Source organism: Azolla caroliniana, unplaced genomic scaffold (assembly GCF_043228905.1).
Source record: "Azolla caroliniana isolate FFs.n. ecotype wild unplaced genomic scaffold, voAzoCaro1.0.p SCAF_11, whole genome shotgun sequence".
Taxonomy (NCBI): domain Eukaryota; kingdom Viridiplantae; phylum Streptophyta; class Polypodiopsida; order Salviniales; family Salviniaceae; genus Azolla; species Azolla caroliniana.
The window spans coordinates 11,991,193-12,061,477 of record NW_028230446.1 but is presented as its reverse complement, the minus strand read 5'-3'; the positions used below and the strand labels follow the sequence as shown (position 1 = coordinate 12,061,477).

Genomic DNA, 70,285 nt, shown 5'->3' with positions numbered 1-70,285 from the left:
CACTCGCATCCTACCTCCTTTCTCCTAGTGGCCGGAATCCTCCAAGACAGCGTATACGGAAGACACAAAGTACACAGTTAGTTAACAAGAAGTATGACAGTTATTAGGTTAACACATAGAATGGAGATACACAGTATGAGAGAGAGCGAGAGAGAGAGAGCAGAAAACAAAACTTTGATTCAAAGAAAAACACTTTGTACATGCAATGTGGTCAGTGAGCACTATTTATACAAGTCCTCAAAAGGACTGATTGAAGTACTGACAAGTACTTCAATGCTCATAAATGAGCTACTGATGCTGACACCAAAAATATTCTTACGAGGAATATAGGTCCTAACCGATCTGCTAACCGATCAGTTTCCATCCAATCCGGTTCTCGCCTTCTTCAGTCAATTGGCCCAAGTTGAGCTTGCTCACTCAACACCATCTTCCACCGTTACCAAGCCCAGCCTTGCCATTCGATTAAACTCTGTATTTAGGCATTCTTTTCTATCCCAATGTATTATCCTTGAAGATGCCAACACCTCTGTTGCCAAGGAATTAGTATCTTTTCTACACTCAGGGGGGCTCCAATTAAATAATTTCAAGCATCGTTGCCAAGAAAGCACTAATTGTTGGAACATAATAGATTATGAACATTTAAATTCCCGGGTACTATTAACAACATGCCACCACGATGCTGTAATTCTGGTTTTCCCATGGTATATACCAACCTTTTCCAAAAAATAACTAATTATTTCTGCCCAAGGTTGGGTACCTATGCACATACCTTTCAACAGATTGAATCTTCAAGCCACCATATGATCCTCCAAATTTAGTAATGTAACTCCCCCTAACCGTTTTGGAGTACAGATATTGTTCCATGATACCCAACTCATACCTAGTTTTGGCCCTTTCTTCCAAATGTATATTCAAGTGAACGAGCTAATTGATCAAGTGATTCATTTTTCCAAGGTAATAATGGCAAAAAATACAAAATCATTGGAATCATTATAGCTTGTACCACTTTGAGACGAGTACTAAATGGCCATGCTTGAGACCTCCAATACATAAATTTGTGAAAAATTGACCCTGATATCCAATTCAAACTTTGAGACGTTGAGATATCAACACCAATAGGGTAACCTAAGTGCCAACACACATTGCCTTGATCCAATATTTAGCCACACCATCCAAGATCAACCAAATCACTCTCAATGCATCTAACGAGAATCAACATTCGTATATTTATATGTAATCCTGACACCAATGCAAACACATTCCATACCTCCATGGTTTTTGCTATATTATTAGGTACCGCTTTGAGAAATAAGAACGAATCATCAGTCAATGCTTGAGCTATCAATTTTTTCCCTGATGGTAGAGCTAATCTAACTAGTTCCCCACATGTGGCCAACTCATGCATCTCTCTCTCTCTCTCTCTCTCTCTCTCTCTCTCTCTCTCTCTCTCTCTCTCTCTCTCTCTCTCTCTCTCTCTCTCTCTGTCGCTAACGGCTCTCCCTGTCGCTAACGGCTCTCTGTCGCTGTCGTCGCCGTCGCCGTCACCGTCGCCGTCGTCTGCAGCCGTCGTCTGCAGCCGCAGCAACCGTCACCGTCTGCTCTCTCTCTCTATCGCTCGCTTCCTCGTCTCTCTCTGTCGCCTGCTCTCTCTAGTGTCGTCGCCGTCGCCGTCGCCGTCGCTGCCGTTATCTGCGGCCGTCGCCGTCTGCCACCGTGCAGTCGTCCACCGTCTGCTACCGCCGGCTGTCGTCTGCTGCCGCCGTCTGTCGTCTGCTGCTGCCGTCTGCCGTCTGCTGCTGCCGTCTGCCGTCTGCTGCCGCCGTCTGCCGTCGGCTGCCGTCGTCTACCGTCGTTTTGACGACTGCCACCGTCACGGGGTGTTTTTTTCTCCGTTCTTGATGTGGTGAAGTACCTTTTCCTCGACGAGTTTCGTGGGTGGGTTCTTTTGGTGTGCTCGTCCCGTGCTACAAAATGCCGATGTGATTGCGACACACACAAAAACTCGGCTAAGTCTCGAACCCATTTATTTATTTTACCTTCTTTTTTTCTTATTGACACCACAATGACGTCTAGACGGACTAAGGAACTTAAGGATATACAAGACGAGGCTATAAGTAAGGAGGACTTTTTAGATATGTTTAATCGTTTAACAAAAATAGAGATGGATATGAAAAAATGGGCGAAAGACACCGAAACCTACAAGAAAAAAGATAGAGAGGAAAAAGACGCCCTCAAGGCCGAAATCGAACAACTTAAAATAGAAAACATCGACCTTAAAAAACAACTTAAGGACATCGAGGTATCTCGAGAAGACGGTGAAATATCCTCTATAGAGGATATAAAGGACGAAATTAAAAAAGTTAAAGAGGAAGTTAATAATAACATAGAGTTAGCTAAAACGGGTTGGGTAGATGTGGTTAAGAGAAACATTAAAAAAGAAATAAAAGATGAAAATATTGTTAACACCACCCTTGAAGAAGAGAAAATGCGTCAGGCCCGACGCTTAAATGTACGTGTCACTGGGCTCAAGGAAGGTGCATCCCCAAATGAGGACGCACAAACACTTGGGAAAATGTTAGGGTACACAGAGGCCCTACCTATCACCAAAGCATGGAGGGTCGGGCGTGACACAACTAGGAAGAGAGCCTTAGTCCTTCAATTTAAAGACTTAGACTCTAGAATCACTTTCTTTAAGAAGAGACCAATCCTTCGAGGAATGGATGGGGACCCCATCTATCTCGATGAAGACCTCACTAAGATGCAAATTGAGCATCGCAAGAGTTGTATGCCACGAGTTATGCAAGCTCGTAAAGAAGGCCATCGCGCCTTTTACCGAGACGGGCGAGTGATCATAAATGATCGCACTACTAACTGACGGCGTGTGGCCCATGTGACAGAAAATGCACTTAGGATGACCCTATGGAATTGTAATGGCGCACTTTGGGCACACCCCGGCCGCCTAGAGGAGATACTAAAGGTATCTGATATACTCTTCTTGGTAGAAACACATCAGAGCCCAAATAGAGGACTCCCACGGGTCGAAGGATTCCGTTGGGAGTCCGCTTTTAGACAAACCTCACGTCGACACACTACTAGGGGATCTGGAGGTGTCGCGATACTATTTCGTAGAGAGCTACATAATAGGATAGAAATAATGAAGATAGACCCAGAAGCTCGTTTTATGTGGGTGAAAGTCTCCACAAGCAAAGACCATGCAGTATTTTTCGCCATTTGTTACTTTCCCCCAAAAGGATCCCGTTATAATATTAGTGGCTTGACGAGATTAGTCGATGAAGGAATGACACATGGGCCTTCTCCATACGAACCCCTATCGGATGACATAATCCGATATTCTTCCCAAGGAGAAGTATTTCTTGTAGGAGACTTCAATGCGAGAACCCAATCCCGACAATGCACAGTATTTCAGATGAATAGAAACCTAGAAATGGTAAATGTTGATCCTTTAGACATAGGCACCACACGTAGATCAAAGGATCAAGGTGCGGACGCCACGAGCTTTGGCCATCACCTGCTCGAACTTGGCAGTCGGCACCAGATGGTCATATATAATGGTTTAGCTAAGTGGCCGGGCTCGGAAGAGCTCACATGTTTCCCACATGGAGGAGGGGAAAGCACAGTTGACTATCTAATAGGGCGCCCGACAGCTACCGACTTGATTAACTCCTTCCGAGTGGCCCCATGCCCTATTGGCGCAGACCATAGCTTCTTATACTTCGAGCTAAAATGTGATATCTCTAAGGTCACCAAGTCTAGTCAACCATGCCATCACACCACAATACATTTCACACATGAGCTCTCTGACATATACTCTCAACATGTTCAGGCCCATCTCCCCTCCATTGATCCCTCTCTACCGTTAGAAAGCCTTAGTACGAAACTCACACACATCCTTCACTCCGCAGCAGCTAGCAGTTTCCCATATACAAAACACTCAAATCAAGGTAGATCAGGATCAATGCCACAAAATAAATGGTATGACGAGGATTGTAGGGACCTACATAGACAACTTACAGTATCGCAACTCAAGGGTAGTATTACCTCCACACAAGCTCGCAAAGAAATGCGTAAGATGACACGTCGTAAGAGACGAGCGTGGGAGGCATCCCAATACTGGGAACTCTACCATATGCTCATGAGTAGCGATTGCGCCACGGCATGGAAGAGACTACGGGAGCCAAGACCACAAACACCCATCGAAGATCCCGAAACTTGGCACACATATACAGAGAGACTTTACCAAATCCCAAACCAACCACCTTTTCCAATGCCTTCCACACCCCGGCCTACCACGGGGACACTTTTCACGACCTCTAGGGTCATGAAGGTCATAAAGAAATTACAACATAGGAAGTCCATGGACCACACAGGATTGCGAGCAGAACACATTATATATGCGAGAGAGTGCCTAGCTCCCCTGCTAACTCTAATCTTCAATCGTGCCCTTGCGGAGGGTTTTCCACCACAATGGACTATGAATACAGTGACCCCCATACATAAAGGGGGGGACCCCATGGACCCAAATACATATAGGACCATTATGATAGGCCATACCTTTGCTAAGTTATATGGTGCAGTAATGGAAGCAGAGCTTAGCGACTACATGGAGACCCTAAACCTTCGTGCACCTGAACAAGCTGGCTTTAGACGAGCCTTCTCCACTATTGATCACATCTTCACACTTAGATGCCTAATTGACCAAACTAGGGCTCGCAAGAAGAGATTATATTGTTGTTTTGTGGACTTCCGCAAAGCCTTTGACACAGTCCCTAGAGATCGGTTGTCTGATAGACTTAAAAGCTTGAGGATACCAGATGATATGGTATGGGCCATCTACGCACTATATGAACAAGTGTCCGGGTGTGTCCGATGCCCAGGTGGCCTATCCAATCGTTTCACTAGCACTATTGGTGTAAAACAAGGTTGCCCCCTATCACCGACGCTTTTTGGGATTTACATTGATGAGATCACAGATTTTATTGCTCGTGAGGGAGGCACCGGAGTGGTCCTTGGGGATACGCAGGTTCGTATCTTGCTCTATGCGGATGACATAGTTTTGCTCTCTGAATCCGAACACGACCTACAGAGGCACCTCAATGCCTTAGATGACTTTTGTGTACAACGAGGATTGGTAGTGAATCTAGGGAAAACGAAAGTCCTTATCTTCCACACATCGGCCCAAGTTAGAGCTAAGTGTCACCTAACTATCTCCCATAGCCCAGTCGAGGTGGTTGGATCGTACGTATATCTCGGAGTCACTTTTAGTGCCCGCTCAGGTAAATTTTCGATGACACAGGCAGCGAAGGATAGACTCACGAGAGGACATGCATCCCTCTCACTCCTAGAGAGACAATGCCACCAAGCACACTTTCAAGAGCCACGGACTAAAGGGTGGCTCTTTGACTCATTAGTGACCCCCTCCCTCATGTATGCATCTGCGGTTTGGGCTCCAGGATTACCATCCTTCATGTGGACGCAATTAGAGAGACCATTGGTGATGATGCTATCACGCCAACTTCGAAGCAAATCGACTGTACCACATGACATTATTAGGGCCGAGTTCACGTTACCCCCAATGCTAGTAGAGGCACTTTTTCAACTTGTAGTCTTTATTGATAGGATACATAGCCAACCACATGATAGAATATCTCATCAAGCCTTTAAGGCCTCTCGATCATTGTATGAGTCCGGCTATACTAGCTCATGGTATGGCATGATGGTGACTTGGCTTCTTGCGAATGGTCTAGACATTAATAACCTACCTCCCCTTAGGTACAACCACACGAGTGATAACACCTTAATCTCTCATGAGAACCGCAATAAAGTAATACGCCAAGAAATATGGCAAATTTACACTCGGTGTAAATGGATCACCCCACTAGAGCCACTCCCATCTAAAATGTCGTACTATAAGAAACACTTCATGCACTTCTCTGAGTTAGGTTTTATCACACGGCCAAAATATCTAGATGTATTCTTACCACATGCACTAAGGGTTGCCATAGGACAACTTAGAATATCATCTCACCAACTTGAGATTGAAAATGGCCGTACTAGTGGAGTCCCTAGGGAGGAAAGGATATGTAGGTTATGTCACATAGAGATAGAGGATGAGTACCACTTTACTTGCAAGTGTCCAACCTATGCCGAGATAAGGGCACAATACCAAGACATACTTGGTCCGTCTCCCACCCTCCCCAAACTATTAGATACTCTAGATATAAAGAAATTAGGCAAATACATTCTAGCGCTAAAACAACACAGAGAGAATAAATTACAAAATGTTGACAATAATGCTGCTAATGATCACGAACATGTAACAAATGCAGTTTTTCAGGAACCTGAGGAGACAACGAATGCCGACACACTTGCACCACTCGGCCTTTCCATTGATGAGGCAGAAAACCAGAGAAGAACCAGACGTCCTCGGGTGCCGGGTTTCAAAACAACTCAACGTGATGTGGACGCAATATTGAAAATAAGGGAACGTGAGCTACACCGCCTAGAAGCCATGGCTAGGGCACTCTCTACATTGGAACCCACATCAAGACCCTTTGACCCCCCACTTCTTTTCGAGAGGCTTGGGTGGAAATAAAATTAGGCTTAGTGTATAATCACTTTCGAGTATACTACATATTGTACACTACTAGAACTCTTTTAGTTTAAGTTCTATTTTTTTTTACTTAATTTTATTTTTAGTTATGATGACTGGATAAATACTCTATTGTTGTAAACCAATTGTCTCATGGGCCAAATTTGGCCTTAGAAGACGTTAATACACCTTTCTTTCTTCTTTCTTCTTTCTCTCTCTCTCTCACACACACACACACACACACACACACGTATGTAGCGGTAGTTTGGGCTTGGGGAATACCACCTTTCATGTGGTTGCAATTAGAGAGACCATCGGTCACGATGCTACCATGAGAAACCCAAAGCAAACCAATATGCAATCATTAGAGTAGAGTTCGTTTTACCCCCTACACTATTAAAAACACTTTTTCAACTACATGGCCAATCACAAAATAGGTTAACTTGGTAAGCTTTCCAGGCATCTTGACCGCTCTCTGAGTTTGAGGATACTAGCTCTAAGTAAAGTATTATGGTAAATTGGCTTTTAGAAAGTGACCTAGACATTAATACCCCACCTCCTCTTAGGCACGACAAGATACACATAAAACTTTAATCTCTCATGGGAACTGTAATCAATTGATATGCCAAGACACATGGCAAATTTATACTTGACATAGATGGATAAACGTATTAAAGCCACTCCCATCTAAAATGTTTTACTATAAGGAACATTTTAAACATTTCTCTGAGTTGGGTTTCATTATCTGACCCAAATATCTAGATATTTTCTTAGCACATGCACTAAAGGTTTCTATTGGACAATTTAAATCACATTATCCCACCAACTTGACATTAAAAATGGTCATGCTAATGGAGAAAGGGATATGTAGATTGTGTCACATAGAGACAGAATATGAGTACCATTGTACATGGAAATGTCCAGCTTACATCGACATGAGAGAAAAATATCAAGACATACTGACACTCTCCCACTTATTAGATACCTCTCATATAAAGACACTTGGTAGGTGTATCTTAAAACTAAAATAGCATAGAGAGAGGGTAAGGTACAAGATATGAACCATTATCATTCTAATATTCACCAACTTTTGCCACTCGGCCTCTCCCTCTCTAAAGCAAAAGATTAGAGAGCAATCAAAAGCCCTCAGATATTAAGCTTCAAAGTCACTCATTGTTGTGCAATAGACATAATTAAGAAGATATGGGAACATGAGTTACCCCGCCTAAGAGCTATGGTTAGGATACCATTTAAATTGAGACCACAGACCAAACCCACATCAAAACCCTTTAACCCCCTTCTCCTTTCAAGAAACTTGGATGGAAATGGAACTAGTCTCAATACATAACCATTGATTTATAGAACACACTACACCCCATCACACTTTTGTACCATAATTTAACTCTTTTATTTATGTTCCCTTTTCCCCTTTAAATCCCATTATTGGGCGTTTATGCTATTTTTATATTATTTTTCAATGATTGGGTACTCATCCTGTTATTGTATCATTTGTCTCATAGGCCAATTTTGGTCTTAGAAGACGTTAATATATCTTTCTTCTTCTCTCTCTCTCTCTTGGTGAAAACACATCGTGCTTGAAAAACACTACTTACAATGGGTATCACAATGGAGTATGGTGACCACTACAATGAGTAGTGGAACATGTTGAATTGGAATAAGCAAGACAAACAGACCATCGAGTAAAGAATTTCTACTTTCTCCAATAAAGAAAATTATCATATTAGTACGCCCTTCAACTTTCATTGATATGCTTTGATTCCATGTCTACCATCAAATACAAAAGCTTTGTGCATATCAGATTATGGTACAATCACTAATATCTCAAAAATAGGAAAACGATCTCCATCTTTTATTTTAGCTCTCTCTCTCTCTCTCTCTCTCTCTCTCTCTCTCTATATATATATATATATATATATATATATATATATATACATAAATTAACAAATCTTGATTGCAACCTCTACTTTGCTCACCTGGATATAAAAAAAACTATGTCAATCTCAATAAATAGTGATCATCCACAATAGCCATGATTCTACTAGATATTGATATCCATCTCGTGAGGACCCTAAAATCTTAATGGTAAGCATGAGAGAAGGCAATAAAATATGACTCTATCAAACTCCCATAAACTTGGATATTGGGATGCATACACATTGGTGAGATGATCATGAATTACCCTCCTTATATTAGAACACACATCCACTAAGAGGTGGGAATTCGATTATTAGATGGAATCACCCACAAACAAATACAACATATCATGAACACCTTGACAACCAAATGAGAAGAAAGGGAAATAATGGAACAAACCACGAAAATTTCAAACCCTAGTTGTTGATTGATATCTCACATCACCCACCTAGCTGGCCTTGTTATCCTTACTCCTCCCTAATTATTTAGATGGACAATCATGCTCCACAAAAAATGGGCTACATATATTGTGCAAGTAGATAGACAATCAAGCTCCCTTGCATTAAATTACATGTAGAAAGACAACTCTAATACTTGAGTCTTGACAATGGTTTCCTATAATAATAAAATGTGATACAAATAAAACATAAATGAGGCTCATTTAGGGAAAGAAGTAATACCTTTGGTTGACACATGCAGGCAATACCTTCCTAAAACAAATTAAGATAATATGTATAAGCATATGGAACCTTATGAACTTTATTTCTTTTTTTTCGAGGGTACATTTTCGTTTGTTTGAGGATGTTGGACATGGGAAACAAGTTTCTTGTCAAGCTCCTCTTTGTTTGCACCTACAACCCTTTCAACCTCTTTATTACCCTTGATAATGATGAAAGTCGGTAGTCCTTGCACGTTCCATTGAGCTGTGATATCCTACATTCAACATGAGGCAACGAACATTTGTTTTTTAATGTCCCCTATTACTGACAAGGTTATAAATCTATTTTTGAAACACATTATGGCATCATCATAAGAGTTGGTCTTATGGATCCCCCCAAAGAACACACCAAAGTGTCATTTCCTTTACTGTAAGATGGAACATCTTGAGTCCAATATCGTTGCGCTAACAAATACTTGTATGGTGGTAGTAGAAACAAAGGCATCGACAAGAGTACGACAATGTGTGTAGATCCGATACATGGTACATAAATTTAAGTTAATCGATATGTTCCGAAAAAAGGATCGAAAGAGAGTAATCATTCATTCATTCTTGAGAGGATTACCGGCACTTGGTCGACATCGATTGTGATGAAGAGGACTTGAGGATGCTTCTTCGAGAGCTCAACAAAAGATGGGGCCATGAGTCGACACGAAGCACACCATTTGGCCTTGAAGGCAACCACTACCTACAAAGTGGATTGAGTTTGTTTGTTCTTATGTGACCATGGTTGGTTAGTTAACCCCCCCAAACCCCACTTGAAAATCATCAATTGAATGTCTCCATTATGAAATGATTGACTCCTACCACACTACACATGCACACTACACAGAAGTATGGATCAAGCAAACTCATGATTCCTTATTATTAAGAGTATACACATGCATATATATACATGCAAAGAAGAAGGAGAAGAATTTGTTATACAAGCCTCGATTGAGTGATGGCTTCTTCAAGATTCCTGTGCCACATTTCTGAGGAGCAACAGACCTTCACAAATCCATGGTCTTCCATTCCAAAGACGTCAAATTAAAACAAACGAAAAAAGACTAGAGAGAGAGAGAGAGAGAGAGAGAGAGAGAGAGAGAGATCACATAACAAACAAAATCCAGCATTTTCATCGCATTTGATGTGAGGGCGGTTATTTCATAATGCCTAAGACAGAATCGCGTCTTAAAAATGGCATTGGATTAAAATAGAGCTCTAGTTCTCGTAAATTATAAGACTTAGCCTGCTGCCTCGTCAAAACACCTTCTCTTTTGTGTGTGTTTTTAAAGGCCATCGATGGATTGCATACAGAGACAAGACAAAGACATGCTTTCATTCACACCGCGGAATGTACATCATCCATTGGATGCCTCATCAAAACGCCTTCTCTTTTGTCTGTGTTTTTAAAGGCCATCGATGGATTGCATATAGAGACAGACAAATGCATCCGTTCATTCACACCACGGAATGTACGTCATCCATTGGACGCTTTCCTCGTCCTCGGCTTCCATATTATTTATGAATGGAATGGAAATGCCCATCTACTCTAACCTCTTACACAACGGAATGCCACACCTTTGTCCATAAATTTGAAACTAATACATAATTCCTAAGGAATTACCATCCTACTTTAACCCCTTACACATGAATCGGATTATTTGTCACTTACTCAAAAACATTTTCTTGTGCACAAAAATTGATGACTTAGCCAACACAATTAACAATGCAATGTCAAATGGATTATTTGTTACTAAGTACAAATTGTTGAAAAACTATTTCTTGAGCCAAAAAAGGCTGTGACCTAGCAAATGGACTTGACAACACAATCTATGAAGGATATAATGTGAGCTATAGTCGACTTTTCCATCTTCGTAAAGGTAATTTCAAAAGGACCTCATATGTTCACCCCAACTTTAACGAATTAAATATTTCTCCTAGGTTAGCATGCAAGGCATTTCAATCAAAATCTTTTAGTGAATAATGTGTATAACATGGAAAGTTTGCTTTTCTTGGTTCTTCCATATATGCATACTATTATATGATACAAAAACACATGTGCTCTTGTTTCTCGACTTTTTTCATCATGATCAAAATTGCAATATCACTAAGCTCATTCATGTGGGAACAATAAGATATGGCTTGAGGTCAATTTCCATCTTGAAGTCTCACCATATAAGGATCTATCATCTAGCTAATTAAAGTGTTCTCTACTTACTTTTGGGATGATGTGCTCCAACTCTATCATTTAGCTAACTTACATATGGTCAAGTGTTAGAATGAACAATCAACCATATTCATAGAAGACCTAGTTCACTGAAAGGTACTTTATTTTGAACATATCCCAAACAAAGAGCCTAAATGTTTATAAAAAATGCCTTCTTAGATTAGAGACAAAAGTTTTCAACAAAATAATGTTGAGACAAGACACCTTCATACAATCATATACAAAATTATTCTAGCTCCTTTGCAAGAGCATGCAATCATTGATCACCAAATCCTTTACAGCTTTCTTGTTTACTAGATAGCTCCAACTTACATTTGGTCTATCCAGCTTTGTTAATATATGGATTGATAACTTATACAACGTCCCTCTAAACCTTTGCATCACCAAAAAATAAACATTTATACCATTGAATTAGAACTCCTAAGTCTTACAAAATTCTTCTTGCTCATTTGCAAGGCTGAGCAATCGTGTAAAATTCTTCATATGATCATACAAAATTATTCTAGCTCATTTGCAAGAGTGTCAATCATTGATCACCAAATCCTTTAATAACATTCTTGCTTACTAGCTCCAACTTACATATGGTCTATCCAGCTTTGTTAATATATGGATTGATAACTTATATGTCCCTCTAAACCTTTGCATCACCAAAAAATAAGCATTTATACCATTGCATTAGAACTCATAAGTCTTACAAAATTCTGCTAGCTCATTTGCAAGAGCGCCAATCATTGATCACCAAATCCTTTAATAACATTCTTGCTTACTAGCTCCAACTTACATATGGTCTATGCCAGCTTTCTTAATATAGAAATTGATACCTTATACAATGTCCCTCTAAACATTTGCATCACAAAAAAATGAACATTTATACCATCGATAAAGCCATTAAATTAGAACTCCAAAGCCTAGTTACTACTAACCACACAAAAGTAGCAATGTTTCAACCATCTTAAATATACCAGGAAAATTTTGAAATACCCAAGTTCTTCTGTATCTCCCCAAATGTTCCCAAGTTTCTATTATTTGAATGAATTTAGTATATAATGATAAACCTTTCCTAAACCAGACACTATCAATCATATAGAAGATCCTTGAGAACTTTCATGAACACATAGGTTGTCTGATTTGGATGAAATGCTTGCGAAGTATTGATCTTTCCAAGCATATCCATTGATTAATATAATAGCATTAAATAATTGACCAATTTGTGATGATCCTAGCATTATAACAAAACTTTCCTAAACCATTCATAATTAATAATTTAGAATATCTTCAAGAACTTTCATGAAAACATACAGTTGTCTGGTTTGGAGGAGCTTCTTGCAAAGTGTTAATATTTCCAAGAGTATCCACCAGTTAATATATTAAATACCGTTCCATATAGAATTTGCATCTTAAGACACATCCCAATACAAGACAAGTAAAGTGATTCTTTGTTAAAATAGACAAGATATATCTGTTGTTTCAATACCGTGTTACAAAAGAAAACTTGGATGAAAACTTCTATCTTCAACACAGAATTCACTTATCTTCATATCGATAAACTTGAGACGTTAAAAGTAGAATTTGCATGTCTACAGGCTCCTATAATCATCTATACTAAGTATGTAATTGTTCTATGATTTAAGATATATTAGACATAAATTTGCTTAAGTCTACACTCTAGCATCCACAATCAGCAATACTAAGTACTAAATCTATGATTATGCTATATCTACTATCATAAATCTATTTATTATTGTTATTATTATTATTAAATCAAATAAACTAATGTTGCAAAGACTTAAGAGGATGTGCGCGTACTTGATCGAAGTCCAAGCTTGCATCCAGCTCTTCATCTAGCTCCCCAACAACAGCACTGGGGAGGAAACCAAGAATAATTAAAATAAAGTGACTAAAAATATGAAAGTGTAAATGTATATGGTACAAAGTTTTTGAACAATAAAAAACATGACACAGTTTCCAAATTTTGAAAAATAAGATATTGGTATAAATCTGAAAAATGAAATAAACACAATGTTTTGGAAAATGCTAATATGGTATACAAATTTGAAAACGCACATGAGAAAGAAACTTACATGTTGTCTCCTCTTATGATGTAAAGACCTAACACAAGTTGTTCAACACCAGCCTGAAAGCCAGATTGGTTAGTATAAACCCATCTCACGACATAAACCAATGAACCAAATTCCAAGATACTAACCAAAATTGGTTAGTATTTCCAAATGTCAAAACATTATATTTGAGTACAAAACTATAGACTGTTATATTTGAATACATAATGTTATATGAACAGTTGTACACTGAACTCAAATTAAATTCATTCATAATAAACACTTAAGGTCATTTATCTTGTTGATAAAAAATGCTAGATTCTAGTTAATATCAGAAAACTTTTTCAATCGTGTTGCAGGGTATAATAATGTAAGAGAAAGATTACCATAAGAGTGACAGTGAAAAATGAATGAGAGAACTCTGAAATAGATTAACCCTGCACAGCTCTCATGCAAAAAGTGATAGCCCTCTTTAATTTAACCTCTTTCCATTCTTCTCTTGTTCATTCTTATCTCTCACTCATTTGATAAGCTTTCTTTTCCACAGATATACACTCCAACATAGTATTAGCCAGCACTCATAAGCCTATTCTTTTATAAGTGAATCAGATCAACCATATGATAAATATTCCCGCACCGCCTGCTATTAACTGACATACCACTCCTGAAAAATCTTGCAATTTATTGGGTGGTTGAAGCACAAAAAGCGGAAAATTATGGCTTAGCCTATGAGCCACAGTCAAGGACTGAATAGTTCTTACAGAAATAGGGAATTATAACATATCAATACCATATGTAAACTCAAGCAGCTTACAACCAAACAAACTATCACTAAATAAAAACATGTTTCCATTTGAGAAATGAAATTTTGCGGATAAGTATGCATATTTAAGATTGAATTAGTCCGGGAAATTTTACATAAATGCCCATTATGTGAAATCAGAAATGTATTAGATAGCCTCCATCATGAACCACACACAGTTGAGGGTCTCCAAAGTTTTAACATTATTCTCTACCCATATCACCCAGAGACCTTAACATAAAGCCAAGCATAACCAGAGTTGAGTTACTATTAGGCATTTGTTGCACCATTAATAGATGAACTCAACTCCAAAAGGCTTAGTCTGTTGGGGTAAAGGCCCTAAATGACCCCTTATAGTGTGCAAATGTGTATAGGCCTATTTATAAAGGCCAAAAGTCACTAATCACTTTTTCGTTATTTTTTGGGCCAAGTTCAGTGAGAACTTGGCCAACCCTAAATGGGTCATATAAAACATGAGTTAAAAGCTTTTGGATCTCACTTGAAAGGTGAGCTCCTCCAACAACTGCTCGCTCTCTATCTTTTCTACCATAGCTCCACTGTTGCATCTAAAGAGCATATACTAGGGTGCGTCCTGAGTATTCCTCAGCCCTATTGACATCATTCCTAACCCTTACATAGTCTAGGGAATATAAAATCCTTGGGACACAAGACTAGGCTTTCAACCATGAGAGTTACGAAGGGATGCATGGAATCTATGTGGCTTAGATAGAATCATGAACGGCCTTGTTGATAAGTCAATATGTGGTTTTAATGTGTTGGACATCATAGTTCATCTGTTGGACATCTCAACATGAAAAATGACACTAGAGTTTCATGTGTTGGACATCTGGGCGCGAAGAAGACACTGGAGTTGGTTAAGCGCTACTATTGATGACCAAATTTGACAAGGATGTGCAAGACTATGCAACTTGATGCATTGCTTGTCAGACCTCTACCTATGAGAGAGTTTGATACCTTGGAATGTTATAGCTTTTGCCTTTCCCAGATCGAAAACGGCAGCATGTGTCCATGGATTTTGTTGTGGGTTTGCCTTGTACTCAAAGTCAACAAATGGTGTTAGTTCTGGTTGATTAAAATGGCACAAATTGTTCCCACTACAAAGAAAGCAATTGCGACGCATTTAGCTGATCTCGTCATTCAATATGTATTCCATGTTCATGGGTTGCCTGATATTATTGTCCCAGACTGAGACAATCATTTCACAGGACAATTTTGGACTATCTTATTTGTGAAGCTAGGCAGTAAATTGAAGTTTAATACCAGAGAACATTCTAAGACCAATTGTCAGTCAAAAAGGGTTAACAAAGTATTGGAAGATAAGTTGAGGGACAATTCTAATATATTCCTAGGCGTGGGTGTGGACACACAACACTTAGATTGTGTGGATAAGGGATTGGACATGCATACAAAATCTTGCACATAGGGGCTTGCATGTAAAGATATATCCTAAGGCTGGGAGGATAAACCTAAGAGCGCATACACCTTTGTTACTGCTTTCATTTCTTCTCCTTTTTCTTTTCCTTCCTCACATATCTCTTCTATCATTTGAGAGAGGACAACACTAGACCATCATGAAACATTACATAAAATAACAGAACTAATTTGCAAGTCTACTTCAAAGGATATCAAGTTTGCTCACCTTGGTTGAATACACTCGCTCATGAGATTCATCAAGTATAAGGTTGGTAGCTTGATCGAAACCCTTAAGTATTCCCTGAAGGAAAGTAAATGCAGACATTTTTTGTAAGCCTCTTATATGTCTTAATGATAAATATTCTTTTCTCTCAGGTGACCAAGTGATAAGCATGCATACCACAATGTTCCGACCATCATTGGTTATAACAGAAATTGTTTCTGTAAAAAAGAGCATAAAACAAAAGGTGTAAGAAATAAAATGCAAAACAAGCACATAAAAGGCATATACAGAAAGATAGACAGGTAGGTAGATAGATAGGTAGGTGCCCTTGGTTGACCCCCAAAAGAGAGAAAAGGCAGATGAATATACAACATAATTTCTCAAATGGCACATATAATTAAGAAAGGGAGGGGTTTGACCATGGTCACTGGGAAATCATGAAAACTTAGGAAGATTTGGGGAGATAAAGAAAAACTCTGGGGTATTTCAGAGATTTTCTTATATTTTATATCGATAGATAGATTGATAGATAGACAGACAGATAGGTAGGTAGGTAGGCAGGTAGATAGATAGATAATTACTGTGTGCAAAAGAAAGAAAGAGAGAGAGAGAGAGAGAGAACATACGGTCTACTAGAGTTTCCAAGCTAGTTGTAGCCATGAAAACAATGTTCAAGAAGCTGCAATTGGCATAATATCAACCAGTCAAGTTTTTTCATCCAGAAAATATCTGTACAAAATATTGTTCAATGCAATTTCAAATGAAGAAAGTATGATACAAAGTGTACTTAAATTTGAGAAAGAAAAAAACGTGTCTATAAAACGTAATGTTTCATTATAGGAAATCTTCTTTTTTGTGACCTTATATGTATAGCTTAACAGGTTTTGGAGCATCTTGATAGTAATGTTAGCAATGTAAGGAAAAAATAATATTTATTTGCACCAAATAGATGCTTTATAGCCACAACCTCAATTTAAATACTCCAATGCTTTATAGACCCATAGAGAACAGCATATTCTATAAGAAGAAAACATGATACTGAAAGTCTTTGCAGATCATAGAACTACCCTCCATACTATTCAAATCCATGTATTGCTCTAACAAGATGAAGCAAATAGCATCATTCCTAAAAATACCCTCATTCTGCAGTGTTTTGAGAGCCAGAGACCTCAAGCCAAGATGAAGCGAAAAGTGCTTTTAAATTAAATTCCTTGTTCAAAAGGCTGTGGCAGTTTTTCTTTATTTGCCCAAAATTGACCCTGAGATTTTGATATTTCCTCAAATGCATTTGGTGATCAAATCCCTGAATGTGCTATGATATATGCTGATTTGAACAATGACATGGTCGATTCATCACCTGTTTTGTCACATACGTGAGATAATTTTGAGCTATTATATGGTTAATTCAATCAATTTTTCCCATTTCAGAGATCGACCAAGGAAATCTGGGAAATAATGAAGAAATTAGGAATATGTGGGGAAATAAAGAAAGAAAATTCTGTGGGTATCTTTTTAGATTTTCTCGTTATCAAATGAGGTTGAATTTACTTAATGTACTGCTGAATATGCAACATTAACATCAATAGGCAAAAAAAATAATATCCTCATCTACAAGAGAGTAAACTACACATGGTTTTTTTTCCATTTCATTCACGTCAATGCCAATGCCTATATTTCGTCAAATGCTGCATAAGAAAATGCTCCATACGTCCAAACATAATGAATGAGTTTAGCAAAGATTTCTTAGTTCAATCCAAGGATATAGTCACAGAATTATCATATAATTGAGACATATATCTTTATTAGACACTATTGTTTTCACTTGTTTGCACTGATCTCTTTTGCAAATGTTTCACACTTCAATCCAAATCTCTTATTTTTTAAGAACAATTTTTTTGTTTCTTCACTCGCATCTCTTCAGGAAAGACTTCAAGCTTCAATCCAAGGATATGTATAGTGAGAAATATCGCTATTGAAACACCTATCTTTTTAGGCACTATTTGAGTTGTTTCATCTCTTTCTGTGATTCAAAGAGCTGCGACTGAATGTCAACAGTAAGAAAGCACTATCTTTCTTTCTCTCTTTTCTTATAGTCCAATAGAGAAATGACCAAATGATGTGTTCTTTCTACACACACTTTTGGATAGCAATCAATGCTTTTGGAAAAATACATACCAGAGATTGATCATCAAACAAAAGTATTATTTAGAGGAATTCCTTCAGTGATTTCTGCCAAGGCCATCAATGATCTCTACATCATTCCTAGTGAAAGAAACAAAAGAACTAAGGCATTTTACTTTTGCTCTATTCTTCTAATACATCGATAAGTCAACAAATGAATGTGTGGGGAAGCCCTTTATTAAGTCTTTGCCATGGCCATTACACTTTTAAAAACCCACAGAAAACACACACAAAAGAAAATAAAAAATCCAACAGGATAGACGAAGAAGCATCTTTACTGAAAAGACGATCTTGTAGAAAATCACTTCTATAAGAAGAACTATTGCCCTTACTACATAAAAAATGGAAGCTTTGGAAAGAAGCAAATCGCAAACAGAATAAGAAGAGGACAAAACGGCGGGCTTCAAAAACTTCGAATTACCGAGCACTGAGCCACGGGCATGAAAAATCTGTGGAAGAAGAGTAGAGAAGAGGCACTTACATGGAGGGCTTGATGAAGGAAAAGAAGCAGTGAAGGAGAGACAGACAGCAGAGCAATGGCGAGTATTCCCGCTTGAATGCTCTCCTCCGCCTCCTCCTCACACTCACGCGCGCGTGTTTCTGTGACTGTCTCTGTCTCTCTGTCTCTGTCTCTGTCTCTGTCTCTGTCTATTTACTATATGTATGTATGTACTGCACAGTGCATAGTATGAACCATACGTACCATACGTGCATTCACATTCGCGAATGAATCCATCATTCGAGTATGGTAAACATCCTCGACGAATGGTAAGTACTAAATACCATACTTTTTGGATTAACTATTTACTATAAGGTAAAAACAAATTTTTAAGTAAGAAAGTAAAGGTAAAAAAAGGGTTTAAAAAAAACATACTCGTTCGTTTGCATTCGTATGAAAAAAAGAATGTTTGCCCATGCATTCGAGTATATTACCTAGTTAGAACTTAGTAGTGTGTGGATTTCTTTCATTTCTTCGTTGTAAGTTCTCACCACCACAAATCTGTTTGGTGTGTAGGAGACCTATCTGCCCACTAGCCTCTGCCTCCGATCGATTTTCTTCGTGCCATCCGAACTCCGACCTTTGAGATCTCTCACTACCTGATTCTATATATGCTTGTTTGAGAAGTAGATAGATAGTCCTCACATGGCAAAAATTGATTGATTGATAGGGGTATGTGTGTGTTGTGGGTGATTATTTGTTGTATGTTGTGTGTATGTGTATGTTTGAGGAGAAGAGATAGACATGTAGATTTCGTTATCGCCCTTGCACCCCAAATATGACCCCATTGGACCAGCACTAAAACTGAAATGTTTTTACATGGTAGGTGTGGATTTGAGTTTGTGTCTCTCGACACACACTTAAGATTTTGTTCTTTTCACCAATAAACTTTCCAATTGAGAGTGCATATTTGTGATTGTGAGAGGAATGTTGTGCAAGGTGTGGACCTAGTTAGCTATGTGTTGAAAGCGAACTCAAATGTGATTGAATGCAACGCATTGCATCAAAGCATGATGCTCTTGACTCCCACGCTTTATTCATGGCAAAATATGCATAGTTTCTTAGTCTCCTCATGTATGCCCCACCTACCCGCCTTGCATCGAAGAGATTTGTGGACTAGTTGTATTGAAGCAATAGTGTGGATGGCAAACAATGGATGGGGTCTAGCATGTATCATTGAATTTGTTTTCTTTATTCTCAGAAGATGGTATTGTAGTTTAATGCAACATTTGAGCCTCCACATCTTTTTTTGAAGGAGTGTTACATGGACGTTGCAAAAAAATCTCACTCACAGAGGAATCTATCGACTCGTCATGAGCCAAATGTGATGCATCCCATTTTCCAAAACCACTTCTTCATATTCCACCTGAAGCACAATTTTTGCTTTTATATGTCTTTTAATCTTTTCACTTACTTCTTATGTGATCCTAGGAAGTGGGTGTCAGAGCTTTTTATAACCCTAAGCATGCATACAAACACCCTTTCCATGGCCATGATCTCAATGGGAAGTGACTTGGTCTCATGAAGTAGAAGTATAAACATGTTTGGCGTTTGGGACTTGACTTTAAGAAACGTCATAGGAAATTGTTATAGGACATTTTCAAACACTTTCCGAGTAGAATTAGAAATGTTGTCGCTGTATACCTCCACCCACCTCCACCCCATAGAGAAGCACCTATGTTACCAACATGTAAAATGGTATTTCCTTAGAACTCAACATTAAATTTCTCCACCGCTCTATATGTTCTCAAATCCATAGTGTGTCCTCTTTGCCGCCATTGCTAAACTATATGTGTGTGAATGTTGAGTGGGACCATTGGAGGCCTAAACCAAGGAAATATGATGTTGTTGATGACGAGTTCCATGAGATAATGCCTTTCATGGAATTTGTTCGAGAATATTTCTTCACATAAATAGTCTTTCACGTAAATGTCCTTATGTGAAATCGTCACATGATTTGTTAGTGAAGATTGTTCAAGTGATTCCTTCATGGAAAACCTTTGCAAAAGTTCATGCTCACAAAAATTCCTTAGGGAAACCTTCGCGTAATTTCGCACTCATGGAAATTCCTCAAGTAAAACCTTTGGGAAAAAAGTGTCATGTAAAGTCATCACGTTACTGAATCACGTGAAGTGCTCGTGTAAACTTGTTGTGTAGACGCCTTTGTATAATCATTTTATATAAAGTAATTTGCATAAATCGCAAAAACATCTTGCACAATTCACTTGAAAACTTAGAATTTTGCACCAAATTTTTTGAGACTATACTATACCCATCCAACATACGATAATATAAGAACATCATGAGATAAGAATATACTAGGAATGATGAAATTGTATTAAGCGGAATAATAGTTGTAACACTTATGATGTCTGTCTATGCAAAACTTGGCGTTAAACTATATTTGTACTAATCACAAATGTGTCCTTCCGTGAAGATGTGTCTCTTCATGTTTGTGTCTTTTCACATTCTGCAACTCCAAGAGTTGCATCTTTTATTAATTAGTAGATAAATAATTAATGTTCACACTTATTAGTGTTCACATTCTCCCTCTTTTTTTAGGAAGATGAATTACATTTTGTGTGAGCATGACCAATTTCTTTACAACAAAGCTCATGATTAGGTTTATGAACATCTTTGGTCAGAAAATTGGCCCATTGGATTAAACTTGGCGTGAAGCTTAAAATTGGCCCATTGGATTAAACTTGGCATTCATTTTCCCCCTCCTCTTCTTCAACGAGCTCTTTGATATAGAAGTTCTTGCAATCAACATGTTTGGTCTTTTCATGATGCTTTGGGGTATTGATTAGGGCAATGCATGATTTATTGTCGACTTGTTGTTGAACTTTTGTGAGTGTTAATCATAGATTATGATGAAGTAGTTAATCATCAAGCTTAAATTCCATGAGTAGTCGTTGTAGCCAAACTTCTTCTCAAGTGACTAATGCAACAAGTAGAAATTTAGCTTTGGACCATCCTTGGATTCATAGTGGATCTAAGTTAAACTATCCTTGGATTTGTAGTGGATCATTTCCTCCGTATCAATACATAATGTACTATGTTTGGAAGTGTATTTGAGGTATTGCAAAATTTTTAGAAGTGCCATTGTCTGTTCTTGATGTTGGGGGTTGTGCATGAACCTTGAAAAAAGGCCTATAACAAAGGGAATACATGGTCTTCTGCAAGTCACCAAGTAGCGAAGCCACCAAGTTTTTGCCGATAAGGTAGTTCTAGAACATGACCATATTCGTTTTCCTTTGTTGAACTCATATCAACAAACAATAATTGGTTTGGAAGTGCAAGAATAGAGTTTTGGCTTAAATGATCCGCTTTATATTTTCTTAGAATTCCTTGAATGATTTTTTGTTGATGGATGAATATGTCTCCAGTCTGTTGCTCTCTTTCTACATGAATGCCTAACATGTATTTTAGAGGACTGTTATAAATCATTTCAAACTTGTTACAAAGTTCGTTCTTGGCATTGTTCATAAGATGTAAGCAAGAAGGGATGAGTAGAAGATAATCTATGTAGAGTCCTATGATGTGCACATTTGGTTTTTATTGTCTAGTGTCGATGTTAGAGTCGGATTTCAACCTAGAGAAACATACGTCAAGTAAAAATTTATGTAGGGTGTAGTACCAACTTCTAGGTGCTTGCATAGAGTGATTTTTTACGTCTACAAACCCAATCAGGATGTTCTAGGTTTATGTGTCCTAGTGGTTGTGACATATATATGTCTTCTTCAAGAGTGCCATTTAGGAATGTGGTTTTTACATCCATTTGATGAATAGGAAACCAAGATTGGGGCAGTGGCTATAGTTGTATGTAGTGAATCCATGGAAAGAATGGGTGACTAAGTTTCCAAAAAAATCATCACCATATACCTAAGTGAAGCCTCTTGCGAGTAATCATGCTTTGTGTCAGTTGATAGAGCCGCCCATGGAAAGAATGGGTGAGTAAGTTTCCAAAACATTGGCACTGTATACCTTAGGGAAGCCTCTTGCGACTAACCGTGTTTTATGTCCGTTCAGTTAACGTCATAGTTGCCACTGACAATCGACAATGCAATGTCCTTTAGGTGGTGCTATGAGCTCCCAAGCGTGGTTATTGATAATGGAAATTGCATTTTTCCATTGATCGTTTTTTTTGTTCGTGTCTAGGGCATCTTTTACGTTGACGGATTGAGCATTTGGTGGGTCAAACGATAGTGCTTTGTCCTTATCCGTTGAGTGTCACGAAGAAGCTTTTATAAGTGAGTTCGGAGACATAGTCACGGTAAAAGTGCTAAAGTGTGTATTATTATTATTATTATTAAGTTTTCCTTTGAGGTGTTCGGAGCATGAACTATTATTCTGTTATTGAACCCTAAATCACAACTTTGAGGTGTCAAAGATTTTTGAGGTGCTTGGATATCTTGGAAGAAGCCGCAGGTGTGGTCACGTTGAAAGAAGCCTTAGGTGTGGATGACCTCCTAATGACTGTTTTTTGGTGGGAGTCTTGAGAATCTAACAATATCATGTGGAGGAGGGTTTTAGAGGGGAGAAACTATGTGCCACCTACACTATCTGTGGGCCTCGATTCAAGTGTTGGCATTGCATTAGAGGTAAGATGAGCAAGAAAAAATTTGTTTCTTGTGAGGAAATGAACCTTTTGTTGTAGGAAACTGATCGTTTCTTGCATGAAATTGATTGTTTCTATCACGGACAAAAAGAGTAGAGCAAAATAGAGCTAGGCAAAGGTAAGATACTGAGAGATAGAAAGAGAAGCAAGAGATAAACACAACAGAATATAGGATTCCGTAACTTGTTTACCTTGACCCTACTCAAGGTGAACCCCTATATTTATGCATGTTTGTGGGCTATGCATGTAGTTCCATGCATAGAACCCTTTTCATGCAGAAGCTTCTAGAATGTTCCAGCTTTTGGAGCTTTTTGGAAGCTTCTAAAAACTCAACACGTTCGCATTCACAAGTGGAAGGATCGCGTACAAATGGAAGGATAAGGAATATTCCATCTAATTTTGGGCTTTTTTTGCCATTTCACAAAACACCTTGATACCAGTATCACATGTTCTCGAAAACTTGATGAAAAAGCTGAAAATTTCACCATTTGGTAAAATTGAAAAATGGCAATTTTTGGCAAAACACGAAAAATAACTTTGTGTATTTTTGAGGAGGAATTACAACTAGTAATTTTTTAGATCTTAAACTAATCATAAGCGAAAGATTTCAAAACAATCAACTTTTTTATATCATTCGATAAAATGTTATCTAAATCTGTTACATATCGTTGCACAAAATATACATTTAGGAGTTATTTGCATCATTGTGATCACTACTTTCATGAGAGTCACTACTATAGCTAATATACAATTGTGACTCTTCCTCCTCGTTTTCAAATGTACCAATCAAAACATTGTCATTATCTAAAACCAAATTGTGCCTCCAAATTATGTGCACTAAATCAAGTTCGCCTTCAATCTAATACACCATCTACACTTGGTAATTTCTCTTTTATTATGTCTATCGTTGACTTCCTTAAACGTCCAACTTTTGTCGGTGTATAGTCATAAACAATGATATCCACCAGAGTTTTGCTCGTTTTGTTATCCTTGGTCCCACGTAAATGTTTCTCTATTGTGGATGGACAAACTATCAAGATCAACATTAGATGCTTGAAGTGGTGATTGTGAACCACGCAAATATTGCATAGACCATGTAAACGACATTTCCAAGGTCTAATTACCATCAATACAATTATTTTAAAAACTGAGATTTCAGTACAATCAACCATGAGCTTTGGCCATCATCTGCTCGAACTTGGTAGTCAGCACCGGATGGTCATATATAATGGTTTAGCTAAGTGGTCGGGCTCGGAAGAGCTCACATGTTTCCCACATGGAGGAGGGGAAAGCATAGTTGATTATCTAATAGGACGCCATGAAGCTACCCACATGATTAAATCCTTCCGAGTGGCCCCATGCCCTATTGGCACAGACCATAGTTTCTTATACTTCGAGCTAAAATGTGATATCTCTAAGGTCACCAAGTCTAGTCAACCATGCCATCACACCACAATACATTTCACACATGAGCTCTCTGACATATACTCTCAACATGTTCAGGCCCATCTCCCCTCCCTTGATCCATCCCTACCGTTAGAAAGCCTTAGTACAAAACTCACACACATCCTTCACTCCGCAGCAACTAGCAGTTTCCCATATACAAAACACTCAAATCAAGGTAGATCAGGATCAATGCCACAAAATAAATGGCATGATGAGGATTGTAGGGACTTACATAGACAACTTACAGTATCGCAACTCAATGGTAGTATTACCTCCATACAAGCTCGCAAAGAAATGCGCAAGATGACACGTCGTAAGAAACGAGCGTGGGAGGCATCCCAATATTGGGAACTCTACCATATGCTCATGAGTAGCGATTGCACCACGACATGGAAGAGACTACGGGAGCCAAGACCACAAACACCCATCGAAGATCCCGAAACTTGGCACACATATACAGAGAGACTTTACCAAATCCCAAACCAACCACCCATTCCAATGCCTTCCACACCCCAGCCTACCATGGGGACACTTTTCACGACCTCTAGGGTTGTGAAGGTCATAAAGAAATTACAACATAGGAAGTCCATGGACCACACAGGATTACGAGCAGAACACATTATATATGCGAGAGAGTGCCTAGCTCCCTTGCTAACTCTAACCTTCAATCGTGCCCTTGCGGAGGGTTTTCCACCACAGTGGACTATGAATACAGTGGCCCCCATACATAAAGGGGGGGACCCCATGGACCCAAATACATATAGGACCATTATGATAGGCCACACCCTTGCTAAGTTATATGGTGGAGTAATGGAAACAGAGCTTAGCGACTATATGGAGACCCTAAACCTTTGTGCACCTGAACAAGCTGGCTTTAGACGAGCCTTCTCCACTATTGATCATATCTTCACACTTAGATGCCTAATTGACCAAACTAAGGCTCGCAAGAAGAAATTATATTGTTGTTTTGTGGACTTCCGCAAAGCCTTTGACACAGTCCCTAGAGAGCGGTTGTTTGATAGACTTAAAAGCTTGAGGATACCAGATGATATGGTATGGGCCATCTACGCACTATATGAACAAGTGTCCGGGTGTGTCGGATGCCCAGGTGGCCTATCTAATCGTTTCACTAGCACTATTGGTGTAAAACAAGGTTGCTCCCTATCACCGACGCTTTTTGGGATCTACATTGATGAGATCACATATTTTATTGCTCATGAGGGAGGCACCAGAGTGGTCCTTGGGGATACGCAGGTTCGTATCTTGCTCTATGCGGATGACATAGTTTTGCTCTCTGAATCTGAACACGACCTACAAAGGCACCTTAATGCCTTACATGACTTTTGTGTACAACGAGGATTGGTAGTGAATCTAGGGAAAACGAAAGTCCTTATCTTCCACACATCGGCCCATGTTAGAGCTAAGTGTCACCTAACTATCTCCCATAGCCCAGTCGAGGTGGTTGGATCATACGTCTATCTCGGAGTCACTTTTAGTGCCCGCTCAGGTAAATTTTCGATTACACAAGCAGCGAAGGATAGACTCACGAGAGGACATGCATCCCTCTCACTCCTAGAGAGACAATGCCACCAAGCACACTTTCAAGAGCCATGGACTAAAGGGTGGTTCTTTTACTCATTAGTGACCCCCTCCCTCATGTATGCATCAACGGTTTGGGCTCCAGGATTACCATCTTTCATGTGGACGCAATTAGAGAGACCATTAGTGATGATGCTATCACGCCAACTCCGAAGCAAATCGACTGTACCACATGACATTATTAGGGCTGAGTTCACGTTACCCCCAATGTTAGTAGAGGCACTTTTTCAACTTGTAGTCTTCATTCATAGGATACATAGCCAACCACATGATAGAATATCTCATCAAGCCTTTAAGGCCTCTCGATCATTGTATGAGTCCGGCTATACTAGCTCATGGTATGGCACGATGGTGAGTTGTCTTCTTGCGAATGGTCTAGACATTAATAACCTACCTCCCCTTAGGTACAACCACACGAGTGATAACACTTTAATCTCTTATGAGGACTGCAATAAAGTAATACGCCAAGAAATATGGCAAATTTACACTCGGTGTAAATGGATCACCCCACTAGAGCCACTCCCATCTAAAATGTTGTACTATAAGAAACACTTCATGCACTTCTCTGAGTTAGGTTTTATCACGCGGCCAAATCCACTCGAAAAAGCTGGGCATCCGGAAAATCATCTTTGACACTTGTGCCTTCTTCTCTTGACTCCAGTCGACTGAGATAATCAGCCACTGCATGCTATACTCCTGGCCAATGTAAAATGTCAAATTCGAATTCTTGTAGTAGAAGAATCCATCTTGCTAACTTACCAGTTAACTCCTATTTTGAGACCAAATAAAGAAGAGCTGAATGATCAACATGAAATGTAAACTTTTTCCCCAAAAGATAGTGTCGAAATTTATTGACACTATAGATCATTCCTAAAGTTTCCCTCTCAGTTGTAGAATAGTTTCTTTCCGCTGTCGAGAGTTTCCGACTAACATAATACACTAGCCTCTACTAATTTGGTTCAGTCAACTGCATTAATGCACTTCGGATTGCGATGTCCGATGTGTCGACAAAGACATGGAATGGCTTATTCCAATCCAGTGGTTGAACCACTGGAACTTTGGACAACATTTTCTTGAGACAATCATATGCATCCTGTTCCACACTTGTCCACTGGAACTTTGTGCCAGTGCTTCCAGTATGGCTTTAACCTTGTCAGGGTCCACTACAATTCCTTCTTGACTGACAATATGGCCTAATAATGTGCCACTAGTGACCCTAAATGCACATTTTGCCAGATTTAAACTAAGTCGACCTTTCCGACATTTCTCCAAACATAGTCGTAAATGCTCAAAATGTTCAGTTTTCCGACTATAAACAACAAAATCATCCAAAAAGACTTGCATAAATACAGGAATGTAATCCCCAAATATTTCCTGTATCACTCTTTGGAATGTCGCCAGAGTGGTCTTCAAGCCAAACATCATTACTACCGCTACAAACACTCCCCATTCTATAACAAAAGTTGTATTTTCTTGATTTTCCGGATTCATCCGAACCTGATTATAACCACTAAAACCATCTAGGAAACTATAGACTTCATGGTCAGCTACCGCATCCAATATACCATCCGTAAATGGTAATGGGAACGCATCCGTAATGGTAGCCGCAGTCAGTTTTCGGTAGTCGACACATACCCTAATCTTGTCATTCTTTTTCGGAACTACTACGATTGGACTTAACCATGTCGATTTTTTCACCGGACGAATAAACCCTACTTTCAAAATTTTATCTATTTCTTCTTTTACTTTAATAGCATAATTAGGATTTAATCGATACCTGCGTTGTTGAACTGGCTTTGCATCCTTATGTAGGTTGATTTGATGTTGACAGAAAGCTGGGTCAAGTCCCTTCATATCTTCAAAAGACCATGCAAAGACATCCTTATATTGCTTTAATAATGCCGTTAACTGTTGTTTGTAAGCTTCTATCATATCTTTAGCAATGAGTATTGTTTTCAACTCATTATCCTTATCCTCTTCTGCCAAATTTATTTCCTCCAATGCGCTTGAACTTGTTGGGACACCTTCATCTCTCTGTCGGTAGCTTCTTGCTGGAGTCGTATTTCCTTCATTGTTTGCTCATCTATTGGCAATTCCTGCTGGGAATCCACATATGGTGTCAAGGCTTGTAAAATATCCACTTCGAACAAAGGAATGATTTTCGGATTATCATCAAAATACTGATTTTCTTCGACCTCGTCTAATCCTTCCATCATATTGACGGACTCAGCATGCACTGGCAAACATTGTTTGCTTGTCACAACCTTGTTCTGTGTAGAGACCCGGATTTTCGTTTTGCCTTTTCTAAATGTCAATTGATCCTGATTCCAATTCTACTTGATGTTAACAGTCTTTAACCATGGGCGCCCTAATAGCAAGGGATATGCACCCAGAGCTTCCAAATGAAGTATTTCTACCGATATCAGAAAGCTATGACCACCCAACACCACCTCTAATTGTCGGACTAAGCCAATTGGTCGTACCGTATTGGTATCTCCCATTCTTAGCCAAAATGGGCAAGCTTCCCATTTAGTAATACCCAACCTATCACATGTGGTTTTATTAATGACATTTACTCTTGAGCCACCATCAACAATCGCATTTTCAATTTCCTGACCATGAATTATTACTTTAATCGATGGATTTTGCTCATCCATGATTGAAGGGTTGGTGCTTAGCTAACTATGGTGTACCGATACTTGTTCTAACCCTTTTTGGGCAATCAATGTCGCCACCTTTTCGGTAAATCTAGGAACCAACTTAAGTTAGCCGGCCAGTGGTAGTGATACTTGGCAATCTGCCATGATCTTCTAAGTTTCCTCTTGTTCTGGTACAACAATAGGTCTTGGTAATTCGGTAGCTTGGGTAATTTCATTGTCTTGGAGCATCCGGTTTACATTATTTTGGTTTGCTTCCTCTACCCATTCCTTGGCTGCTTTTCGAACTGCTTCCTGAATCTCCCACTCAGATTGTTTACTTTTGCTTCTAGTGGTTACTTGCTATATTTCTGGTATAACCATATTAACCGTCGGTCCTTTTCCTTTAGCAGGACACTGATTAGCATAATGACCAGTTTGACGGCAAATATAACAAGTAGGAACAAACGTTCCACTTCCCTTGCTTTGCACAAATTGACCAGTCCCATCATTTTGCATAAACTATTGACCATCATTCCCATTAGAATTTGGTGATTGTTGAAACTATTGTGAGGCTTTCAGCTTGTAGAATTTTTTATTTTTATACCGATTTTGCTTAAAACCGTCCTTCATTTTGTTGTTGCTGATTCATATTCTTTGCTACCGAGAATTCTTGATTTTGTTGAAAATCTTGATTGTGCTGAAAATTATTTTGTTGAAAGGCCTGATTTTGTTGAAAATTATTTTGTTGATTTTGTGGAAAACTATTTTGTTGGTACCCATTATTGAACAAATTCTGGTTATTTTTGTACCCGTTTTCCGGAAAAATTTGTCTTACCGGACCCGTCATCTTATTGAGCAAGTTATACTCACATTGCTCGACCGAATGAAGTTTAGAATGACATATTGTGCAATGTGTTCGTAGACTACATTTGATCGCCGAATGACCAGTATTTAAACAAGTAGTACACTGAACTGCTTATCGAAATTGTACCTCCTCCATCGTTGGCAGTGTACGATTTAGTGCTAACATATCCATACTCCGTACATTTATCGGCGGTCGGCCCATAGCGATTGCCTTATCAATCACTTGCTCAATATTCTGATTCCGGAAATCGAACACCTTCAGTGTTGTTCGTAATGGTTCACGAATTGCTTCAAAGAATACATCCTTCAATTCATTGTCCAGAATAGGCCTGGAAATTTGAAGTTGTAAATTCTAAAAACGGATCACGAATTGAGACACCGTTTCATGTTGCTCCTGATACAACGCATAAAATTACGCTATCAAATCCTTTTGAGGTATCTGATGATGAAATAACTGCAAAAATTTGTTGGTCAATTGTTCGACTGTTTCAAACCCACGGAGACCATTTTGCGCAAACCAATTAGTAGAATAACCCTCCAATGACAAAACGAACTCAGCAATCTTAGACTTATCTTCGGTTGCTGCCGACAGTCTCTAAGCTTCATGGTTAATCTCCCATGTTGTCAGGAAATCCCTCACATGCACTTCTACATCAGCTCCCTCACGGAACTTAGAATATGGATAAGGCATATTTTCCTCACTCCAGATATCGTAAAATGATACCTGTTCCAGTTGATTTTCGTCCGAAGACTGGCTTGGCTATCAGTTAAATCAGGAAGTACAGACCACCTTCCACTTGTTTTCAGCTGTAATTCCTCAACTGATTCTGTCTCTAACGCCTTCGTAACAGAACGCGTACGAGGAAGTTTACAACCGACTGGTGTATCTGGATCAAATGACATCCATTCGTCTTGTTCTCTGTTATGTACAAATGTAACTAGGCGTGCCAAAATTATACTGTGTTGTTCGGTCGACAATTACTACTTTGTCGACACAGTATAAGACGAACGTTCATACCAAACGTTCTATCAAGAAGTTGTGGTTAGACGAATAGATACGAATTAGTTGTAAACTTATCGATGATAACAGACATCGAGATCGTGACTTATGTAATATAGCTTAGACAGAAGGAAATAGATAGCAAGAGCAATTCGTACACAGAGGTTTCCTAACTAAACTTTATATTACTAAATACAACAATAGATTTTTACAATGCCTTCGGTTCCTTTTATAGGTAACCCGAAGGTCTTTTCTCATCAAGACATCCTACTACCTATATTTATCAAGAATTACAAAACTTCGTAACTAACTATATCCTATTTGGCTATCTGCTGAGTCATCAATCCGAACTGTCGATCCGACTCCGAACTTCCTTCCGACTCCGACGCATTATACTTGTCCGGCTAACAGATAGCATCCCAAGTTTTCTAGATCTAGTTTCAATGCTTATAGTGGAAGAAAGAAATCAGATGGATGATGTAAACAAAGGAAACTCTGAGACTGAGGGGCAAGCCCTCTACAATAGTGCTGGAAGAGGCCGAGGAAGAGGCCATGGAAGATTTGGTTCATCTAGAAACAACAATAATTATCAAGGAAGAGGACAACAAGCTACAAGTGGAAGAAACAACCTCAGATGCAAGGGGAGCAATCAAGGGAGAGGTAAGCAAACTTATTTGAATGATGATGGTTGTTGGTACTGTGGAAAACCAGGCCATACATAGGTTGAATGCTATAAAAAGCAAAATGATGAAAAAAGAGGGAAGAAACAACAAAATAACTATGCTTCAACTAGTGAAGACTGTGATAAAGATTGTGCATTTGTGATGTAACATGAAACAACATCAATGGCTGAATGTTCACAAAGATGCAATGAAAATTATATGTGGTATGTAGATTTTGGGGCATCTAATCATATGACAGGACATGTAAAGTGGTTTGAAAGTCTAAGAGAACTAGATATTCCTGGTTATGTATAGATAGGTGATAATACTACTCACCGAATTGAGCATGTTGGAGATATCCCATTGTGGGATGAAAAAGGAAAAACGAAGTATATGCTTAATGTTATGCACGTGCCAAACCTTGCAAAAAAACTAATTTCTATTGGACTGATAGTAGAGCAAGGAATGCAAGTTAAGTTTAAGCAAAGTGGATGCTTTATACAGAAACATGGAAAGTTGATTGCAAAAGGAAAACGTCAAGGAAGAATGTTTATCTTAGATGTGGATATACCTAAAATGATTACAACCATGTTTGCAGGAGAAATGAATGTGATCTCATATGTGGAAATGTGGCATAAAAGAATTGGACACATAAGTATGCAAACTTTGAAAAATATGTTGAGGAAAAATGTAGTGGCTGGACCGCCAAAGTTGAAAGACTGTGAGATGAGCAGAATATGTGAAGCATGCCAATATGGAAAGCAAAACAGGTTGCCTTTACCTCATGAAAGACATGTAAGCAAAAATTTGTTGGATTTGGTACATACGGATGTATGGGGACCAACAAAAATCAATCAATTGGTGGTTGCAGGTTCTATGTAACTTTTATCGATGATTGCTCAAGGAAAACATAGGTTTACTTCATGAAAGAAAAAAGTGAAGTATTTGATTACTTTCGTAAGTTCAAATGCATGGTTGAAAAGCAAGCCGAGACTAGAGTAAAGTGTTTAAGATCTGATGGAGGAGAATATTTCTCAAATGAATTTTCTGATTTTCTATGTAATCAAGGAATAAGAAGACAGTTTACATGTGGATATACTCCACAGCAAAATGGAGCTGCTGAGAGAAAAAATAGAACTCTGGTGAACATAGCAAGTGCCATGATGACTGGAAAAAATTATGTCATTGTATTATTGGGAAGAAGTTGTAAACACAACAAACTTTATTCTAAATAGATGTATAACATCTGGAGTACATGAAGTAACTCCTGAAGAATGTTTCTATGGAAGGGAATCTAGTTTAGGACACTTAAAAGTTTCGATGCCTTGCTTATGTCCATGTACCTGTTGAAGTAAGAAGTAAGCTTGATCCAAAAACTAAAAAATGTGTTCTTGTTGGATATTCAGAGGAACAAAAAGGGTATAGATGCTATAACCCGTTGACAAAAAAGATTGTAGTGAGCCGTGATGTAATATTTGATGAGTTGGGCAGCTAGTACACCCCAAAAGAAAATGGAAACTGATGAAGACAATGAAAATGAAGACAGGGATAAATCTGAAAAAGGAAGAGATTGTAGAGAATATGCAGAATATTGCTCGGCCACAACCGAGTCTTAGGATCAACCACAGAAAGATGGGAATAGAGAGAAATACACGTATACACTCAAACAATAGAGCAAGAGAAAGTACACAACATGTTTTCATGGAAAAACCCTAAATGGGGAAAAAACCACGGGAACCCACAGACTCCAAACTATTACTATGTAAGAAGAATACAACAGTAATAAGTCACAGAGGCAACGACCTCATGCTCTCAATCTTCGCCAACAGGCGGTTACAACAGAGATTGTTCAAGGTCTCTCTCTCTCTCTCTCTCTCTCTCTCTCTCTCTATTTCGTTCTGTACAGTAGTTACACCATAATAACTCTATTCGTCACAAGCTATGTTTGCCCTAGGTCATATTTATACTAATTTGACTTTCGGGCTATTTACAAATGTAGCCACAATGGGCTAACAGAGACATATTTACATATATGTCCCTTCATCCGGTGAGAGGTTCTCACCGGGCCTGCGTCATCCAGTTCTCACCGGGTCTTCCTTGTCGGGTACTCATCATCCAGTTCTCACCGGGTCTACCGTTGCCAGGAACTCATATCCCATCCAGAGGAACCAAAATCCTAACAAACTCCCCCTTCACTCCGGCATGGGATGCCTCGTCAGTCTGATCCTCTTCCTGCATGCATCTAGCTTGTCGGGTGTGAGCACTTTGGTCAGCATATCCGACCCGTTCTCCTCCGTGTGGATCTTCGTCAGCACAAACTCTAGATCTTCAACTCGCTCCCGAATCCAGTGCTACCTGCACTGGATGTGCTTCGTTCTGGAATGGTATGCCGCGTTCTTTGCAAGGTGGATGGCACTTTCACTGTCGCAGTAGAGCTGGTATTCCTCTTGCTGGATCCCTAGCTCTCCGATGAAGTCCTTCATCCATAGTATTTCCTTGCCGGCTTCCACAGCTGCCATGTACTCCGCTTCCGTGGTTGACAACGCAACCGTCTTCTGCAACCTCGACTACCACGAAACGGCCCCCCTTGCATATGTCATGACATATCCAGATGTTGACCGGCTGGTATCCGCATCAGCCGACATATCCAAATCTATGAAACCGTCAAGTTTGGGTTTACCGTAGCCGAATCGGAGGCACATACTTGAGGTGCCTTTCAAGTATTGGAGTATCCATTTTACCGCATTCCAATGCTCCTTGTCGGGATTGCTCATAAACCATCTTACCACTCCGACTGTGTATCCGATATCCGGTTAGGTACAGACCATTGCGTACATTAAGCTCCCGATGGCAAAGGCATATGGTATCTTCATCATATCTACCTTCTCTGCCTTCATCTTCGGGCTTTGCTTACCGGATAATCTGCAATTTGTCGGGAGTGTCGATCCGACCGATTTCGCATCTAACATGTTGAACTGCTGAAGCACCTTTGTCACGTACTTCTCCTGTGACGGTCACAATTGCTTCTTTGACCGCTCCCGGATGATATGCATCCCCAGTATCTGTCTTGCCGAACCCAAGTCTTTCATTGAGAAGGTCCGGTTCAGAGCCATCTTCAGCGTCCGTATCTTGACTTGGTCTTGTCTGACGATCAACATGTCGTCCACGTACATGAGGAGTATCAGGAAGTCTCCATCTTCATACTTCTTCACAAACACGCAGTGATCGGCCTGCGTCTTGTGGCATCCTTGATCCGTCGTGAAAGAGTCGAACTTCCAGTACCATTACCAAGGAGCCTGCTTCAAACTGTAGAGGCTCTTCTTCAACCGGAAAACCAGGTGCTCCTTCCCTTTCTTCACAAATCCCTCCGGTTGCTGCATGTAGATCTCCTCTTCAAGGTCGTCGTGGAGGAACGTCGTCTTCGCGTCTAACTATTCTACCTCGAGGTCCATTCCCTTCTTCTGTTGGAACCCCTTCACCACGATCCTGGCTTTGTACCTTGGGGGGTTGTCGACGTCTCCCGGTTTCAACTTGTACACCCACTTTCCTTTCCGCAACTCCACCAGTTCATACGTGTGGTTCTCATGCAAGGAATCCATCTCGTCCTGCATGGCACTCAACCACTTGCGGTTGTGGGTGTCCTCCTTTGCTTCTTTGAAGCTTTCCGGCTCCCCCTCATCAGTTAGCAACATGCGCTCTGCATCCGGAAATCTCTAGGGGGGCCTTCTCTCTCTAAGAGGATATTTGCGTCTTCAGTCTCCGGCAACAGGCTCCTCTATTTGTTCTTCATCTGAATCTGATTCGGGATCTTGGCCGGTTCCGGTTCCTACTTCCTCTTCTTCTTTTGCCAGTTCGGTGTCCTCTCCGTAACCGGCCGGTTCTTCGAGTGTTAACCGGCTCTCTACCGGTTGGGTTTGCATCTCATCGAATCGGTCCTTTTCGGTCGACTCGGAGTTCATTATCTTCTTCTCCGACTCCCAGTCGGCAAGAGTCTTGTCGTCCATAAAGATAATATCTCTCGACTTCGGAACACCTTCTTGTCGACGGGGTCCCACACTCGGTAGTCGAACTCAACATCATCATATCCGAGGAATATGCAAGGCCGGGACTTTGGATCCAACTTTGCTCTCCGGTCCTTTGCCACATGCACCTAAGCGAGACACCCGAACACCTTCAGGTGCCACTAAGACACTTCCTTACCGGTCCATACTCTCTATGGCGTGTCTCTGTCCAAGGGCACTGAGGGTGTGTTACCCGTAGGAGTTGTGCATCTCTGCGTTTTTGAATATGTGTGGGTGTGTCTCTCTCTCCATGTGCCTTGTTCTACTATTTGTTGGTATTTGCAGTCATGGGGAAGGAGAAGATACATATAAGAGATGTTGCTTTTGGCCATGGCTGACACGGGAAAGTCCACAACAACTGGCCATAGTAACAACAACAAGCGTGTGATTGAGAGGAACTCTCTCTCTCTCTCTCTCTCTCTCTTTGTGTCTTTCTGTTGTTGCACTCCCCCTCTCTCACTTTCCCTCTCCATCACTGATCTCTCTCTCTTTCCCTCTCTCTGTGTCTGCCAATCTTTGTGTTAAAAGAGTGTGGTTTTGTGCGTGTATTGTCTGTGTGGGAGCCAGCCAGCAATGGAGATCTCAACAATGCCTATGAAGCTTGACAGGCAAAAGAAATGGTTGGAATCACAGTCTCGATATGGAGTATGCCTTGAGAAGACGATTAGAGACATTATGCAACAATGTATATAGCATACAAGGAACAAGCAAGAATAAACCAAGATGCATGTACTACTCTGGTTGCAAGACTTGAGTCTCAAAGAAAGATTTGTGATCTAGCCGAGGAGAAGCTGAAGGGACTAACGAAAGAAGCACCCAAATTTGTTGTAGAGAACTGGTTTCAGGTTCTATTACACAACCCTTAGGAGATGAAGAGATGTCATACTAAAAATCATCAGAGTATAAAGACATGGGACCATGAGTTTCTCGTGAAGAAAGGGAATACGGTCAATGGGATTCTCAAGAAACTCAGATTTAGCCAAGAAGAGCTGGTGAGATGAGAGGAATGGTACGCTCTGCCACAAGAAAGATCTAGAAACAATCGCCAACAACATATGGTTAGTGTAGTGCATCCCCGACCACCACATCAGGCACCAAATCATCTTACTTGGCCGAGTCATTACGAGAAGCAGAGGCCAGTATCTTGTGAGAGGAGCATTGCAATGAAGCCTCAAGGTGCTCTTCATAATCAGCAAATGAGGCAACAACCAATGCAAAGGCAAGAAGAATCTTCCGTGGCCACAGTACTTTCTAGGAAGAGGTCGATGAGTGGTGCTGGGGGGAAAATCAACGTTCGTCTGATAGAGCCATTCGGCGGCAACGGAGACAGCCGAACGACCGGTCGATATAAAGTGGGCTAGTGGGCAGGCAGCCGACAGAGACAGCGGCGGCCAGACAGAAGCGACCGGCGAACGGCGAAGAAGCTGACAGTGACAGCGACGGCGAACAGAGACATCGGCCGACAGCTGCCTCCGACGATGACCGACGAACGGCGACAGCCGGCGGACGACAACAAAGACATCCCACGGAGAGGACCAGAAGAAGAGGAATATTGCGGACAATGCCGACAGAGATAGTGGCGGAGATGGCCGGAATGGCCAACCAACCGATGGTCGGACAGTGGCCGCAGCTGCAGCGGTCAGACTTGCCGGAATGGCTGAACAACGGTCAGAGTAGCGGCAATCGAACAAAGGCGATTGTAGAAACAGCGGCCGAATGGAGGCGGGGATTTGGCAGACAGTGGCCGACAGCAGCCGAGTGGTGGTCGACCAATGGCAATTGCCCAAATAACGGCTGAGTGGCGGTGATGAATGGCCGAGAGCATGGCTGAGAGCACGGCCGAGACGCACGACCGAGATGCGCAGCCGAGAAGTGTGTCCAAGAGTACGGCCAAGAGAGGCACGGTTGAGACGTGTGGCCGAGAAGACGACCGAGACATGCAGTCGAGAGTATGGCCGGGACCCGCGGCCAAGAGTACGGCCAAGACGAGACGCGTGACCGAGAGAAGGGCCGAGTGACGGCCACAAAGACACAGACAGAGATGAAAACAGAAAACAGAAGAAGAGAAGAACGCAAAAGAAGAAACGAAAGAAGAAAAAGAGGAGACAGAAGGAAACGAAGAAAGAGAAGAGGAGTATGAAGAGAAAATTTAAGAAATATAAGGGTAGAGAAGATGAAATTTCAAAAGCTCGATGGCATGACGTGAAATTTCAAAAAGTGGAGGGCAAAATGCAGAATTTCGAAAACTCAAGGGCCAAAAAAAAAAATTTGAAAAAACTTGAGGGTAAAAATTTTAGAGACCAAGGGTACAAAATACAAAGCTCAATTCACATTATGAAACCGAAAAATACACATACATGTGACAGAATCATGAAAGGCCCATGCCGCAATGGAGGAGCCAATTGGTGTGTGATCTAATTGAGCAACATGTTGACCGAACGAGAAGGTTCGAGTCAAGCAATGCTCCGATTGAAGTTATCGATCGTAGAGCTATGATCCGGTCGATGGATTTCCGACTATTGAGACGATCGATGGAGTTCCGGTCGTTAATAGTTGCCATGGCCAGTGGGTTCACCGTGCGATGCACTATCCCACAGGCGTGCCATGTGTTACCCTTAGGAGTTGTACGGGGCGACATAAGGGTAAAACACGTTGAAGGGGTTGTTCTGTATGTGTAATATGTATATGAATGTGTGAGGATGAGTATGTGTGAGCACATGCACAATTATGTGCATGTGACAAGAGTGTAACGGTCGTCTCTTTTGTAACGGTTATTATTTACCGTTACATTTTGTATTATATAAACCCCTTATGGGGCATGTAATGAATATAGTTTTTTCCCCTCTCATTTGGTGTCATTTCCTATTTGTCTTTCTCTCTTGCTCTCTCTCTAACTTAACCCTCCATTGTGGTCTGGTTCATCCTCTCGGCCAGCCCGTTTAGTTCCGACGTCTTCGGCACGGTAAATTCAAGCTGGATTCCCTTCGAGTGGCAATACTCCTCAAACTGCCCCCGGTATTCTCCTCCGTTATCTCCTCGAACTGCCTTCAGCTTTTGGCTGGTTTCTCTTTCCACTCTCACGTGGAGCTCCTTGAAGACGGATAACACTTGATCCTTCGTCTTAAACGACGAGACCCACAGCTTCCGGTTGTGGTCATCTATGAATGTCACGAAGTACTGTGATCCGGCATGTGACTTCGTGTCCACTTGACACACATCGGTATGCACCAGCTCTAGTGGTGCATTACGTCTCATCGGTGGCCTTGAGCAGAAGGAGGTCTGGTTTTGCTTACCGGCCAGGAAGTCGGTGCACTTCTCAAGATGCACGCCTTTCACCGGAATGAGGTTGTCATCGGCAAGCCTCCTCATCCCCTTCTCACTCATGTGACACAGTCTCTTGTGCCACAGCTCACCGGCAATGTCAGATGCCACGTTCACTTCTTCCCGGCATAACCGAGCATTCATTAGGTATAGAGTGTTGACTTTCCGAGCCTGAGCCACTATTACGCTCCCTTTGCTGAACTTCATGACTCTGTTCCAGATGCTACCCGTCTAGCCGATCGGCTGATATTAGGTTCAGTCGAACCTCCGGAACGTGTCGAACATCCTTTAGCAACAACTTGCATCCGGTCGATGTTGTCAACAACACATTTCCTATGCCAATAATTCGGCATGTCCCTTCATTCCCCATCCTGACACAATCGTGCTCACCGGTTGTGTAGGATGAGAAGCATTTCCGGTCCGGGGTCAGGTGGAACGACGCTCCGGAATCGACAACCCACGGTGTCTCGTCGCCGACAAGGTTCAACTCACTCTCCTCAGTGATGAGCATCAAATCTTCTTCACTTGCCGCGATTGCCGTCGTTCCCTTCCGGTCTAGTCCCCTCCGGTCTTTATTGTTCCGGTCCAGTGACCGCTTCGAATCGATACTGTCGGTTTCCTTGTCTTTCCGGAAATGCCGACAGTTCTTCTAGAAGTGTCCCGGCTTGCCGCAATAGAAGCAAGTAGGCCTCCCCCTTGACTTTGACCGTGTCCCCAACTTTTCCCGGTTCTTGGGACTCCGGTTTCTTTGTCTTCCACGTTCCAATTCAGTAAGGAGCGCTTTGGGGTCGGAGATAACCTCCTTGTCTTTCCGATGCACGTCCTCATCTAGCAAGCTCGACTTGACTCTTGCTAGGGATTTCCTTCCGGCCCGGCGTTGCCCAAAGTGACAACTAACGTCTCCCAGCTATCCAAGAGGGAACCGAGCAGGAGTAATGCTAGTACCTCATTGGCGAGAGGTACTTCCAACGATGTTGCCTGGTGTATCAGCCCCTAGAAGGCATTCATGTGCTCCGCCATACTGGAGCCATCTTGGTGTCAAAGTCTTACTAGCTTCTAGAATACCGAAACCCGATTAACAACATTTTTGTTCTGAAACATAATGTCGATCTTCTCCCAGAGCTCATGAGCCTTGATCTCTTCATTGAAGTTGTTGTACAAGCTCATGTCAATGAAGCACCGTATGTACGTCGTTGTCTTCATGTGCATCACCTCCCATATCGTGGCATCGATCTTGTCCGATCTCTTGTCCCCGAATTGAACCGGCAACCAAAGATCTTTAACCACGAGCCTGTCCCTCATCTTCGACTTCCAACTGAGTAGTTGGAGCCGGTGAGCTTCAACATGCCGCCAAATGAATCTTCCATTTTCTGTGTCGTTTCGCTCTAATACCAGATTGTAGAGAATATGCGGAATATTCCTCGGCCACAACCAAGTCTTAGGATCAACCACAGAAAGATGGGAATAGGGAGAAATACACATATACACTCAAACAATAGAGCAAGAGAAAGTACACAGTATGTTTTCATGGAAAAACCCTAAATGGGGAAAAAACCACATGAGCCCACAGACTCCAAACTATTACTATGTAAGAAGAATACAACAGTAATAAGTCACAGAGGCAACGACCTCATGCTCTCAATCTTCGCCAACAGGCGGTTACAACAGAGATTGTTCAAGGTCTCTCTCTCTCTCTCTCTCTCTCTCTCTCTCTCTCTCTCTCTCTCTCTCTCTCTCTCTCTCTCTCTCTCTCTCTCTCTCTCTCTCTCTGTTTCGCTCTGTACAGTAGTTACACCACAATAACTCTATCCGTCATAAGCTCTATTTGCCCTAGGTCATATTTATACTAATATGACTTTCAGGCTATTTACAAATGTAGCCACAATGGGCTAGCATAGACATATTTACATATGTGTCCCTTCATCTGGTGAGAGGTTCTCACCGGGCCTGCGTCATCTGGTTCTCACCGGGTCTTCCTTGCCGGGTACTCATCATCCGGTTCTCACCAAGTCTTTCGTTGCCGGGTACTCATATCCCATCCAGAGGGACCAAAATCCTAACAGAGATTGCCATAGAGATGGAAACAATGTTGGACAGCAAAGTTCAACATCAATAGAATGTTCCGGACCATCAAAAGAAACTGGTAGTAAATCTGATTCAAATCATGGAGTGGAAAAAATGCAAGACACAAAAAATATGATGATAGAAAGAGAAAACCGAAGATGCCAGAATTTGAAATGCTTGATGATGAATCTAGAAACATGGAAGATGTAGATTCAGATACATCATTGATGAGCTTGGTATAGGAGCCTTGAAAATCCCTGGTATGGAAAAGGCAATGAAAGATGCAAATCAGAAACTGAGAAGATCAGATAGAGAGAAAAAGATTGTTGAAAGATTTGGTTATGATACATACATGGCTATGCATTATGCATACATGTCTAAAGTGGTACAAATCCCTGATCCAAATAATTTTGATGAAGCAAAATCTGATAAGAAATGGGTGAATGCAATGCAAGAAGAAATAGATGCATTGGCTGAAAACAGAACATGCGATTTGGTAAAGTTACCGAAAGGAAAAAAAGTTGTAGGTTGCAAATGGGTCTACAAGACAAAGCATGATTCAAATGGAAATGTAAGTAGACATAAAGCAAGACTGAGTGCCCTAGCCATGGCTTCTAGGCGGTGTAGCTCATGTTCCCTTATTTTCAATATTGTTTCCACATCACGTTGAGTTGCTTTGAAACCCGGCACCCGAGGACGTCTGGTTCTTCTCTGGTTTTCTGCCTCATCAATGGAAAGGCCGAGTGGTGCAAGTGTGTCGACATTCGTTGTCTCCCCCTGTTCCTGAAAAACGTCATTTGTTACATGTTCGTGATCATTAGCAACATTATTGTCAACATTTTGTAACTTATTCTCTCTGTGTTGTTTTAGCTCTAGAATGTATTTGCCTAATTTCTTTATATCTAGAGTATCTAATAGTTTGGGGAGGGTGGGAGACGAACCAAGTATGTCTTCGTATTTTGCCCTTATCTCGGCATAGGTTGGACACTTGCATGTAAAGTGGTACTCATCCTCTATCTCTATGTGACATAACCTACATATCCTTTCCTCCCTAGGGACTCCACTAGTACGGCCATTCTCAATCTCAAGTTGGTGAGATGATATTCTAAGTTGTCCAATGGCAACCCTTAGTGCATGTGGTAAGAATACATCTAGATATTTTGGCCGCGTGATAAAACCTAACTCAGAGAAGTGCATGAAGTGTTTCTTATAGTACAACATTTTAGATGCCAGTGGCTCTAGTGGGGTGATCCATTTACACCGAGTGTAAATTTGCCATATTTCTTGGCGTATTACTTTATTGCAGTCCTCATGAGAGATTAAAGTGTTATCACTCGTGTGGTTGTACCTAAGGGGAGGTAGGTTATTAATGTCTAGACCATTCGCAAGAAGCCAACTCACCATCGTGCCATACCATGAGCTAGTATAGCCGGACTCATACAATGATCGAGAGGCCTTAAAGGCATGATGAGATATTCTATCATGTGGTTGGCTATGTATCCTATGAATGAAGACTACAAGTTGAAAGAGTGCCTCTACTAACATTGGGGGTAACGTGAACTCAACCCTAATAATGTCATGTGGTACAGTCGATTTGCTTCGGAGTTGCCATGATAGCATCATCACCAATGGTCTCTCTAATTGCGTCCACATGAAAGATGGTAATCCTGGAGCCCAAACCATTGATGCATACATGAGGGAGGGGGTCACTAATGAGTCAAAGAGCCACCCTTTAGTCCATGGCTCTTGAAAGTGTGCTTGGTGGCATTGTCTCTCTAGGAGTGAGAGGGATGCATGTCCTCTCGTGAGTCTATCCTTCGCTGCATGTGTAATCGAAAATTTACCTGAGCAGGCATTAAAAGTGACTCCGAGATAGACATATGATCCAACCACCTCGACTGGGCTATGGGAGATAGTTAGGTGACACTTAGCTCTAACATGGGCCGATGTGTGGAAGATAAGGACTTTCGTTTTCCCTAGATTCACTACCAATCCTCGTTGTACACAAAAGTCATGTAAGGCATTAAGGTGCCTTTGTAGGTCGTGTTCAGATTCAGAGAGCAAAACTATGTCATCCGCATAGAGCAAGATACGAACCTGCGTATCCCCAAGGACCACTCCGGTGCCTCCCTCATGAGCAATAAAATATGTGATCTCATCAATGTAGATCCCAAAAAGCGTCGGTGATAGGGGGCAACCTTGTTTTACACCAATAGTGCTAGTGAAACGATTAGATAGGCCACCTGGGCATCGGACACACCCGGACACTTGTTCATATAGTGCGTAGATGGCCCATACCATATCATCTGGTATCCTCAAGCTTTTAAGTCTATCAAACAACCGCTCTCTAGGGACTGTGTCAAAGGCTTTGCGGAAGTCCACAAAACAACAATATAATTTCTTCTTGCGAGCCTTAGTTTGGTCAATTAGGCATCTAAGTGTGAAGATATGATCAATAGTGGAGAAGGCTCGTCTAAAGCCAGCTTGTTCAGGTGCACGAAGGTTTAGGGTCTCCATATAGTCGCTAAGCTCTGTTTCCATTACTCCACCATATAACTTAGCAAGGGTGTGGCCTATCATAATGGTCCTATATGTATTTGGGTCCATGGGATCCCCCCCTTTATGTATGGGGGCCACTGTATTCATAGTCCACTGTGGTGGAAAACCCTCCGCAAGGGCACGATTGAAGATTAGAGTTAGCAAGGGAGCTAGGCACTCTCTCGCATATATAATGTGTTCTGCTCGTAATCCTGTGTGGTCCATGGACTTCCTATGTTGTAATTTCTTTATGACCTTCACAACCCTAGAGGTCGTGAAAAGTGTCCCCGTGGTAGGCTAGGGTGTGGAAGGCATTGGAATGGGTGGTTGGTTTGGGATTTGGTAAAGTCTCTCTGTATATGTGTGCCAAGTTTCGGGATCTTCGATGGGTGTTTGTGGTCTTGGCTCCCGTAGTCTCTTCCATGCCGTGGCGCAATCGCTACTCATGAGCATATGGTAGAGTTCCCAATATTGGGATGCCTCCCACGCTCGTTTCTTACGACGTGTCATCTTGCGCATTTCTTTGCGAGCTTGTATGGAGGTAATACTACCATTGAGTTGCGATACTGTAAGTTGTCTATGTAAGTCCCTACAATCCTCATCATACCATTTATTTTGTGGCATTGATCCTGATCTACCTTGATTTGAGTGTTTTGTATATGGGAAACTGCTAGTTGCTGCGGAGTGAAGGATGTGTGTGAGTTTTGTACTAAGGCTTTCTAACGGTAGGGAGGGATCAAGGGAGGGGAGATGGGCCTGAACATGTTGAGAGTATATGTCAAAGAGCTCATGTGTGAAATGTATTGTGGTGTGATGGCATGGTTGACTAGACTTGGTGACCTTAGAGATATCACATTTTAGCTCGAAGTATAAGAAACTATGGTCTGTGCCAATAGGGCATGGGGCCACTCGGAAGGATTTAATCATGTGGGTAGCTTCATGGCGTCCTATTAGATAATCAACTATGCTTTCCCCTTCTCCATGTGGGAAACATGTGAGCTCTTCCGAGCCCGGCCACTTAGCTAAACCATTATATATGACCATCCGGTGCCGACTACCAAGTTCGAGCAGATGATGGCCAAAGCTCATGGCGTCCGCACCTTGATCCTTTGATCTACGTGTGGTGCCTATGTCTAAAGGATCGACATTTACCATTTCTAGGTTTCTATTCATCTGAAATACTGTGCATTGTCGGGATTGGGTTCTCGCATTGAAGTCTCCTACAAGAAATACTTCTCCTTGGGAAGAATATCGGATTATGTCATCCGATAGAGGTTCATATGGAGAAGGCCCATGTGGCATTCCTTCATCAACTAATCTCGCCAAGCCACCAATATTATAACAGGATCCTTTTGGGGGAAAGTAACAAATGGCGAAAAATACTGCCTGGTCTTTGCTTGTGGAGACTTTCACCCACATAAAACGAGCTTCTGGGTCTATCTTCATTATTTCTATCCTATTATGTAGCTCTCTACGAAACAGTATCGCGACACCTCCAGATCCCCTAGTAGTGTGTCGACGTGAGGTTTGTCTAAAAGCGGACTCCCAACGGAATCCTTCAACCCGTGGGAGTCTTCTATTTGGGCTCTGATGTGTTTCTACCAAGAAAAGTATATCAGATACCTTTAGTATCTCCTCTAGGCGGCCGGGGTGTGCCCAGAGTGCGCCGTTACAATTCCATAAGGTCATCCTAAGTGCATTTTCTGTCACATGGGCCACACGCCGTCAATTAGTAGTGCGATCATTTATGATCACTCGCCCGTCTCGGTAAAATGCGTGATGGACTTCTTTACGAGCTTGCATAACTCGTGGCATACAACTCTTGCGATGCTCAATTTGCATCTTAGTGAGGTCTTCAGCGAGATAGATGGGGTCCCCACCCATTCCTCGAAGGATTGGTCTCTTCTTAAAGAAAGTGATTCTAGAGTCTAAGTCTTTAAATTGAAGGACTAAGGCTCTCTTCCTAGTTGTGTCACGCCCGGCCCTCCATGCTTTGGTGATAGGTAGGGCCTCTGTGTACCCTAACATTTTCCCAAGTGTTTGTGCATCCTCATTTGGGGATGCACCTTCCTTGAGCCCAGTTGTTGAGAGACAAGCTCAACATCGGCCGGATCGGCTGAAGAAGACGAGGATCGGATCGGTTGGGACCGATCTGTTAGGCCGAGTGCGTAAACCGAGAGGCCGTTAGGAAAGATATTCCGTGAGGAATATATTTGGGAGTTAGTGTAGGAGCTCTTAAAGAGCATTGAAGTACGGTCAGTACTTCGGTCAGTCCTTCGAGGACTTGTATAAAAGTGTTCATGGAACACACATATGTATAGAGTAGTGAATCGAGATTTTTGTTGTATATAGTTCTTGTATTTTCTCTCTCTCACTCTCTCTATCTCTCCCGTGTATACTGCGTAAGCTCAAGCTCTCCATTAAACCTGAGTTTTCTTCCTTCTGTTCGGTCTTCATACTTGCTTCCGCGCGTTACTTTTTACATGGTATCAGAGCGCGAGGGTTGAGAACCTCTCTGCAGCCGACACAGCTTGACGAAGAAGAACAAGAAGAACGATGGATAGAGGCATGGCGAGCTCGCTTCCAACAGAGAAGCTCGACAGAACCAACTACGTGTCTTGGTCCTACAAGATGCACCAGTACCTGCTCGGGCATGGCTACTGGAGTTATGTCGAAGGAGCTAATGACGCGGCACCCGAATCGACACACAGAGACTTCCCGTCGTGGGAGCAATCGGCGAGCAGGGTATTATACTGCTTCGCGTCGTGTGTGGGCGAACAACTATTGAGCTATGTTCGGGATGCAAAGATGCCGAAGGGTGCGTGGGAAAATCTGAAGAAGATTTTCCCAGCGAGCACCACAGCCAGGAAGCTTCAACTCCGACAGGAGTTGAGCAACCTACGACAGCGCGACTTGTCGGTGGCAGACTATACCTCGAAGATCAAGGATATCTGCAACTCCCTCGCCTCCATAGAGGTGAACATCGAGGAGAGCGAGATGGTCCAGATCTGTCTCGAAGGTTTGGCGTCGAAGTTCGGAGCGTTCCGAACGGCTGTGTGTACCCGGGAGAATACGTCGTCCTTTTTCGACTTACAGTCGATGCTCCTGGTAGAGGACAACCACGCGGGTGCATCGACGAGCACGCGCACCAACAACAAGATGTTGTACACGGAGGGAGAAAGGCCCCGTGGTCGTGGCGGACGAGGCGAGTCGGTACGCAATGGAAGCGGCCGAAGAGATCAAGGAAGAAGGCACCGAAGTGATGCCGACAGCAACTCCGGACCCTCCGGAAACAGGGGGAGTCGAAGCGATGAGAACCGGCAAGGGAAGGCCATCGCGGAGTGTTGGTATTGTGGCAAGAAAGGCCACAAGGAAAGTGAGTGCTAGAAGAAGCGCACCGATTTGGAGAGAACCGGTTCCGGAAACGGCTCCAGACATACCGACAAGGGAAATCGGCAGCGATCGCACTACGTCGAAGACTCCGGGAGAGCCGGAGAAGGGTCTGCCTTCGTGACGAGACACTAAGCAAACTCAATGAAACAAAGCACCCCGAGATCGGACGAGGTGTGGTACGTAGATTCCGGCGCGTCAAACCACATGACGAGCCATAAGGAGTGGTTCTCGTACCTTGAAAAACCAATACAACCTGGAGTAGTCGCAACTGGAGACAACACTCCGCATCCGATCGCGAATGTCGGAGAAGTTCCCCTTAGCCATGTCGGGCAGAAAGGGAAACTCATGAACATGTTGCACGTTCCGACAATCACGAAGAACTTGGTCTCGGTCGGACAGATCGTCGACCAAGGGATGGAGGTCCGGTTTACACACCTCGGGTGCCTCATTAAGGAAGAAGGCCGTGTGATTGCGCAAGGGCGCAGAGACGGGACGATGTTCATCCTCGACTCCACTGACGGCGGCACCGCAATGTTCGCGAAGGGAGGAAAAACCGAGTCGGACATCGACTTGTGGCACAAGCGGATAGGCCACGTCAACTACCATCGGCTTCAAGATCTGCAATCGAAACAGGTAGTGTTCGGATTGCCCAAATTTAGTGGCCGAAAGGCACAAATTTGTGAAGCCTGCCAGCTCGGGAAGCAACACCGACTTCCTTTCCCCAACGAGCAAAACCGGAGCCGGAACAAGCTCGACCTTATACACTCCGATGTGTGGGGGCCGGCACAAAACGTTAGTCTTGGCGGGAGCCGATATTTCGTCTCCTTCATCGACGACCACACGCGGCACACGTGGATCTACCTCATTGAGAGGAAGAGCAAAGTCTTCGACTGTTTCCGGGACCTCAAAGGGTTCATGGAAACGGAAACGGGATGAAAGATCAAGTGCCTGCGATCGGATGGCGGGAAAGAGTACTTTTCCGGTCAATTCAACGGTTATCTACAACAAATGGGAATTCAGCGCGAATTCAGTTGTAGATACACGCCAGAGTAGAACGGCGTGGCCGAGAGGAAGAATCGGTCAGTTGTGGAAGCGGCACGGGCAATGTTGGAGGAGAAGAGCTTGCCCAAGTTCTACTGGGCCGAGGCGGTAAGGACCGCGGTATACATCCAGAACCGGATCGGAGACAAAGTGTCGGCGCACGAGCTGTATTTCGGAACGAAGCCGAACTTGCGACACTTGAGGGTGTTCGGTAGCATTGCGTATGTGCATGTACCGAAGGAGAAAAGGAGGAAGTTGGACGCAAAGGCCGAGAAATGCATCTTGGTTGGTTACTCGGACGAGCAGAAGGGTTATAAGTGCTATAACCCTCGCACCAAACAAGCGCGTGTTAACCGCAACGTTGTGTTTGACGAGTCCGCGTCCTGGTACCAACCCCCGACTCTGAACCCTGACTCCAATCTGAGCTCTGACGATGAGGTCAGCGAGGCCGAGATGCCTCCGGATGAGCCCAAAATCGAGACCCGCGAAGAGAGTCCGATTTCACTCCGTTTAAGTGGACCGATTGGACGACTGAGTCGGTACAACCAGTCTGATGAAGAGCCGGCGAGTAGTGGAGACTCGGTCGTGCATTCCCCGCGCAGGAAGCCGAGGAGACGGCTTATGCGCAAAGAGAAAGGGAAAAAGAAGGTGTCGGATTCCGGCACTGATAAGAACGAGTCTGACCGACGCGAGTCTGACTCCGAGGGAACCGGTGACGGGTCCTTAAAGGTGAAGACCGCGTCGACCGAGAAGGCCTCGACATCGGCTAATGTGAGATTACGCCAATCCACCCGCCAGAAGAATCCTGTTTTGCGGTTTCGATACAACGAGTACATGGCGCATCATTATGCGTACATGACCCGTATAGCGGAAGTGCGTGAGCCGGAGAGCTACGCAGAAGCGGCGAAGGACGCGAATTGGCGCGCCGCGATGGAGGAAGAGATGCACGCATTGGCGGAGAACGAGACATGGGACCTGGTTGACGCACCAACAGGGGTAAAACTGATCGGGTGTAGGTGGGTGTACAAGGTCAAGTACAACACCGATGGCTCAGTCAACCAGTACAAGGCTCGGCTAGTGGCAAAGGGCTACACGCAAAAACACGGCATCGACTACGATGAGACGTTTGCGTCGGTCGCGAAAATGACGACCGTCCGTGTTTTGCTCGCAGTAGCTGCAGTGAAGGGGTGGCACTTACATCAGATGGATGTAAAGAATGCGTTTCTGCAAGGTAACCTTGAGGAATAGGTGTACATGGTACAGCCCCCCGGATTTCACTCCGGAACGAACTCCTCGACAGTATGCCGACTGAAGAAGTCCCTTTACGGACTGAAGCAAGCCCCGCGTGCCTGGAACGCGAAGATCACGCAACAACTGCGTCGGATGGGCTTCGTCACGTCAAAATCGGACTCCTCCCTATTCATCCGAAAAGGTCGACTCGGACCGGTTAGTATTTTGCTATATGTTGATGACTTGGTCATCACCGGCACCGACCTAGGTGAAATCGACCGCGTGAAGCTCTAGCTTGCGGCATCGTTCGACATGAAGGATCTGGGGGACCTTCATTACTTCCTCAGGATCGAAGTGATCCGTACCCCCGAAGGCATATTGATCAGCCAACATCATTACGTGCTGAGTATGCTCTTCAAATTTGGGATGGCCGACTGTAAGTCTGTCTCGACTCCTCTGGACAAAACCATCAAGCTTCGTCCCGATACGGGAAAGGTATGTGACCCGACGAGGTTCCGACAAATTGTCGGAAGCCTCATATACTTGACCATCACCCGACCCGACCTCAGTTATCCGATCGGAATGATCAGTCAGTTCATGGCGCGACCTACCGAGGAGCACCTTCAGTGTGCGCAACGCATACTTCGGTATGTCAATGGCACTAAGGACCGGGGACTGCTATATCGGACCGGTGGAGCCGCGCAATTAGTCGGCCACACCGATGCTGATTGGGCTGGCAACGCCGCTGATCGCCGATCCACGTCCAGATACGCGTTCTCCCTCGAGAGTGTCGCGATCGCGTGGAGCAGTAAGAAGCAGTCGACAGTTGCACTGTCGAGCACCGAAGCTGAGTACCGAGGGGCGGCTGTCGCGACATGCGAAGCCATATGGTTGAAGCGGCTACTTAAGGACCTGCAAGAGGAGGTGTCAGATCCGACGACGATCTACTACAACAACCTCAGCAGCATCCAACTCGTGAAAAACCCCATTTTCCACGCACGGACCAAGCACATTGAGGTGCACTACCATTTCGCCCGTGAGCGTTGTCGTGCCTTTCGGCTCCGGATCGTTGCGTGAGTCGGGTGGGAACCGCCGAGGTTTTGGACTAGGAGAAAGAAGAATATGAGATGAGGCTAGTAATAAATAGATTATTAGAAAGAGAGATAGAAATTTCGTGAATCCCACGAGTGTATTTTATTCGATTAATCAATATTTAGATAAGAATATGTATTTAGATTGAAAGAAAGATATAAGAAACTTGTGAATCCCACAAGTATAGATTATATTATTTTCGTGAATCCCACGATTATATTAATCGGTTGGTGTTTTCGGAAATATATCCAATTTCCAAATATTTCACACACCTATTACATTGTGCTCCCCATCCTTATGTAGTGATGGGAGAGACTAAGCATAGCTACATGCTTTTTTTTTCTAATATGTTCATGCACACTAAATGTGCATGTGATGCTTTTCTAATCCTTGCTTTTATTTGCTAAATATAGTGCTCATGCACGCTAGATGTGCATGAGTCACTTTTTAGTTGCTTGCGTTTGACTATAAAATATTCACGCACTCTAAAAATGCATGATTTACCTTTTAATAAAGGTAGGCACAAATAAAGCACTTATAGTTATTAAATCTATTTATAGAACACTAAAGATAAGGTAGCATAATGGTAAAGTTGAGGTTTGGCTATGTGGAGGTACAGGGTTTGAATCCTGCCCTATGCACGTGATAAATATCTTGATATATTATTTTATTTATTTATATGTAATTAAATCGGTTATATTATTTTTACTTTTTCACGTAGTGTACGAAATACACTACGACAGCGTGTCCTTTCCGGTGAAGTCGAACTTCAGTACGTTCCGACGGATCGGCAGACTGCCGACATCTTCACTAAGCCCCTTGGTCTGGACAAGTTGCGACAATTCTCCGGTGCGCTCGGATTGCGTCACCTCGACGTGCCAAACTTGAGGGGGAGAACAGTCCCGAACGACCAAGCAAAGCAGCAGGAAAGGAGTGGAGGCCGCGACACCGAGTTGGTTGACTCGGTTGTTAGAAAGAGCCGTTACACAGAGACGAGGAAGCGAGAGAGAGAGAGAGAGAGAGAGAGATAGCGAGGACGAGAGAGAGAGAGAGAGAGATGATGATAACAGATTATATATTATAAGAAGAGTAAGTACAAAAGGGCTATGAGGCTAAAGACTGGCGTTGAACCAATTTGGTTCAACATAATGCCTAGTTCCCTCTTTTATAGTGTTCTCAGGAGTAATCCCGAAGCTTCTAGAATGTTCTAGAGAAATCTGGAATATACATTAATTTCCTATAATAAAATGTAAATGAAAATAATATCCTATGTATTACAATAGATGATATAATGGTCAAGAGCTCGACCCATATAACCTAAGGTCATGGGTTCGAGTCTTGCCATATCATGACAATGCCCAAATGCAAGGAATTGATTATGATGAAACATTTGCACCAGTTGCAAAGATGGCAACATTGAGGACACTACTTGTTGTGAGTGCAGCCAAAAGATGGGTTACCATATGGATGTAAAAAATGCTTTTTTACATGGTAACTTGGAAGAAGAAGTGTATATGTGTCAACCACCAAGTTTTGAAGATTAGAAGCATCCAGAATATGTTTATAAGCTGAAAAAGGCTCTTTATGGACTGAAACAAGCACCGAGAGCATGGCATAAATAACTTTTAGAATCAAAATGTTGCCTTCAAAATGTCAAAAGTTGATCCATCACTATATGTAAAGAAGATGAATGATTGCATTGTTGTGATTTTGATTTATGTAGATGACTTAATCATTGGAGGTGATTCTATGGATGAAATAAGGAAGCTTAGGAAAAATCTTGAAATGCAATTTCATATGAAAGATTTGGGAGAGTTGAGATACTTTCTTGGTATTGAGATGATCAGATTTGAAAGTGGTATATATATGTTGCAAAACAGTATGCAACAAATATGTTGAAGAAGTATGGTATGCTTGGGTGCAAACCTATTGATGTACCACTAGATAAGAACTGCAAATTGAGGGCTGATTTGGGAGCCAAATTAGAATATGTAAACATGTACATGTTTATGGTGGGCAACCTCATATATTTGACTATAACAAGACCTGATTTGAGTTATGTTGTTGGATTAGTCATCCAGTTTATGCAACAGCCAACAAAGCCACATTTGGATTGCATTAGAAGAATCGTGAGGTATGGAAAAGCTACTCAGAACTATGGATTGTTTTACAGGGCTGATCTGGACATAAAGCTAGAAGGATATACAGATGTTGATTGGGCTGGAAGCCAAACTAATAGAAGATCCACAAGTGGATATATGTTTACATTGGGAAGTGCATCTATTTCATGGAGTAGCAAGAAACAAGCTATTGTTGCATTATCAAGTACTGAAGCTGAATATAGAGGAGTTGCAATAGCCACTTGTGAAGAGGTATGGATTAGAAGATTGCTTGTTGATTTGGGAGAATATTTAGATGGTGTAGTCACAATTTGGTGTGACAATATGAGCAGCATTCAGCTCGCAAAAACCCTAGTGTTCCATGCAAGAACAAAGCACATTAAAGTGTATTATCACTTTGTTAGGGAAAAAGTGATTGATGGAGATGTGGATCTGTTGTATGTAAGCACAAATCAGCAAGTTGTTGATATTCTTACAAAGGGATTAAGCATGGAAAAACATACACAGTTCAAGGACATGATGGGAGTTATAACCATTGGTATGATAGTTGAAAAGCATCAAGGAAAGAAGACTGAAGATGATCTCAAGAAAGGATAAGTTGAGCTTAAGGGGGAGCATGGAGAAACAAGCTCAACAAAAGCATATGATGCATATTGGTAAGTGAGATCTTCTATAGTAGCTATTGGGAAATTAGCTACTAGTGGACATGTAGGTAAAACTGTTATTTAGCTATTCACAACTATTTAGTTAGTCACAGCTAATTAGTTGAATATGTAAGTCACTTATATACTTAGGTAAAAAAGTAAGAGTGAGATCTAGTAGAAGAGAGTAGTTGTAAGAGAAGAAGAAAACAGACGAGAGAGGTTTCTCTGCGTATAATGAAATAGAAGCTTTTAGGTTGCTACAGAGGTAAGTCTCCTTCCCCCTTCCTTTTCTGTCTTGAGCACACTAAATGATCCAGCACATCACGATCTGTTGTGCACAAAGAAGAGCCGGAGCGCCTTCGTAACATTTCACATGTATCACGTGAAATGTAATATTTTTGGTCTCATAGGTCATAATTGACCTCCAAAGACGATAATATAATATATCTATCTATCTCTATGTTTTGAAGCTTCCATTAAAATGTGTATAGTTTCTGTTAACATCTGGTGAAGTCAGTTAGGTCTTCAAGCTTCTGCACATAATTCTTTACAGGAAAATCGGCTTCAACACTTTCAGAATTCGGTTTTCGACAATCACCACAACCGATTCGACTTCATTCTTTCTAGCCGATCCGGCTTCTGATTTCAGCCATTACCAATTCGGTTATGAGCTGACTTGTCCAACATCCTTTTGTAAATCTATAGTCTGTTTATTCATTTATTTACAAATTTTTTGTTGCATACACCCATTACAGGGGAGTGTCGAATACGGGGTATAATGGACGTATTCACACTGTCCCATGTGGACAAACTAGGTTTAGGACATTTCTGTAATTAGACTAAAGGGCAGTTGCCCTAACTCAATCTCATTGTCTGGATCAAGAGAACCAAGGAATTTGTATGCAATCTTTGTGATTTCTACAATCTATTTGATACCATGTGATAATTAGAAGAACATGAGATAACATGCCACAACATACAAGGAATGATGAAACGATGGAATTGTATTAAGCGGAATAATAATTGTAGTAATTATGATGAGTGTCTATACAAAACTTGTCGTTAATTTGTGTCTTTTCACATTGTGCAACTCCAAGAGTTGCATCTTTTATTAATTAGTAAATAATTAATTAATGAACTTCACACTTATTAGTGTTCACACAACCCAAATCAACAAGATCACAACATATAAAATGTCAAAGTATGCATACAGAAAAATATTGAGGGTGGTTATATTTCCCCACATGTTATAATAAACTCATAGAGAGAAATAAATCAAGATAATATCCAAATACAAAGTGATAAAACATTTTACCTATGGTGTGAGAGATCAAGAGTAATCAGGAATTAGGTTTAAATGAGTGTCAAGAAAGGCCCTCACCTCAATCCATCGTGGTGGTGTTTTCGTGGTTCCAATCACGGAACCCCTCAACACATCGGATGTGGTACAAAGCATACTTGGTTTGTCCAAACTGTAACACCTTCATCTACGCATACTCTTTTGCCACGAGGCATGACTTGTATTTATCAACAAACTCATCATCCTTGCATTTAGTCTTTCAAACTCACTTTTCCCAATAACCTTGCTTAGTTTATGAACGAACTTCCAACTCTAGTTGTTTAGAATACTCTTCCACTTAGACTTCATAGCCTTTCTCCAATTTGTATCCTTAATTACCTCTTCCACAAGGCCTAGATCCTTGACTCTTCAAGGATAACCACCATAAGTGTTAGGTTTGTAAGTTTTGGCTAGGAATCAATATATGTTTGCTCTCTCCACATTTCCACTACATCTCTTTATCAGCTTCATAGTGGCTTTCCATCGAGGAAGATAAACCGCAGTCCTCCATCTTAAATGCATTAGGAATTAACTAAAGTTAATGTTCCAATGACAAAATTGCACATATTTATCTTGTTTGGGGTCAATGAGAGAACTTATAATATCTTGATATTCATCTTAAAAGTGGGATATCCCAACATTATTGAATTTGTTTGTGCATATTTTCCAAATTCCATTCATTGGTAATATTCAATCTTTACTATCAAAAAAAGTGGAGACAAAGAAGGATATATTGTAAATGTAACCATACCTATCACTATTGTGATTAGGAGCTCATTGAGTTTAGAGTTGATCCATTAATTGTAAGGAACAACTTTGGCAGATTACATTTTAGATGCTCATGCTATGATCATAGACCTTAGAGTTTGGGGTATGTGTATCCTTAGGGATGCCTTTTGCCATCATTGTTCACGCTCCCTAATAATAGGTTATGTTCTTTTCTTCATTCTTGTTTCAAAAAAGAAGCTATTTTCCCATTAGTTAGGAGAGATTGTAATTACAAAAGGACTATACAATGTGGCTTATACATAAATTGGGGAATCACCCTCCAACCAAGTTCAAGAATATGAGACTATGTACATATCCTTTCAAACTGACTACTTAATGTAAGTAGGTACCTATAGCTATACACTAGTGCCCTGCATCGTCGGCCAATATGAGCCGGATCTTGTGGTCTCCAACGAAGGGAAGGTGGAAGGTGAGTAGGAAACAACTAGCATGGGGGCTGGTAGTTCTACCTTGAGCCATTCCCTCCTTGCGTCCCCATTCGCATGTTCCCCCATTTCTGCCAGAACTTAGAAGTGCAAATATGTAGTGAGCACTTCGTTGGAGTGGCTGGAAACCTCGTCCAATTGCCCTTGTAGGCATCTGATAATCATGAACCATATACCCATGATTGATTCCTCCGGGGGCCGTACTAGAGCTTGGAAGGCCTTTAGGCAGCGTGCTTTCCATACATACCACAAGGTGAAGCCTATGATCAACATCCAGATCTCTCGGAACTGATAATAGGTTATGTTCTTATTAATGGAAATTGTGGTTTCATAGTCATTCATCATGTACAAGATAATATGCATGGTAGATGTCATTAGAGGTAGTATGGATCCATCCATGTGTTTAGTCAATGAATTATCCTCTAAGGATATTGGTTGGGTGCTCTATTACTTGTTTACCAATTGATAAATAGATCTGGAATTTCTTTGCACATCTCTCAAACAATCTTACAAAACCAATTGCCTTATTTCCCGTTGTCCTCCTCGCTGCATTTATTTACATACAATAGATAGGAAATGTTTAGCATGTAATTTCTTACATGTTGTCAGATTGTGTAGGGGATACCACTATTTTCAACCTCAGACCCAAGCAAAGAAATTTTCCCCACAACAACCTATGGAGGGGGGAAATGGAGAGTTAAATTGTGAATTTCAGTTTTAGGATCACTTTTTGTTTGTATGCATGATCTCAAAATAAAAACATGAATAGTGTTTGCATTGAATCATCGTGGACCATTTCCCAAGGCTTGAACACACAACTTCTAATTAATTCATTTCTTAAAGGTTGGACACACAACCTTAGAATTTGTGGACCACCAATTGTGCTATTACATCAATATGATAACTAGAATTAGATTAAACTATTTTTCCATAGGTAAGTGAGGTGGTTTTTTAGGTAAATGATTAGTGGGGAGTGCCACAAACAATTTTTTTACATTCAATTTGCTCTTTAGCACATGTTGTATTGTTGAACATGGTAACAAATTCAATGGTTATCCACATTGTTCATAGACTATACACCAGAGTTGGTGTGTCAACATATTAAACACCATCATTTATAATAGGGGATATAAGACAACAAAGATATTTATTAAATGAGCAAGAAGATGATTGAAATTCTTAGAAAGAAATTGTAACTAATATTATTTGCTTTTTTTTGTCGTTAAATTGATTTTGGTTTCACATAATCTAACTCCCCCAAATCAGTTTATAAAATTGGATGGCCAAAAATTAATGCTATATGTTTTTCTCGTTAGCTTTATTGTCTTCCTGCATCCAACCACATTATATATAGTTGCCTTAATGATGGTACTTCCTTGTCCCTCCTCCAATAAATGAAAGAAAAACATAATCTGGCTTAAAATAACTACCATCTTGTCGGTTCCCAAAATCTTAGATACTATTGTAAGCATCAATTTCCACGACATCTTTGCACATGGCAACGTGTAACAAAGCGAATCTTGGTATAAATGTGACATATTCTACTCTATGCTTTAAAACTTAGAAATGACTATCTTATTATTGGTGTTTGGACCATGGTATGCATTCTAAATGTAATTGACTTGTATCTTGACCTTTGGTTGAAGTGTCTTAGTATGTAATTGCTACTTGTAAAGAACCACTACATAGAATAATAAGTTTGACTGCACTTTATTGAACAAATATTGTTTGTGACTTAGTTACATTGTTTACTATATGTGATGCATATAAACTTGGTGAGTACATATTCATTTATACCTCATTGACAATTAAAAAGACATGTGTTGAAAAATATTACATGTGAGCAATCACGTGCAATCCTTTTCCCATGATGTTTATCCTAGACATAAGATTATAAATTCCATACCATTATGGTCTCATTTGAATACCTTAGAACAATTCAAGGGACATGCACAATGTCTTTGTCTTCCTAATACCAACTTATCTTACAAATGTTTGATTATGGCTTTGTGATTCATCATGCTTGTCAAGGATTGAGACTCATATTCTATCCTTGTATCAACAATCAAGAGTTTAATCTTGCTCAAGGTTATGATAGGAAAGTATCCATGTGAACTTTATTGAGCTTGAGTCCTACTATACTATAGATCGTGTTGGAACTTGATTGTGAACTATTGGAATGGAAAAGCAATTGCCCTTGTACTAATATGGACACCTTCGAAAAAACAAACTACAAACATCTAGAAATCGTTTGGAGGCAATGACATGTGTTTATGTGTGTTCTTGGTTTTTTAAGTGTGGTAATCTAAACAATAATTAATATAGAGAATAGGTACCAAAAATCAACATTTTGAAACTCAGGTCGAGAGACATGATACACAAAAACATTGTATAATTAATTACTTTTCCACCGTTTTGGTGATTCATATATATCATGCACTACAAGAAAATTTGGTAGTCACAATGTTCCCATGCAAGCCTCAAGGTATTGATCTCATTCGTGAGTTCTTATATGACCATTGACAACTATAACATCTTAGTAAAATCTCAATATGAGATACATACACTACAACCATTCTTCAATATTGTTCTCATCGTCTCCCATTTGAAGTATATTGATAAATGTCTACAATGCATTATCTTGACACGAAGTTTTTGGTCAACACAACTACATATGCCATGGTCGAAAATCCTCATGACATCGTTTAGGGAAAAGTTGAAACCAAACCAAACCATTTAATAAAAAATTTAAACCTAACCGTTTAGGGAAAAGTTAAAACCAAACCTAAACCAATTAATAAAAAATTTAAACCTAACCAATTAAATCAAACTAATTAAACATCTAAATAAACAAAAATACATTAAATTAAATAAGTATTTAAGTTAAATTTATTAAACCAATAAAAGAAACTTTAATTGAACCATTAAATTAAACAAAAATACATTAAATTAAATAAGTATTTAAGTTAAATTTATTAAATCAATAAAAACCCATTAATTAAACCTTTAAATCAATACACTATTAAGGTAAAAAAAAAGCTAACTAAAAACGTATAAACTTGAGTTTTAGAACCAAACCGAACCGTTTATCAAAAATCCAAACCATTAAAATTATTTTGGAACCAGTAAACCGTTAAACCATGGCTTAACGGTTTGGTTTGGTTTGGTTTGGTTTGAGTCAAAACCGTGCCATTGCTAATGATGAATGAGATCATCTATTGCTCATTACTTTTTATGTTAATTTGAAAGTCCTTTAAATATTTATATAGAATATGCATGTTTTGGAGCCCGTTATGGAGTTTTTAATATATTTTTGTTAACATCCTTTATATTTGCAAGAAGTTTATGGGTCTCTAGTGCTCTAACTGTTAACATATTGTCTTCCTTGTTCCTTTTCAAAAAGTGTATGTGATTCATTCAAAATACAAGATTTGATGGTTATGAACCTAATGGAGAGACACTATTAGCATGTTGACTAGGCATAAATTTAATGGACTTGGTGAGCATATGGAACTTCGTTTTACATGTTTAATATGCAACGTCATTCTAGCTTGCCCAATTTATCTAGAGACTTTTGGCTGACGATAAGTTTGAAAAAACTCCACATGAAATTAAGAAAAATCTTAAAAGCTTTTACTGTGCCTGAAATTTAAAATGACATTGACGTTGCAACGAAATGATTCCCTATCATAGTATAAGTGACCAAAAGTTTTCATGGTTAGGTTTAAAAACATAAGTAGCGCAATTTAGAATCATTACCCCTAAACAAATGTTAAGAAATTGTGAGGAGCTATATCTCATTTGACTCATATGTATACAACAATGAATGCCTTAAGACTAATGATGAAATTGATGGGGAGCACATTCAAACGTCAATGCAAATATTTCATTATAAACTTCTATTAATAAGTAGTGATTGTGATGCGACTTCAAAATTGTATAGCACCTACAATCCAAGATGTGGAATTATGACTTTATTATATTTTTGAGATACTCTAGAGCTATTCATCGTTTTATCCAAACAAATCTAAATACATATATGAGAGAGGAGCTTGTTTATTGATGGATGTGTATGGAATTGATTGTAGGGGGGATTTTGAAATCGAATTACATATAATTACATGTGTGTGTCTTGAGATTACGCATCCCTTTGTAATTTGCACATTTAATAACCCCTTCTTTTGTGACTAGGAATGTTCAATTTGCTATAGTTTGTAGACAACTGTAGATGAGACATATATTGTTGCAATCACTCCATCCGAAACAAAGACAAATGTACTTGTTTAATTCATTGTTCTTATTCACTCTATGTATTTTGTAGTATTTTCATAAAGAAGCAATATTTTAATGCTTCAACATTGAATACATGTAAGAATTAGGAAGGACCTAAAGTTAAAACGAGAGTTAATTTGGACACAATATTGTTTTTTTAATCCTTTCGAAGTTTTGATGCATGGTTGCAACTCTCCAGTGCCTAAGCAAGGGGATTTACCCACAAAATGTAGATTTGGCTACATGAAACTAGGGAATGACTTGAGTTGAGATTTACCAAAGGCTATACCTTACCTCGAACTTTCACATGTGTGATAACATATTTAAGACATATATACATGTTTAATGTATAAAAATCTCATTTAGATACCCTTTATAAAGGGATATTTACCGTTACACATAAACTTGCATGTATCCAGATTCCAACACAAATGAATTGATCACTTTTCTATCGAGCCGCTTTTTCTTACTAGCATATCCAAAGATATTACCCATGGAATTAAAGAACGAATACATAGGTTGGAGATTACATGTTTTCACTTTTGCATGCTTATGTTTATTTCTTAACATTTAATTATATGTGAACTTTAGGTTCATAGTTTGATTGTGTTTAGAGTTCCATAACTTTCATTCATTAACGAGGAGCCATTGTCACAAACCAAGTTTCATAGTTGGATCTTGTATATTTACGAGGCATCTTTATAATTTTCATACACATGTAAATAACATGTGAGGAAACACGAAAACTTAAAATATGCATGTGAAATTGTTAATTTCCATAGATAATTATTTGGGATTTTTTTCCATCTTTTGAAATTGTAGTTGATGTGTGTGCCATCATCATGCATATTGTCACATCAAATTGATACAAGAATATGATAATCGAACACTGATGTCTGGCATCAACACCATTTTGTCACACAAATTTCTATTTGATTATGTTGCTAATTCCGAATGAGGAAACATATGATACACCATAATGTTATTTACTTCATTCCGAGGGGAAAATCGTGATAATATTTGGATTTACCTATCCACTACTATCATACCTTGCAAGGAAGGGAATATCATTACTTGAAAAGCATTAAGAATCATTCATTGACAAAAGCATATCAACATTCATGTGTCGTACAAGCACTGAGTTGGGGCTAGTAGTATATGGGTTCTATTCGTACAAATTTGTTTTTTGTCGAATGACTTATGCACTAGAGCTCTCCTTTTGTGTATGTGGGGTTGTTGCACTAGTAGGTGTAAGGTAGAATCATGGTCCCCAATTGATGTAAGGAAGAAGTCGAATTTTGGGCAAATACTAGCACAATGAGAACTTGTTTGCAAACTAAACTAATGGATATTCTATTATCGGGATTGCAAATTGGTGGGGAATCAAGATATATAAAACTAAAGTAATTGGGGTGGGGGGGGTGAGGATATATTCCTTCACAAATATGAAATTATATAATATGTGAGGACTTTTTTAGAGGTTTGTTGACTTCAACAAAAAACGCGTTACATGAAGTCAATGTTAGTGTAGGAACTACATGCACCTTAGGAATTAAAAATGAGCTCAAAAACACGGTTCAAAATAAAAATTTCCATGCTCCTAAAATTTACAAATTCCAAAATGGCCTCAGGCCTCGATTCCATCAAAGAGCTTAAACACTCCAAGATTAAAGAATTAGAGAATGGGGGATTTCTCGATCTTATCATGAAATTAAGATATAAGAAAAACACAAAAAGGTGGAGGGAACAGAGACATTAGGAAAAGGAACTAAAAAGAAAGAAAATCTAAGTGCTCCTCCAAGTTTAGACCCTTTGAGAAAAACCAATACTAACCATTTGCTTCCGACCTTTATAAAAGATCATAAGTTCTATGGTTAAAAATTGGTGCCACGCACACGGGTGCCAATCTATTATCGCACACTTACTACCTTTCTTCTTTTCCTCCGATATTTCCTGACATTATTTCAAATTTTGATACTTCGTCGTTTCGAGAAGATCTGCACGTTATTCCGTAGCACCGAAACCTCTTTTTTACATTCTACATATTATGATTCTTCATTATCGATATGTCCTTTTTAAAATGGTAGCTCTCGTTGGAACAACTGTAATGCATTAAATATGTTCGTAACGACTTTTTTGATCTCCCTTTTAATAATAAAAAAATCTCCTTATCGTCCTTCTCATGCCTGATATTTTATGTACGTATTGTTTTGACTTTTGACTCAACAATCAGCTAATGGGATGCTTTGGGATTATTCATCTCTCTCTCTGCTTCTTTTTTCATAAATACCTTACCCTTGGTAAGTTGTTACACTATAAGCATTATGTCTTGGGTTCAAACCCCAATATCTCACCTCTCTATTAGATACTTCACACATATATTTTTTAATTCACTAGATGCCATCGTGAAATGTAGAGGTTCAACCCATGACCACCTGGTCTCCATTGGGCAACCTTACCAACTGAGCTACATCCATCTGGGCTCTCTTTCTCTTTCTCTCTCTTTAACAACACAACTATGATGTGTTTTTGCATCGATTCTAGACTTTATCTAAGGGATAATTCTCTCTACATTGGAAATTTGATTTCCTTTTCGAATATATTGGTGACATGTCCTTAGTTTATATTGGTGACATGTCCTTAAGGCATCCTTATATTGGTGACATGTCCTTAGCTTGTGCACATAAACACACACATGTGGTGTGAGCATGTTCGTTGCATGTAGAGACATTTGAAGTTGCTTGTATTGGACCCATAACATCGGACTGTACATCACTAGACCTAGAGATTTCATAATAATAGGAATTTACATACACATTGAACCGACTATCAATAACCTAGAACATTCTCGGATTAGAGGTGGAGACATTTCCATTGTTAGTTAGGTCTCTTAAGCAATCTCAATTGACATAATCATAAACATCTATGCGTGTATTGTGTTCATTTGACATGAGATTCATGGAGTCACTTAGAAACCCATTACTTCTTGCATAAGTGTGCCATTTAAAGTGTTCACCATAGATAGACTAGATAAAGCCCTAATGAGCAATGAGGATATATATGTATGGTGGAAGCACATATATATTTCCTAAAAACAAAAATACATAGCTAATCTCGACAATTTATGCCACAAAAAAAGTTTTGTATTGCGGGGTTAAGGGGTCAACACAATTATTTAGGGGATCGCTAAGGGTTGGGTCACCTCATGTTTTTAATACACCTTGAATGCACATTATATAAAAACTATAGGTATAGTCAACCCTCGATTACACGAATAGTCAAACATAAACTCTTTCGTATTTGTTGCACCCATCAAGCTAAGCCAAATGCATTAATATATCTTCTACATGTTTCCATCCAATTTCAAACAATATTAGCCAATACAGTAATGAAATATTTAAAATAAGTTCACAGAGACTCAACTCACCTTTTTACACGTCGAACTCGCCCAAATGCATTAAAAGTGTATGTTTAAAGATATTTACTTTCCAATTCTAAATCATGACTGGATTGAGAAATAAATCATGTTTCAACACGAGTTGTTTAGTTAGCTAAGCGAACACGTAATGATTCAAAGTGATTGGATTTGATGTGCCTTTCATTATGGTTTTTTACTTGTTCTTTTGATACTTTCCTTTCAATAGTTCATCTAAACAATTTTCTTTGAATCCATCATCAATCCTCATTCAGTAGGCTTTAAGTTCATCAAACATATTTTTCCTTTTTAAACTCTATTAGCTTTACTTAATTTCCCGTTGAGCGGTTGTTATTATTATCAAGTACATTAAACTCTAGTAGGCAACAAATATGTCAATGAAAAAACTGAACAGTGGGCAAACTTACATTGTTTTTACAATATGATTAATACTTTGGTAGATTTGTATGCAAAATGTGGTGCACTAGTGAATGTCTCTGGCAGCCAAGAGCAGTTGGAAAAGGTAAAAAATCCATGATGAAGTTGTTAAGAATATTTGGAAGTGTCTATATATCATTTAAATCATTTTAGACATAATATAAAGCATCATTGGGAAAAAAAAAAGTTAAGGAGGGACAAAATTTGTCTTAGTGCAATGCTTTCTACCAAAGTATTTTTAATAAATTAGAGATTTTCTATTGACCCCTCCAAAGAAACCATTATTTATATAGAAATCTATATAATCATTCAAAGAGTTACTGTATTTAATATCTAATAATCTAAAGTTTGATTCCTTATATAATTTGGAGAGGATTAGAAATACACTTCACACTCGCATATACGTTTACAAGGATTATATGTTGTTTTATGTTAATGCTCAGATTTGCACATCTTCATGGAAAGGATTGTCAGAAGTGAATTTAACTTAGCCTTTACTACCCAAATATCTGAAGTCATGTTGGTTTTGTAATGGGAACCTTGTTTAGTTATTGTGGAGTCAATCCTTCGAAAAATGTCGTAAACCTTATGAACTTGGTTGTGAGACATATATTTTAAGGTTTGGAAACATGTTAGCATTAGAGGAATGACCATTTTCAATTAATTTGAAGTCGATGACATATATGAAACACGTAACTTTAATGATGCATTTTTTGTACGAATTGTCCATAGCCATCTCATGGATCAAGATTCAATGTATCAATTTTAATTTTTTGAGGGCTTAACATCTCAATGGGTCTCCATTGCTCCAACGCTAATGAACTTTTTGACCCAATAGTCCACACAATTACGTCGATGGTCTAATCAATTAATCGGGACATAATACATGAAAAATATTAAAAGGAAATATTGACCTAATATAAATTTTGACAACCTATTTGTTCTATACCAACCACCATACACATGTGCTCCTTGCATACTAAGTCATGTGTGTCGCACAATAGGGGGTGTGTAAATCTAGACTTAGCTATTATGATGGCAATGCCTTTTTTTATTATGATGGCCACTTTATAATGATGTTGCATCAACTTTTTTTTGTTGGTCTGAGTTAACTATTTGCTCTAGTTAATGGGGTTAGTGTCTTTTTGGTTTTGTAGTATGTATTAGGTTCTCCCAACACTTTAAATGGGACGTCTTATGAACGAGATCATGGGGTTCAATATTATGAGCTTTGGTCTCGTCTCAATTTATTTATTTCATTGTAATGTTTTTCTCACTATTTTCAGCCATCTTGATTGCTAGAATATTATGAAATCCTCAAAGTGTCAACAACCAATTAGGGCTTTGCTTTGTAGCTTAACACCATATCTATTGTTGTGTTTCATGATGATTCAGACAAATGATAACTCTCATTGAACCTTGATTATATGTAGCAATTGATTTTGCCATAAGTCATCGGCAGACAACCATAAAAGTGTGTTGTCCTTCAAGATCATTGATCGAGGATGGTTGCATGCATTGTAGTCATGTTTGAGATGGTTTTGATTGACAATAACCCACCTTGGATCTACAAGGAAGTTTGTTGATGTTATTGCTAGTTATTCATTAACGAAAAAATATTGAAATGCATTACAAGAATTTAGGAGGAAAAGCACCCTAGCTACCTTCAAAACTAATTTGTAGGATTTAGACAAATTTGGGCCAACTATATACTCAAACTTGGAGTAAAGTTCGGGCATTACAAAAAAAGTTTGTATATTGAAGATTCATTAATTTGAAGAAGCATCTACATTGTGAAGAGGTGTTATGTTCAAGAGACATTTGCATATGGAAGTGATGCTCTTTCCAAAAAGCATTATGTTTTCATATCTTCAAGTGATACCTCTCCTCTCCTTCCCCCTAGTACATCATTCTTTGAAGTATAGTTCGAGGACCATATGGATGTGATATATGGGAAAGTTTGTTACATCCTTCCCCAATACGTATTAGATTTTGTTTTCCTAAATTTGGAATAAAACTCATATAATCTTGATTTAATTTATCTTCTCATAATTGCAGCTAATGACAATATCTAGCCCTTGATCTGATGTGTACTCCTTTGTAGGATGTGCACATGGGAGTTTGGCAAAATGAATGTATATAGTATTGATTTATTCCCTTCCATAGACTCGATCTAGGTTCATTGAGTTGTCCGTTTGCTTAACTAATTGTCTGAAAATTGCAAGTTTGTCCATGGGAGCAAAGATCGCAAGTGAGCTACAAACCCTAGCAAGGTGCATAGGAATGGAACCCTCCTCGTAAATAGTTAGGTGACAAATCCTTATTTTGTGGGGGGGGGGGGGGGGGAGAGAGAGAGAGAGAGAGAGAGAGAGAGAGAGAGAGAGAGAGAGAGAGAGAGTTTACAAACATTGAGGATAGTATGTCGGTTATTTGGCGCACTATAGCTCATTGGTCGTGGGCTTATCATACCATCTATCAATCATGCCACATCTTTTTAATCTTAAAGGGATTTCTTTAAGGCTTCATGCATTTAAAGGAGTACTTTATGGGCTTTGTATCTACCCATGTTGTTGAGGGTACATTTCTAATTTCTCCTAATCCTTGAAAAGAGGAAGCTTGGAGGAGCGATTGAGCTCCCAGTATGGAGGTATTGCATAAAGTTGGCAAGGGACGCATGTAATTCACCCTAAAGTTTTTGAGAGTGATCTGGAAGAGGAATATGGGAACCCACACTAGAATGCAATAGTGTCGCACGAGGAGTAGGAGAGAGGACAATGGAGTAGTTTTGTGGTCGATAAAGATACGGAATCGGAAGCTGCTCTATGAAAAAAAAACCTGTAAAAATGTGTATGTGTGGCATGCATTTTGTGTGTGTGTGTGTGTGTGTGTGGACTTAGAAGCTTCTATAAAATAAAAAGAATAACACTTATGGAGCTTCTTAAGTTTTGTTTGTTTCCTTTGTAGAAAGTGATAAAGGTGATGATAAAGGAGAAAGAAATTCGATAAATTACCAATGTGTTAATCATTAAAAAAAAGAAGACTGGCTACTCCCGGTGCAACCAGTTACTGTGCATACGTGTTTGCTTTCTATGCCCGCTTCTTCTGGTGGGTGACGGTCGGTTGTATAGTATATGTATGTATTGTACTATGCCCATGGCTTCCGTATGATTTGCGTTGTCTTTTCGAGACCGGCTATAGGCTTGCACATTTTTGAAAAAATTGAAAAAAAAGCGAAAACAAAAAATAAAGCGGAAGACGAAGAATAATAAGTAAGCAATTAACTTTAACAAAAAAAAAAACAAAAAGAAATAGATGGCGAAAAAGAAGGAGAAGAAGCAAGTATGTACATACCATTATGTACCATACCATACCATACATATAAAAATGAGATGGAAGAAATTAAAATATGTACATATGTATGTATTTTGAAGAGAGAAGACACAAAGCACACACACACACACACACGCACGTTATCTCTCTCTAGATTTGGGAGGCCTGTAGGCTGTGAATGTGCCTCTAGATTGGCAACCATGTCTCTCAGACTTTCCCTCTGTGTGTGTGTATGTGTCTCTCTCTCTCTACATTGGCAAGAGAGAGAGAGAGAGAGAGAGTGTGTGTGTGCCTCTAGATTGGCAGCATGTGTGTATCTCTCTCTAGGCTCTCTACTCTTTGTAAGCAATCCAACTAAGAGAGAGAGAGAGAGAGACATCCAGCTCACTCTGCCCCCACTCTCTCTCTCTCTCTACCACCATTACCCCCAAAAACACTGAGAGAGAGAGAGAGCACTTCTTCTTCTTCTTCTCCACCCACCCACCCACTCCTCCTCACCTCTTCCCCACATTCTCTCTCTCTGTCTCTCTCTGTCTCTCATCACCATCACCATCACCATCACCATCACCATCACCATCACCAAGCAGCAGCAGTAGCAGCAGGCAGCACTACCATCATCTGCTACATCTCCTCCACAGAAGAACACCATCCATCCATGAAAGAATGAATGAAAAGAAAGAATTGAATTGAATTGAATGAGCCACCACAATTCCATCATCCACATCAATCCGGACTACATACATATATACAATATATATATGTATATATATCTTGCATACCATATGTCTGATCTTTACTGGATTCCATTTCTTGTATACATCCATCATCCCACTCACACACCCATATATATATGTCCTATCTAGCCTTTCCATTATTTCCTTCTCTTACAGTCTCTCCTACCTATATTGCAGAACAGACACATACAATGATGCCCCGATGATTCATCAAACCCCCTCTCCTCCTCTCTACATCTCCACCATGACCATTTCTCATGTGCCCCATCTTGCTGCATCTGTCTCCTCCATTACCACCACAACTAATCTTCTCCCAACAACATATCTCCTCATCTTAATCATCATCCTTACCTCCTTCAATTTGCCCCTAGTAGCCTCCAGATTCACATCCGATCTCTTCGCGCCACAGCAACGACAACAACAGGCAGCGTTGTTGTCCCCCGCGGATTGGCCAAGGTTCCGGGAGGCCCCATCCTTCCGCAATGGGAAGGAATGCCTCTTCTCGGAGCTCTACCCCTCGATCACGGCGGCCACATACTCGGCCGAAGAAGAGGAGACAAGCCTTTGCGACCCGCTCTCGGTGCACATCGCCATGACCCTGGACGCCAACTACATCCGCGGATCGGTGGCCGCGATCCTCTCGATTGTGCAACACTCGGCGTGCCCCGAGAATGTGGTCTTCCACTTCCTGGCGTCCGAATTCAAGCACGAGCTGGGCCGGGTCCTCCGGGCCACATTCCCGTACCTAAGGTTCAAGGTCTACGACTTCGACCCGGGACTCGTGAAGGACAAGATCTCGGCCGCGATCCGGGAGGCGCTGGAGCAGCCGCTCAATTATGCGAGGACGTACCTCCCGGACATCCTCCCGTCTTGCGTGAAGCGCGTGATCTACCTCGACTCCGACCTAATTGTGCTCGACGACATTGCAAAGCTATGGGACATTGACCTCGATTCGCACCCGCTCGGCGCGCCCGAGTATTGCCACGCCAATTTCACCGCCTACTTCACCGACCTCTTCTGGATGGACCCGACATTGTCCGGGGTGTTCGAGGGCCGCAGCCCGTGCTACTTCAACACCGGCGTCATGGTCATGGACCTCGACATGTGGAGGCTGTGGGGATACACCCGTGCCATCGAGGAATGGATGGAGGTCCAAAAAGAGATCAGGATCTACGAGCTCGGCTCGCTCCCGCCCTTCCTGCTCGTGTTCGCCGGCGACGTGAAGCCGATCGAGCACCGGTGGAACCAGCACGGCTTGGGCGGTGACAACCTCCAAGGTTTGTGTAGGACCTTGCACCCTGGGCCTGTTAGCCTCTTGCATTGGAGTGGCAAAGGAAAGCCTTGGGTGAGACTTGACAATCACTCGCCCTGTTCCCTCGATAGCCTTTGGTCGCCCTACGATCTAGCGTCCGCCTTGTACTTGCAAAGCTAAAAAAAAAACAAGAAACAAAAACCCCCAAATATGTTCTCTAAGGCTAGTAGTCCCCAATGATATGGGCGGGGACATGTTCCGAGTCCTCCATGCTAAGCACATCGACGACAAACGTTGGCAAGCATGGTCATGGGTTAACATCGTATAACCCCCCCACCCCATTCCCTACATACTTATCAATGCTCTTCATGATCTAACTATGGTCATATAGCTATAAATAGAGGAGCACCACCTCTCTAGGGGGGTGAGGACCTTGCGGGAAGAGACGTGAGCTTCGCATATATACCACCAAGCAAACCCGAGGTTATGGTAACAAATAAGAGCTTATTGCATCTATAAGCCTTAACAATAAGGTTGAGAATGTACATTATACCCAACATATTTATTTATTTATTTATTAAAGTATACTTAATGGCCATATTGGCTTTCTTCTTTTTAAGGTGCTCAACTTATGGCATTTTTATTAACCATTAATCCCTCCTTCCAGTTGTTATTTGATAACTATACATGTTAGTAGATTATACAATCGTTTCGTCGCGGGTGTATGTCCACTCCTCAAATCGAGGCTGAATGCAATCAATGGTTTTTACACACATACTCATATGTGCATATAGGTAAGGAGGAGGGTGGACTACATAATTTGCTTGATGGCAATCTAAATTGTTATACGCCTTAGATGCTTTCACGTGAAAGGCTTTGCATTTAAATATCAAACTTTCACCGTGTGCGGACACTCTTTATTAGAGGGGTGTTGTGTACCACAAATATGACCAATCTTTGTGTCAACAAGCCCTCATTTGAGGTATTAAGTGTTCACCACTTTGTACATGCCTTGTTGGCTCTATGGTTGGGATGCAATTTGTTGATTGTGCTAATGGTTTGCTTAAGACAAACCTTGCTTCTGTGATCTCATGAGGTCCTTGAGAGGCTCTATTAAAAGGTGGCTCGGAGATTACTTCTTAAAGTTAGTGTGATCTTAAGTTAAAGGCAATGCTACCAATGGGATTTCATTTGATATGGTTCTCCATAAGTTCTCCCTAAAGTAAGAGGAAAGCCTGTTTTTAGGCTACATTGCTTGCTTAAGTGTGTTCTAAGCAATGAGTCA

General features: G+C 40.6%; 2 protein-coding genes and 1 pseudogene across 6 annotated transcripts; 1 reads left to right on the top strand and 2 right to left on the bottom strand.

The window, feature by feature from the left end:
• Positions 1-9,206: 9,206 nt before the first annotated feature.
• LOC147857798 (thioredoxin H-type-like) lies at positions 9,207-10,291 on the bottom strand. Its single transcript, XM_087327847.1, has 3 exons — positions 10,191-10,291; positions 9,829-9,951; positions 9,207-9,478 (listed from the first exon to the last, which is right to left on the bottom strand). Exons 1-3 carry the CDS (start codon positions 10,275-10,277, stop codon positions 9,305-9,307), a joined length of 384 nt encoding a protein of 127 aa, XP_087183973.1. The 5' UTR covers positions 10,278-10,291; the 3' UTR covers positions 9,207-9,304.
• Positions 10,292-12,888: 2,597 nt separating this feature from the next.
• On the bottom strand, positions 12,889-67,506 carry LSM8 (Small nuclear ribonucleoprotein family protein). Of its 5 annotated transcripts, none has more exons than XM_087326741.1 (7): positions 67,499-67,506; positions 18,654-18,743; positions 16,618-16,670; positions 16,169-16,209; positions 15,995-16,069; positions 13,557-13,609; positions 12,889-13,336 (listed from the first exon to the last, which is right to left on the bottom strand). In XM_087326741.1, exons 3-7 carry the CDS (start codon positions 16,649-16,651, stop codon positions 13,246-13,248), a joined length of 294 nt encoding a protein of 97 aa, XP_087182867.1. In that variant the 5' UTR covers positions 16,652-16,670; positions 18,654-18,743; positions 67,499-67,506; the 3' UTR covers positions 12,889-13,245. The 5 variants fall into 5 exon arrangements, with proteins under 5 accessions (XP_087182867.1, XP_087182868.1, XP_087182865.1 ...); XM_087326742.1 differs by lacking the exon at positions 67,499-67,506 and adding an exon at positions 17,349-17,436 and having other exon boundaries at positions 18,654-18,818; XM_087326743.1 differs by lacking the exon at positions 67,499-67,506 and adding an exon at positions 15,310-15,385 and having other exon boundaries at positions 13,240-13,336; positions 16,618-16,720; positions 18,654-18,818.
• Positions 67,507-67,692: 186 nt separating this feature from the next.
• On the top strand, positions 67,693-69,615 carry LOC147857796 (putative galacturonosyltransferase-like 3 pseudogene; annotated as a pseudogene).
• The last annotated feature ends 670 nt before the right edge of the window (positions 69,616-70,285 follow it).

Coding starts and splice junctions, on each gene's coding strand:
- LOC147857798 (XM_087327847.1), bottom strand. CDS start 10,277: ATGGAAGACCATGGATTTGTGAAGGTCTGTTGCTCCTCAGAAATGTGG. Junction 9,952..10,190: donor CCATCACTCAATCGAGGCTT/GTATAACAAATT, acceptor TCCACTTTGTAG/GTAGTGGTTGCCTTCAAGGC. Junction 9,479..9,828: donor TCGATGTCGACCAAGTGCCG/GTAATCCTCTCA, acceptor TGTTGAATGTAG/GATATCACAGCTCAATGGAA.
- LSM8 (XM_087326741.1), bottom strand. CDS start 16,651: ATGGCTACAACTAGCTTGGAAACTCTAGTAGACC. Junction 16,210..16,617: donor CTTGGAAACTCTAGTAGACC/GTATGTTCTCTC, acceptor TCTTTTTTACAG/AAACAATTTCTGTTATAACC. Junction 13,337..13,556: donor ATCATAAGAGGAGACAACAT/GTAAGTTTCTTT, acceptor TTTCCTCCCCAG/TGCTGTTGTTGGGGAGCTAG.